Source organism: Mustela nigripes, chromosome 12 (assembly GCF_022355385.1).
Source record: "Mustela nigripes isolate SB6536 chromosome 12, MUSNIG.SB6536, whole genome shotgun sequence".
Classification (NCBI taxonomy): Eukaryota; Metazoa; Chordata; class Mammalia; order Carnivora; family Mustelidae; genus Mustela; species Mustela nigripes.
In genome coordinates, this window is record NC_081568.1 from 111,525,903 (window position 1) to 111,597,991 (window position 72,089).

At 37.2% G+C, this 72,089-nt stretch overlaps 2 long non-coding RNA genes across 2 annotated transcripts; one reads left to right on the forward strand and one right to left on the reverse strand.

The window, feature by feature from the left end:
* Positions 1 to 26,537: 26,537 nt before the first annotated feature.
* Positions 26,538 to 58,268, reverse strand: LOC132027979 (uncharacterized). The gene is made up of 3 exons (XR_009407287.1): positions 58,195 to 58,268; positions 27,976 to 28,208; positions 26,538 to 26,665 (listed from the first exon to the last, which is right to left on the reverse strand). It is a non-coding gene; the product is annotated as an uncharacterized LOC132027979 (long non-coding RNA).
* Positions 29,456 to 54,081, forward strand: LOC132027977 (uncharacterized). The gene is made up of 2 exons (XR_009407286.1): positions 29,456 to 29,718; positions 53,106 to 54,081. It is a non-coding gene; the product is annotated as an uncharacterized LOC132027977 (long non-coding RNA).
* Positions 58,269 to 72,089: the final 13,821 nt, after the last annotated feature.

The following is a 72,089-nucleotide window of genomic DNA, read 5'->3' on the forward strand; positions in this document are numbered from 1 at the left end:
ATCAGGTATGGGAGAGTGGGATGAGTAGGTATCATCAGATAATTATCAGGAAAGGTCTTTTCTTGCAGTCTGCTGATCATCTGGAGAGGTTGTTAAGGAGGGCTGTTCTGCCCTAAAGCCCAAGTGTGGGGCAAAGTTCAGGAACCTATAAGAAGAAGAGATGCCTGACACAGTTTGTCAAGTGAAGCATTTTGTCCAGATTGGCCAGTAGGAACAAAGAGTTCACCCAAACATTTAAGAGGCAAAGAACGGAATGGGACTGTCTGTGTCTGGCCTTGTCGTAAGTAAACAAGGAGGGCATCAATAAGTCTTATTTAAGAAGGAGAAGAGTGACTCTTTGCAGTAAGCGCTTTCCTGGAGCACAAAAGAACTGGAATTGGGGGACTTACTAATTGTAGATTTTTATAATAGCATAAGGCTCAGGTAAATTTCAGTATTATCAATATCTACACTGATACTATTAAGCAAATCAAGGGGGCATTTGAGATGCAGGAACAGCTGTGAAGCAGGATAAACATGGTATATTCAAGGAATATGAGGAATTGGTGCAGTTGGCCTTGGAAACAGGAGACTGGAGTCTACTGAAGCAATTCAGAAAAAAATGTTCACTTGAATTGAGGAGTGATAGTCAAGTACCCAGATAAACGTTAGCCTGTGAGACAGAGTAAAGCTGTTGTAAAGGGAAATCTAGGCAGTGTGAGCAATTAAACTACCAAAGATTTACTAAGGAAGATGTGCATCTCAGTTGAGAAAACAATCAAAAGAGTAATCAGATCAAGAGGGTGGACACTCAGTTGGATCTGAGATAAGGTATCAGATCCTTATATGAAGGCCAAGAGGCAGAACTACATAAAACAGAACTACTTTTTGGGCAATGATTTTTTGGATATGATTGCTAAAGCACAGGAAACAAAAGAAAAAATAGACAAATGGTTAAAAGCCTTCTGCAAAGGAAATAATCAACAGAGTGAAAAGGCAAACTACTGAATGGGGGAAAATACTTGTAAACCATACATCTGATAAGGTGTTAAAATCCAAATAGATAAGGAACTCACATAGTTCAAGAGCAAAAAACTAATAACCCATTTAAAAAGTGGGCAAAAAAGATGAATAGACATTTCTCAAAAGAAGACACACAAATGTTCAACAGGTATATGGAAGATAGTTCAACATTACTAGTTATCAGGGAAATGTAAATCAAAACCACAATGAGGTATCCATTAGATTGGGTACTATCAAAAAGACAAAAGAACTGAATGTTGGCAAGGATTTGAAGAAATAGGAATCCTGTTCACTGTCGGTAGGAATGAAAATTACTACCAACATTATGGAGAACCGTATGGAGGTTCCTCAAAAAATTAAATATAAAACTACCATATGATCAAGCAATCTACTTCTAGGCATAGATCCAAAGAAAATAAAATCAATAGCCAGAGAGATATGATCTGCAGTGTCATGTTCATTGTAGTATTATTCACAGTAGCCATGATACAGAAATAAACTAAATGTCCACCAACAGATGAATGGATAAAGAAACTGTGGTCTATACATACTATGGAATATTATTTAGCCTGAAAAAAAATGAAATCTGGTCATTTGTGACCATAAGAATGAATCTGTAGGATATTGTAATAGGTGAAATAAGCCAAACACAGAAAGACAAATACCGTATGTAGAGTCTAAAAAGTTGAAGTTACGGAAGCAGACAGTAGAACGATGATTGTGAGGGAGGGGTAGGGACAATTGGGGACATGTTAGCCAAAGGGTACTAAGTTTCTGTTATACAGGATGAGTAAGTTCTGGAGATCTAACTCACGCCATAATGACTATCGTTACTAATTACTATATTGTCACTTGAAATTTGCTGAGATCTTAAATGTTCTCACCACACACATAAAAACAATAATCTGAATTGATGGATATGTTAATTAGCTTGATTGTGCTAATCATTTCACAAAGTATACATATACTGAAACATCAAGCTGTATGCTATAAATATACATAATTTTTATTTGTCAGTTATACCTCAATAAAGCTGGAAAATAAATTTTTAAAATGTTAAAGACTTATTTTAAGCTAATTAGATGACTGTGAACCCACTGTAATATGATATACTTCACCACCATGTTCACATTTTCAGTATCGATAGCTTTGAATTAAGTAGTACATTTATTGCTAGTCACATTTAAAGACTTAGCTAAGTTAATATATCCAGTACTAATCCAGAGCTTTAAGTATATCACTCATGCTAGAGGCCCATGACTCAAAGGTATATTCCCATTCCCATCCCCAGGCATGGTTGCCAGAGCAATTTTCCTAAATACCATACCCAAGAAATGAAACTTCATCTTCCTAGAAGTTCCATAAAACCAAGACCACTTTCCTTCCAGACAACAAATAAAATGAATTATTTGTCAAAATCCGCTTAACATTAGTCATTGTCAACAAAAAATATGTAAGCCAGCAGAGTTTCTTGGGGCATGGGCTTGGTTTTGTTTTGTTTTTGTTTTTGTTTTTTTACTGTTTGTACGGATGAAATCAATTGGGAAACTATCACTTCTCTTATCATTAGATAGCTTTTGCATATGTTATAAGTCATAATATTAATCTTTTTAGTAGACCTTCTCTCTTCCATTCATCAATTCCACAATTACTAAGTAACTTTGATGTGCCAGGAAATGTGCTGTGTTCCAAGAATAACAAAATGACTAAGACAAGGCTCTATTCTCAAGGTAATGAAAAGGATAAGCATCCAGGTAGTTACAAGATGTGTATGTACCACATACTAATTTACAAACTAAGATGTGAGCTCTTTCATTCCCTGAAATCTCATTCAGCGCCCGGCTTGTTTTTGTATGGCTGGGAAGTTAAGAATGTTCTTTACATTTTTAAAGGTTTCTAAATAAACAAAACAAAGAAGACAAAATAGACTCCTTATTTGCCTACAAAGGCTAAAATATTTACTAACTGGCTGTTACAGAAAAGTTTGTTGACCTCTGCTCTTGACCAGTGATTCTTAAAGGAAGGTTTTCCTCAATTATTTGTGAACTTTGTCTTTTTTTAAATACACATGCTGGATGGGATCCTGGCATTGGTATTTTTACTAGAATCGGGGTGATTCACATATGTACTGTGTTTGAGAAGCTTTGCCCTATGCACTTTGCCTACGACAATTTCCAGAACACTGACCTGGATTTAGAGAGACTCTCAGTAAGGACTTCTTTCATTAACATGGCTTACCCAACATACCACAGAAAGCCTTTTACCTTATTTCACATGCCTAAGTGGAATAGCCCCTACCTCTTATATAATAACATTTTAAATTAACACTGTTCTTTGAAAGGCAGAAAACACATTCACATCTATTATATAATTTGATCTTAATTATGGCCTAGAATCACTACTTTACAGATAAAAAAACCTAAGGTTTAGAGAAGTCAAGTGCTCAAGGTCATATAGGGGTTTGGATTCCTACTTCATTGTTCTTTCTCAACATTGTCTCCTACTTACTTTTTCTGATTCTCCATTGAAATAGACTACACAGTCTATTCTTACTACCCAGTAGCAAAATTTCATTACATTCCATAAATCTGTTAGCTAAAGAACGTAATTCCTGTTTAACTTGAGAGCCTGTATGTCTTAAGGCAGACTTGTGTTACAATAATTCCTCTAATTTGCAAGCACTTTTTCACATATATTATGTACTTGAAATAAACTAGAAGCTAACTCCTACTCGGGTATAAATGGAGAAAAAAGTATCCCTCTAGAGCATTATTCAACATAAAGCTCATGAAATAATTTGCAGAAGCACAAGGTTCATCCCGCCTAAGCAAATTAAACAATTTTGTTAACCCTGATGTCTTTTGTTAGAAGTGAAATTTATGATAACTGTATTGGCTCTGCACTCCATAGCACCCAGAAGTCTTTGTTTGCTCTCAGCTAGAGCTATTTATACCCCAGGATATTGATATTCTTCTACTTAATCAAAAAATAGTTCAACTAAAAATAAATATAAATGCCACATTCTTTTGAATATGCAAGGAAAAAACAAAGGCAAAATAATCAAAGAATTATTTACAAACATTTTGGATATATTCTTACTTCATTCTTTCCACAAGTCTTTTGTTTTTGACCGATAATTATATTCAGAAAACGTCAGAAGATAGATAACTCAAACATATCCCTTATTAGATTGTGTGTCAGTTTCATTGGTAATACTGATGTTAGAAATGAAAGCGTAACACATCTTAACCCCATATTGGCATAACTTGGAAGGATATTTAATGCTGCTATACAGGAAGCATCACGATATCCATGTTGTCGTCCAAGGTGGGAAAGGGAGGGAGGGTTCAGTTAGGAATAAATTTAGAAATTCATGCCAAAGCGGAGAATGGAAAATAGAATTCTATAACATTCACTGTATGCAGAACACAAAGGCAACTGATCAAAGGATTCTGAGTATACTTTAAAAAAAAAGACTTCATTTTTTAAGAGTTTCATGTTTATAGAAAATTGTGCAAAAGTATACACCTCCCCTCCCTTTGCTGTTTCCCCTAACATTGACACCTGCAATGGGATGGTACATCTATCACGACTGCTAGACCTATACTGATAGATTACAGAGCATAGTTTTAGAGACAACAAGTTCAAGTTGTGTAAATCAAAAGAAAAGCTATTTGGGGCTAATAATTAATAATGGGCCTTTTGAAAAGAATATTGGAGGAAGTGAAGAATTAACAAGAGTTTACTAATTCAAAGGTAAGAGAACAAGACTGGCTTTTCTGGGGGCTTCGAAGAAAGAAGGTTCTTCACTTTTCTGTGGTAGCTTCCAAGAGTTAGCCTTCTCCTTCTACAGTCATTTTGCCACCACAAGAGAAACTAACTTTAAATGAAGATATTGTAGAAGACAGAGGAGAGAGAGCAACAAAATAAAACAAACTCTGTTGTGATATTCTTGAGTCATTGAATCAAACCAGTCCTGAAGCCCACTCTATATTACTTTACAATTGGATGAAGTAAATCCTCTTTACTAATGAAGCTAGTTCGATTTTTATTGCTTGCAACATAAAGAATTAAAATGATGTGATAATTATACTTAAGATAACCACAGAGTATGTTATTTTTCTTCAGTGTTCCCATCAAACACTGTTATGGATGGATATCCAGATCAAGTGAGTGTTTACCTGACTGCTTATAATCAAGATGCTGCAAACTGGTGGTAAACTAAGTAAACTGCAACTCATGCACCAACATTTCTTCCCTAATCATTTTCATTTCTGCCTGGGAGCAGCTGCCCATGTACATGGCTGTTAACTGCTCTGGGAAAGATCGCTGTGCCTGAAGAAACATTAGGAGTATGACCAAAGGCCCAATATGCAAGGATATTTTGAAAACTCTTTACCCCAATTACCCTCACAAAGGCATGGAAGAAGAGAGCTCACTGCCTAAATAATTCAGTATGAAAAGTAGAGGTGGGCACATACAGTGTGATATTCTTTTTTGTACAGTTAAAAATAAAATAAAAACATCATCTTAACTAGTATCTACAAATGCATTAAAACATACAAAGGAAAGCAAAGGAACTATGAAAGAGAAGGTAAAAAGATAGCTTTCTCACTTTGGAGATGAGTTGGTAGAGAACCACCAGCTTAATTATAGGTTTTCATCACAGTCCCAACGTCCATGTTGAGGTCTTTGCAGATGCTTACCACATTATTAAAAAAACAAAACACAAATTAAACAATAAAGTTTCAAAAAACTACAGGGTAAATTCATATAAAATATATTAATATTTTTTGTTTCCCTCCTGGAATTAAACAATTTCAGAAAATAAGCTCATTAGGGGTGTCTGGGTGGCTCAGTTGGTTAAGCATCTGCCTTTGGCTCAGGTCATGATCCCAGGGTCCTGGGATGGAGTTCAGAATCCAGCTCCTGGCTCAGCGGGGAGCCTGCTTCTCCCTCTTCCTCTGTCTGACACTTCCCCTGCTTGTGTACTCTCTCTCTCTGACAAATAAATAAAATCTTTAAAAAGAAAAGAAGCTCCATTAAAAGGCCTAAGTAGGAGACCTGTTTCCAAAAACTTTTCAAATGAGTTAAGGATCCTTCTTTCTTTGATCTGCCAATTTGCTGAAGTTTGAATGGGACAGGTAATGGCAAAAAAGTTAGATTAGTCAAATCAAATCTCCTGCTTTCTTCCCTGCTATCTTGTCCCCCAGGATGCCTAGCAATAGATTTTCAATGGCTGTATTAGAGTGCTCAGGCTGCCATGGCAAAAGACTATAGACTGAGTGGCTTAAACAGCAGAAATATATTTTCTCACACTTCTGGAGGCTGAGAAGTCCAAGAACAGGGTGTCAGCATGTTTGGTTTGTGGTGAGCAATTTATTTTTACCCTGCAGACAGTGTCCTCACATGGAGGGGAGCTAGAGCTCTCTGGTGTCCTCCAGATACCACTCCTATGAGATCAGGGCCTCCACTCTCTGACCTCATTTAAACTGGATTACTTCCGTAACGGACCTCTCTACAAATACAGACACATTTGGGGTTAGGGTTTCAACAAATAAATGTTGGTGGGACACAAACATGTAGTCTTTAAGAGTGACTATTTCCCTAAAAGTCTTTTTTTGTTTCCTCCTTGGCAAAATTACTTATCTAGTTATCTTAGTCCTTTAAGTTACAATTATATATAGCTTTTTCATATTTTCATATACAAAGGCAGAGAATGTTTTGAGAACAGCAGATTATTCAAAATGGAGAATATGCTTAGGTGTCTCTGCCAATCTGGCCACCCCTGGAGCTGGTGCATAGACATTGCTGTTGGTGGATAGAACACTCTGCCCAGGTATAGACAGCATCTAAGAGGCAAAGAGCCAAAAAAGCAATATGATTTACAAAAAAGCCATAACCACAAACCAAACTCCCCTTATCCACACTTCTAAATACATTATTGATTATGAAATACCCTTTCAGCCACATCTCCATGTGATAGTAATCACTGTCCATAGTATTTTCTTTTAGTGTAATAACTACACATGTACATTTTTATATATGCACAAACACACACACTTAATTTGTTTCAGAAATCATCTTTTCTCTTCCACTAATCATTCCTTTTCTGGCACCAAAATACCCAAACCTTTTTATATGGTACGCAGGATCAAACAAGTGTTCCAAATTTGGGGTGGTAAAAACCCAGTTTTTAGAGTTGTAATAAAATCCCATGCATGAATATTCATAAAGTAACTTCACATATTTTAGGCAAACAAATGGCAAACTTCGGACTTAATCTTTTGACATCCAAGTGTGAAAATTACTCTCTCTGTTTCATTTGGGAAATAGCTACTGTTCCTCTAAAGCTAACTTTTAATTGATCAATGGTGATGCCATTTTTCTATTCTGAATTAAGAATAAAATTATTGAACAAGAAACAGATTCTTGAGCGCCTGGGTGGCTCAGTGGGTTAAAGCCTCTGTCTTCAGCTCAGTTCATGATCCCAGGGTCCTGGGATGGAGCCACATAGGCCTCTCTGCTCAGCAGGGAGCCTGCTTCCTCCTCTCTCTCTCTCTGCCTGCTTCTCTGCCTACTTGTGATCTCCTGTCAAATGAATAAATAAAAATCTTAAAAAAAAAAAAAAAGAAGAAGAAGAAGCAGATTCTTGCTGAGAAACATAGGATGTACAGGGAAAACCTGTGTGTTATGACTTGGTTTAACAACTAAACACTAACACAGTTTCAACAATAACTCTCATTAGGGGACTTTCTTTTGAAATACATAAGAGAGGTATGGGTATTCTCTTCTTCATTTATCATTTGAGTTTGTTATTTCATTTAAAAAATATTTACAGTTCAGGTACATTTGAATCCTTTAAAATTAGTATTTGAGAATGACAGTAAAAACTTAATTAAATTAAATTTAGTCTATTTTCTCACATGGGGCCTGCAAATTTCAAAGTCCTAGCATGAATATGAGAACTTCAAATTGAGAGAACTGTTCTAGATATGTACCGAAGAAAATCTAAAGTCCTTTTCAGCGTATCTAGTTAATAGATGTGAACAAGAGACTCAGACCTGCAGTGCATGAATGGGGAAAGCGGCTTGTGCAGGGTACGCGCACAGCATCACCGAAGGTCTTAGGGGTCAGAAATGGAATTTTAAAATCACTCCACTGCTTCACAAGGAACCTGTGTAAAGAATAAAGTCAGTCCCGTGTGCTCTGAGGCTAGGGAGCGACTTAACAACCTGGTGGCAACTGCCTTCAAAAGCTGTGCAGAAATGCTCCCGTCCTCTTATGTATTCCAAGGCTGGGGCATGGCATCTCCACCTACTGATCCTCAATTTTGATGAAAATACAACCAAAGCACTTGGCTTGCCCTGAAACTGGTTTCTTTGGGTGGCCTCTGAGGTTAGAGTGGAAGGTTAAAGAAGCTCCAAGTCTAGACACCAATAAATAATGACCTGGGCCTCACAAGTCAGCATTTTTGCAAACTGCAGCAGGCTGTCTTTGGTTCCGTAAGCCAGCTACAACTCCAGGCATCCTTAGTTTATGGAAATTGTAATAACCTCACCTCTAATGGACTTTTTAGAAATGCTGAAATGAATAGCATGATGATGTCTAAGGAGGTCAACTCTTTAACTATGGAGGATCCTTTTTGTGCCTAACTGGTCAATTAATAATTCTAAATGTTATACACAAAAAGTGTTTTAGAGAGGTTCTCCTTTACTAATACTATTTGTGTCCTACAGATGTTCAAATGCTTTGCTGAGACTACACCGTAACAGTTGGCTTTTCAGAGGAGGTCAAGTAGAAATATCTGAACATTTTCAGTGATTAACAAATCAAAGCCATTAAAGATTTTGGTTGTTTTTGTGGATTTCTTGCTTTCTAGGATTAGTGTTAAATGGAAAGAATAAGATCTCGTTTAACTTGGAAAGACCGAAATAATCTGATATGGACTGACTAAGGACAAAGTTTTTAGATACATCCAAATGTGCTGAAAATAAGATTAAGAGGAAGAATTTAAATTTCTTAAAAGGAGGAAAAAATTCTATTTGCCCGGTAGTGATTATAAAATTATGCTCACAGCAAAAATTTCAGGAAATGTAACATCTCATAAGAGTAACCATTAGTTACTGGTAAAATGAATAGTATAATCTAGTTGCTGGCAAAGGAGGCTCAAGCAGCTGATATTTTCATGGGAAACTACTCATTTCTGGATTACAATTGAGTTTGGAGAGACCTTTGAAAAAGCAAAGTGCTTTCAACCATGCCTTGGTGTGTTATTTTGATTAAAAAAGTAGCCCCTTAGGTAAAATTTAAATACATTTTCCAAAAAAGTCATGTTATATGTTTTCTAGCAAATTCAAACAATTGCTCAGAAGTACACTCATCAGTATTAGCAATTATTAGTAATAATGGCGATTAAATATATTTATATGAACAATGAGCATAATTATTTCCCTTTAAAATTTACTTTGTAATCAAGCAAGCACACTCTCCACCTGATAAACTGTGCACTGGTGAGCGAACATTTTTTCATTTAATATCCTTATTCGCATTTTTCTTGATGCTTATTTGTATATTTCTATTGATATAATAGTTTGCAAGAAAAAGAGCTCATGTCTGTGCCTGAAGGTGGAATCTTATGAATATGCAAATAATGTTTTGATGTGATGAAGTTTTTCTTTGGAATGGAACTGTGCCTCTTAAGTTATATCCAATATTAGCCATAGCTTAGGAAGGACATAAAGCACATGAAGACTTGAGTTTTTAAAGAAAAAGTTTCTGAGAAATACTTGCTTTCGAGTTATAAATTGCTACATTGTTAAATTTGGTCTTCTTAATTTAGGTTAATGCTTTGTTATGAAAAAAATAACTGCCATTTAATTTTTATTGTATAGAAGAATAGTGACCCAGTAATATGCAAAGATGTATGGATTATCAACCTTGTATGTTATAGTGCACTTTTTAAAATGCAAATTCTGGGGAGCACCTTTTAAGACTTTTAATTTAGTGATATGATGTGTCCAGATGGTTTTTAAATGTTCCTTTGATGAACTCTGTAGAATAAACTAGCTTTTCATAATATCTTATGCTATAAAGATATTCTACGGATATTTAATTTAAACCCTAGACAAAAATTGTGCACACAAACCTATGGAAATATTAGGTTGGGGACATAACAAGATAGCAGCCTTGACTTCTGACACTGTATCAGCGTCTCAACAGGCTGTGTGCTTTCTATTCAGGGTTATATTGGTCCTCAGTCCGAACAGCAAATCAATGGTTCTCAAACTTTGCTCAGTAGTGTCAAAATTGTAGTGTCACACTTTAAACAGTAGTGTCAAAACTATATCAAAAACACCCGGAATCTTGATAAGAATACAAAGGCTTAAGTCCTATCTTAATTTAATGAGCACACATTACTGTGTTCTTTTTTGGCTACCTGAGATCCTGATACCAAATTTTGGGAACCATTACACTAAAGGAATCTTTAAAGAAAGTATTAGGATAACAAAAGGAAGCCTATGATCGAAATCAACCAGTTCTATAATATTTGAAGTATAGCTATAGCTAAATAAACTAATATATTTAAAGAAAGAAAAGCGTTAAAAATTTACGAGGGAACAATGAAGGTGTCTCTTTTGTTCTCACTTTATGAATTTGGAAAGATTGCCTTCTGAGTTTTAAACTAATACAAATTTACAATTTAAGAAAGAGATCAGGCCATTTTAAGTAATCTAAGATACTATGTCTTCAAGGGAGACCAAGATTTGAAACATTCTGAACACACTGGAACATTCTGAAAACACTGATCGGGATAAATTTGAATATGACTATAACAAAAAACATAAAACTTTGTCATTCATATTTCACTCCTTCGAAGGAAAGACTGGGTTAAAAAGAAAAGTGGATGAAAGAAGATACTCAAATAGCAGACACATAAGATGCTCAACATCACTTGTATCTATGGAAATGCAAATTAAACAGCAGTGAGTTACCACTACACACCCATTAGAATGGCTAAAATTAAAAAACCTGACAGTGTCAATTGCTGGTGAGGATGTGGACCAGGAATTCGCAATGCAAAATGGCAGTCACTTCAGAAAACAGTTTGGTAGCTAAATCATGCTAAACATGGTCTTGCCATATAATTCAGTATATCATGCTTCTTACTCAACTGACATGAAAATTTATGTTCATACAAATATCTGTACGTGACTGTTTATTCCATAATCACAAGTTGAAGCCACCAAGATATCCTTCAATAGGTAACAAAATGAAATACTATTTAACAGTGAAAAGAAACAAGCTATTAAGCCATGCAAAGACAAAGATGAATCTTAAGTGCTAAGTGAAAGAATTCATTCTGAAAAGGCTACATGTATGATTCTGCAACATTCTGGAAAAGGCTAAACTATTCAAACATTGAAAAGTTCAGTGGTTGCCAGCAGTTTTGGAGGAAGGATTGTTTATTAAGAAAAGCACAAGGGGAATTTTAAGGTAGTGAAACTCTTCTGCATACTACAGTAATGGTAGCTATGTGACACAATGCATTTGTCGAAACCCATAAAACTTTACAGCACAAAGAGTGAACCTTAACGTGTGCAAATTTTAAAATACCATTCAGGAGGTCAGGGGATCCCACCACAAAATATAGAGCATGATGTAAGAATCTAATATTATATACTTTCATTAAAGGCAGTTGGGGAATAAGTTGCAGATCTAAGATCTTAGAGCAGAGCTTGTAAAACCGAAGACAAAAACAACTGTGCATAAGCACTATATTCTAGTTGATCAAGTTGTTCTCTATGGGGGTATGGGTTAAAATTATGAAACCAGTATACATGTATACTGGATTGAAAAATTAAGTAAATGGATGATCATTGGTGGGAGCCAGGTTTCTCAACATTGGACTGGGTGGGAAGTTACAGATTAGTAAGGAGAAAAGGCTAGAATGATCCATACTGTAATAGATTAGAGCTGGCAACTTTAATATGAACTCATGTTTAGTATATTCTAGATACAGACGGATACATATAGAGATATTTATAGATATGTAAATATACACAGGTTAGTATACACATATTTATTTCCTTGCTCTGTTAGCTAAAAGAACTTAGAAGCAAGGACACTGCAGCAGAAATGAGCACATGTAGAAATCAGATCTTGGTTTCTAATACCATTCTAATAAAAAGAAGCAAGGCTCCTTGCAGAAATGGTCAATTCCAGAACTGGGGCAGGAAATACAGAATGAATTTAGAGTATCTTATAGTGCTAAAAGCAAGGAATTGCTGAAAAAACAAAAGTAGATCCAGAAAATCATAATAAGCATATGTCAAGTAACACAAAAGCCAAATGAAAGAACTCTCAATGGCCAAACTGGAAAAATGTGAGCAACTAAAAACAAATACATAAATAATAAGTAGGAGGAAAAAACTAAGCCTCTTGTGCAAAGTTCCAGTAATTTCTACAGATGCTGATCCTTTAAGGAGGTGGAGCTCGGCACCCCAAATTTTAAGTGTGGGCTAGGTATAGTGACTTCCTTACCAAGAGTTGAGTATGGAAAGGGGGAAAAAGAGTAACTTTGACAAATACCCCCTTAGCCAGATGATCAAGGGCAGCATCAACAGGGATGAGTTATATTGATATAGCCGTACCTAACCTTGATAGGATGGGATGAGAATGACACTTCACTTCGATGGTCTTCTTCCCCAAAACCCATAATCCCAGTCTAACCATGAGAAAAATAACAAATTCCAACTGACAGACATTCTACAAAATGCCTGACCAGTATTCCATAAAACTGAAGATGTCACTGAATCCAAGGAAAGTCTAAAAACCTGTCACAACCAACAAGAACCTAAGGAGATGTGGCAACTAAATGCAATGCATTATTCTGAAACAGAAAAAGGGCCTTAGACAAAAACTAACGAAATCTTTAAAAAAATTTTTTTAAGATTTTTATTTATTTATTAAAACATTTTTAAAGACTTTACTTATTTATTTGACAGAGAGAGAGAGAGCACAAGGAGGGGGAGCAAGAGAGGGAGAAGCAGGCTCCTGGCTGAGCAGGGAGCCCAATGTGGGGCTTAATTCCAGGACCCTGGGATCATGACCTGAGCCAAAGGCAGATGCTTAACTAACTGAGCCACCCAGCTGCGCCTGGACCTCATCAAAATTTAAAACTCTTGTGCTAAAAACAATCCCATCACAAAACTGAAAAGACAAGCCACTATACATATATATATATATATATATATATATATATATATGTATATAAATTTGGGAGGAAGTTTCTTCTAAGAGACCAAAATACTCCCAAAATTAAGTGGGTGACTCTGTTTTACTTAATTATTTGTTGAAGTAATCTCTATCCCTAACATGTGGCTCCAATTTGCAACCAGAAGATCAAGAGTTGCATGCTTTAATGACTGAGACAGCCAAGGGTCCCAGGAATTCTTAATAAAGTATGGACTTTGGTTAATAATGTGGTATCAATATATGTTTATAAAAAATAAAAAATTAAAAAAATAAATAATGTGGTATCAGTATTTGTTCATTAATTATATGAACTTTTACCTCATGAAGGTAAAATGTCAGTAATTAAGAAAATTTGGTGTGGGGTATCTGGGGATTCTCTATTTCTATCTTTACAACTCTTTTTGTAAATACAAAACAGTTCCAAAATAAAAAGTTTATATATTTAATAAGAGCGTGGGTTCTGGAAGAAAAAAAATAAAAATAAAACAGCAATAATTAGATCTTCCTCATATCTACTTTTACTAAATGTTTGGGGAGCCTGAGGAGTGAACGGTGCAGATAACTTCATATTGAATTTTCACATTCCACTCAGTCTTTCTGACTGGCCATCTTCTTTTTTCTCCCTTACTTTATTCTCTGCTGTCTCTCCATCCACAAATTCCTGTTCATTTTCAGGGCAAAGGCATTTAATTATACTGCTGTATCTTTGTTGCCTGCTAATCTCTGACCTCAGAGTTTCATTTCCATCTTAAAAAGACACTACACTGGCCAAGACAACTCTATTGCCTCACAGGCTTCTTTACCTTTTCCTAGCTGCCTACAAGGCCTACTCCAACCAATACACTATGTAAATGCACCCTTTCTTCTGATTACCTTCAACACATTTATACATTTATTTTATATTAATTATATTTCTGTGATGTCTTGAGATTATAGTCTACTTTTATTTCTTGGACAGCAATGCACTGAATCATTTGTCTTCTGTTTATTCATTTATAAAAATTTACTTCTAAGTACTGTATCTTTAATTTTGAAATCATTTTTCAATTAGACGATAACTAAAACTAAAACGAACATATTTCCATTTTATTTATTTCAAATAGGAAGCTCTGCCTTAGGAGGGGTTCTTCAATATATATGCTCTCAAGGGTCAGAAATTAGATCTCTTATTCCAGGTAAAAAGCCAATTTCTTCATTAGTCCTCCTTTATTAGTCTTCATGGGATACAGCAACAAAAGGACTCAAATTTTCTTAAAGAATATACTCAAACTTGCTTAAATACAACATCTCTTTTTTATGTAACAGTCCAGGGCAGCTGCTCAGAATGGCAGGAATAGCTCTACTACATGCATTTATGCAGGGCCCTAGGCTACTTCCACCTTCTGGATCCACCTTCTGGATCCTCTATCCTCTAGTGCCTCCTCATCTGCATCCAGACGGCAAAAGAGAAAAGTGCCTGGTGAAGCATGAACCTGACCAGGGAGTGGTGGTATATATTTCTTCCATTCAAGTTCCATGTGCAAACCTGTCTGCATGATGTGACTAGAAATGTAGTCTTTCTTTTTTCCCAAGAGGAAAGAAGAATAGTAGACATCTAGCTGTCTCCTCTACACACAGGCAATACTCTCTTAAGCTTGGAGACATTTATTCAGTAGAGACCAGAGCTGGATTGTTACGAGGTCCCCATAGTTGAGAATGCGATCAAAATCAACAGGGTTGCATCACCACTTAAAAAAAAAAAAAAAAAAAAAAAATCAACAGGGTTGTGGAGATCCTCTACTGATGAGTTCCAGTTAGACATTTCTCAGAAAGACTGGAAGACTTTGATACCACATTTGCCATGTCATTCATTATTAAAGAAAGGAAAGACTATCTTGGATTCATCAGTACAGCAATACCAAAGCTGATGAAGCAGTAATTGTTCCACTGACCTTATATAACTAGGTAGAAGTTCGGGACGCCTGGGTGGCTCAGTTGGTTAAGCAGCTGCCTTCGGCTCAGGTCATGATCCCAGCGTCCTGGGATCAAGTCCCATATCGGGCTCCTTGCTCTGCAGGGAGCCTGCTTCTCTGTCTCTGACTCTGCCTGCCACTCTGTCTGCCTGTGCTCGCTCTCGCTCGCGCTCTCTGACAAATAAATTAAAAATCTTTAAAAAAAAAAAAAAAAGAAGTCATTCAACGGCATAGGTTTGCTTCTAGTCATATCTCTTCCACTGAGAAGAAAATAAATTACAGTTACATAAGGTACTCTGATAATTTCAGTGGGTGGCTCAACCCTACTTGGATTTTGAAGAGAAGAGGGGCACCTACAATATGTAAGCATATATTATATCATTTGGCCTTTTCTTTTCTTTTTTCTCCTAAAATCACTTTTGTAGGTTTCCAACATAGATTTTTGTTTGTGTGCTTTGTGAACAATATCCTTAACTTCTTTGTGGCAGCACCTTCCTAAAAATGCAACCTCATACACATATTTTAACAATTATGCTTCAAAGACAAAATACTTTTAGAATATTTTTCTCTTTTAAAGTCCCTTTTACAGCTAATTTGTAAACCACCCCCAAAAATCAGTTATATTGGTTTATTTTTCAGACTTAATTTTTACTCAAAATGGTTAAGCTAGCTTGACCAGTCAGGTCTAATGTGATTTGAAATGATTCCTGGTTCTTTCAAAATATTAAACCCATGAATTGACACCTTTGAAGTTATATTTAAAGAACTTTGCCACAGGCTTTGAAATTTGAAAAACAGTTCCAAATATATTTCGAGTAGTTGCAAAGACTTTGGACTAAGTGTCTAACTTCTTAAGGAGAAAAGCTCTGAAAGGAAACATTCATTTAATGTTTAAGTTCTGGTAAACTTGATTTTAAAACAACAAAATGAACATTACTACTTTATAGGGAACTTAGATAAGGAAGTGAAGAGTCAACATATCTAGCATGAAAAGTAAAGCAGTTATACAGATGATTGCTTTATCTAATCACAGCTACTTTTGCTTATTTATTTTGTATTTTTCTTCAGAGTCATATATGCACAGTTTAAAATACATATTTATTGGGCTTATTCTAGAGAAATGGCAGTCTCCTGTCTTTTCTCTCCCTGTTCTATTCCTCTTTCTCAGAAGTAATTACACCATTTTTGGCTGATCTTCTGGCTTTTACCTCCATCTCTCCAAATAGGCTGCCTCTTCTGTGCTCACAGTTTGGGGTATTGGCTATAGATCTCCTGCAACCGAAGGAGAAGATCTAACTTGCTTCCCTTCTCATTGCCCCTATAACACATGCAAAACCTTCCCATTCTTCATTCTTTATACTTCTACCTTAATTTTGTGCTGACATTATTATTACTGTGGAAACATTATTCATAGCTGTGCCACATAGTAAATCAGGATTCCTTTCCCTCTCCTGTACAACTTTTTTGAATTAATCACTTTGTGTTGTTCTCCTCGTTTTCTCTGACTTAACACTAATTCAAGCCCAAACTCTCTGTCAATTGTCTAAATTTCTCTCAAGTACATTAAGATGCTGGGAATATTCTATTCTATTCCCCATTCTCTATTTCATCTTCTAGAAGAAATCTTTCTTGAAGCCTTCTGACTTTTCCCATTATGGATGTGTTGCCTCCTCAAACCTGCATTCAGGTTGTTTGGCATCCTCCCCTACCATGATTTTGGGATTCTCTTTGCCTTATTCTGCTAAACTCTTCTGCAATCCCCTTCTTAATTTTCTCCCCTTTTTGACAGAGAAAATCCTCAGACATTCTTCTGAGAAAAGGTACATTGGAAATAACTGAGATCTTACATGTCTGAAAATATCTTTATTCTGTCCTGAACCTAAATGAATAGTTTTCTAAATATGGAATTAAAGTGTAGAAGTCATTCTGCTTCATAATCTTGAAGACAGTGCTCCATTGCCTTCCAGACTTAAGCAGTGCTATTTAGAAATTCAATGCCAACTTCCTCTCTGTTCCTTGGATTGTGACATGTCCCCTCTGGAAGCTTATCAGGTCTCTCTGTGGTCCACAGTTTTCTGACAGTCGGTGTGGATCTATCTTCAATTTGCTAGCATTCACTGAGTTTTTTTCAATCCAGAAAATTACGTGTTTTAGGTCTGAATAATTGTCTTATATTGTATCTCTAGTGATTCCCTCCCCTCCTGTGGTAGGTAGAACTTTAATCTGGCCCCCATGATTCCCACTCCATAGTAAACGTGCCTTTATATCCCCTTGAGTATACACAGAGTTTTTAACTTGCTTCTAACTGTCAGAATATGGCACAGGGGATGAAATTGCATGCCCCCTATGATTATACAATATTATATAGCAAAATGAAGGGATTTTGTATATGTAATGTAGTTTCCTAATCAGCTGATTTTAAGTCAATCAAAAGAGAGATTATCCTATGTGGACTTCACTTGGCAGGTGATCCTTTTAAAATGTCTACTTATTTTCCCTACTTTCAGTATCGTATGCTCACCTTGAATCCCCACGCAGCCAAGAATCTGTGTCTTATCTTCCCCAGGGACTAGATCTCCAGTCCTCTACCAGGATTGGGGGATTTGTTGTGGGAAGGAGGAGAGAGCAATGGTTGCTTGGATCCTGGGAGTTGGCGACATCATTGATGGATCCGAATGCTTTTTAGACTTTCAGCATATTCTCTTATTCTACCCACCTCCTTCAACCCCCATTTCCAGAGACATCTAGTGTTAATCTCTGCTGCAAAATTGAGTTAGTCTAGGGGCGCCTGGGTGGCTCAGTCAGTTAAGCGTCTGCCTTCAGCTCAGGTCATGATCCTGGAGTCCCGGGATTGAGTCCTGCATGCATCGGGCTCCCTGCTCAGCGGGGAGCCTGCTTCTCCTTCTCCCACTGCAGGCCCCCCTGCTCTCACTTCACCCACTGTCAAATAAATAAATAAATAATCTTAAAAAAAAAAAAAAAAAAAGATGAGTTAGCTGGCTTTCCTCTTTGGGAGCCAGCTTTGGGATCTGCATTCTCAGGTCCATTAAGTTCTCTTGACCACTCATTCACTTTCTTCCTAGACTCTGGGTTGTTTGCTTGGTTGCTTGTTTGTTCTTTGTTGTTGTTGTTCTGCTCATCTGTTCTCTCTGTCTTTGTTGGTTTGTGCTTCCTAAATGTGTTTTTTACTTTCATTTCCAGGTCTTGGGAAGAAAGTAAGAGTTGATGTATATACTCAATTTGCCTTATTTACCTTTAAGTTTGTTTATGTTTTGTAGGAAAAACTTTATGGTTTTGTAGGGAGAAGTATTCCAGATAATTGCTCTTGGAAAAACAAACATAGCAAAGACCCACCTGCTTTGTATTTTCTGTGGTCTGTCTGAGAAAGTACATTCTTTTCCCTCCCAAAGCTTTGACTCAGGTCAGTAAATTGATTAAACAGTTTTAGAGAATGGTTCTTTCCTCTGGAGAGATAAAGAACATTTATTTGTCAATAAATATATGGACTCTGAAAAAAGTAAATGCCTTTTCATTGATAATTAATTTTTCATGCTCACATAAAACCAGCAACTTCCACTCACTGAGAGATTATTTTGGAATACTGCTGCTTGAAGCTGAGGTTTCTTTCTGTTAAGCACTGGCTTTATTCCATTGTTGACAGCCCAGTCCATCAAACCAGAAGAGCTTCTGACAAAGTGATGAAGAACCAGCATCGCCTCTGTCTTCTTTATTTTGTTTTTAGTACTTGTTCACATAGCAACTACCCAAAACAACATTTAAGCCAATTTGTATTTGTAAAAGAATATTCATAAGTTAAAGAACTATCTCCCTAAAAATGTGGTCATATGTATCTGGCAAGTTTAAGGTTGAGATCATCATCAAAAAGATGATCACATTTGGCATTTAAAAAGCTTTTGTCTCTAAGAGCATTTTAACATCTGTTGGATTCTCCCAACATTCCAAACCTCGGCAGAGATGGCCCTGCAATATTTGTCTTTAAGAATGCTTATGAAACTCACTTTCCTGAGTAAGGTGTCCCAACAGTGTACTCCAGGGATTTTTCTCGAAGACATTAATCTTCTATGTCTCTGAGGAATGTGACCTCCCTTCCTGTCCACCCTGTCCAAAACAGCCCCCTGTCTATAGTCCCTAGCCTATAATTCTCTCTTTCATTTCCTTTATAACACTGATCACATTCTGAAAGTATGCTACTTACAATCTGCTTGCCCTTAACTGTCTAAATGCCCCTACCAGGAGTAAAGTTGACCAGGACAGGGACCTTGTTTGTTTTGCTCTCTGCTGGACTCACGGCTCCACACAGGGGATTCTGTACTTAGTTCTTTGGTTCCAGCTTTCCTCCCAGCTGTTCACATCACTTATTCCTTCACACTCCTCCTGCCCCATTCAAATATAGCCTTCTCAGAGAGACCTCCCTGAACACTATATATAAAGTTGATCTCTCCTAATTACTGTCTATTTTCATTAGGGCCTTCAGTTGCAAGCCATCAAAGGTGACTTCAGTTGGTTAAGCAGAAAAGGAGTTTAATGAAAGGATATTTTGTGACTTACTGAATTGTTGAAAAGGCTGGAGAACTAGGCTTGAGTTAAGCTTCCAGACTAGCGTCCAAAATTGTGTTGCAGAACAGATTTGATAAAGGAATAACTCTAGCTGCTAAGGACAAGTTGGTTCTTTTATGCCATGCATTACCTTGTAGCCCCAGCTAATATTACAGGAGAGAGGGAGAGAAATAACCTGAATTATCCTTTTTTTTTTCCCCCACATCACTAGCATCTGATTCAAATTCTGGCATAGGTGTATCTAACTAGAGGAATCCAAGTCAAATGCCTGTGCTCTAGTCCAGATGCAAAAGGGGACATTAAAAACTATAAACTATAGGAACACCCGGGCGGCTCAGTTGGTTAAGCATCTGCCTTCAGTTCAGGTCATGATCTTGAGATCTGGCGATAGAGGCCCGTATCAGGCTCCCTGCTCACCAGGGAATCTGCTTCTCCCCCCTGCCCATGCTCGCTCGCTCTCTTGCTCTCCCTCTCCCTCTCTCTTAAATAAATAAATACAAAATCTTTAACAAAACAAAACAAACTATATAGGTGGAGGCAATCTTTATCTAACACCATCTCAAACTATGGAGCATTCACAAACATTGAAAAGGTTTCAGATGTGTCCGCCATAGTTTCCACCCAGCCTGCTTTGTCTGGCAGCAGAGGAAAAAGTTTTGGATGGCAAAACTCTATCAAAAACCCATAAGAGAACTGGCCCAGATTGATTTCTACACCTGTCCAGAGCATCAACTGTTTTTTTTTTTTTTTTTGACCTGGAAGGCTGGGGCCCATATTCTTCACTTGTCCTAACCATCAGAGCCTGTATCACTGGCATTTAGATATAGATCATGGAAAAATCCTTACACATTTGGGACCTTGGAAACTGATGGGAATCCTGAGATGGGCAGTCATCCTTAGAAACAAATCTGAAGTGGGCCCAACTCAACCAAATCATGACTTTGTGACTGCTCAGAAAACTGAAATCTTGCACTTAGTATCCTCCTCAGTGAAACCATCTAGACATACCCACGTGTGTGCAAGCGTGTGCAGACAGACTGAGAGTCACACAATAATCAGGACATTTCTTCCCAGAAAGTCAATTTTACTTAACAGCAAGTCAATTCAGGCGCTGTTTTCTTATAAAACAAATACGGACCTGTTACGGAATAGTATATAACAATTTCTTACATTCTCAAGGAAAGCAACCATAATATTTTATTTTTTTAAGATTTTATTTATTTGAGAGAGTGCAGAGTCACTGTGTGAGGATTCATCCTCACCGTAAACAATAAAACTGAACTGTTATAATTAATATCTACCTAGAGCAAAGAATCAAGAAAAAGTAATTATTCATCTGAAGTAATTCATACCATGAATGGCTGGTAAGTTCCTTATGTTTTAAAAGTAGACGTAGTAGAAATAGAATAGTTATCCAAATTAGTTGATACAGTAGGGTGGGTATTATGTCTGTTTTGTTCACTCTTGGGACTCTAACAAACAATGTCTGACAGGAAATGAGTACCAAATATTGGTTGACTGACAGAATATTTGGCGACGGCAGCTTTGAGTAAGGAAAATATCTTGGTGTCCATGTTTTTCTGCAACTTATTTTGACAGGCGACCAGTGATTTTGATTTGGTTTCTTTCTTCACCGCCTATAGCTAAAAATGTGCTTGCACCTCATCTCTATGTTTATATAATTACAAATACATAGTATGAGTGTTTGTTTATAAGATTTAGGTTGGGGGCGCCTGGGTGGCTCAGTGGGTTAAAGCCTCTGCCTTCAGCTCAGGTCATGGTCTCAGGGTCCTGGGATCGAGCCCCATATGGGGCTCTCTGCTCAGCAGGGAGCCTGCTTCCTCCTCTCTCTCTGCCTGCCTCTCTGCCTACTTGTGATCTCTTTCCATCAAATGAATAAATAAAAAAATTAAAAAAAAAAAAGATTTAGGTTGGAGGTGTTTAACTTAAACTTTTTCTACCTCCAAAAGATGTTTTAGAAATTTCATTCTAGAACTTTTGGGGATGTACCCTAAGAAAAGAATAAGCCCGTGAACAGGGAATTCCGATGCAATCCTCTATAGCACTTAGTACTGACGGAACTGAATTTGGGAGACAATGTATAAGATGCAGAGTCTGGAATAAAAGTCCAAGTTTCTAATTCAGACTCAGCCACATGTGTGACCTCATGCAAGTCATTTAACTGCATACATGGGTTATTTTCTCTCAGTATTTCCATATCTTATCTGAAACCTGCTAACTTGTGAGGCTTAAAATCCTTAATTAAAGTTGCAAAGTAGTCCTCCTTGTCAGCAGGGTTTTGATCCAAGACCCCCAGCAGAGGCCTGAAACTGAGTAGTACTGACCCTTACATATACTGTTTCTTCCTAAACATACATACCTATGACAAAATTTAATTTATAAATTAGACACAGTAAGAGATTAACAGCAATAACTCATACTAAAATTGAATAATTCTAACAACATACTGTGATGTGAACATGGTCTCTTTCTTTCTCAAAATAACTTATTGTAATGTACTCACCCTTCTTGTGATGATGCGAGATGATAAAACACCAAATGATGAGATGACGTGAGGTGAATGACGTAGGCATTGTGATTGCAGAGTCAGGCTATTATTGACTTTCTGCTGATTCATCAGATGGAGGATCACCTGCTTCCAGGCTACTTACAGTTCACCACAGGTAACTGAAACCACAGAAAGCCAAACTGCTGATAAGGGGAGACAACTTTACAAAACTGTTCCCAGAGAAACTAAAAGAGTCAACAATGACACCAATTAGACAGGTTATAAGGGTGTTACATTTCCAGAAGAAGATTTAAAATGCAATATATAAATGTCAGTTATGTAGCTGCAAAGAACAATACTAAAATTTAATCCTACTACGTTTTTAAGTGAGTTCATCCATGTAACTAGTAAAAGCTAAACACAGAATATTACGTGGCCTCATGCTTAAGGGGAAATGCATAATCATGCCCACTGGGGAAGTGGAACAATGCAGGTGTAGCTCTCACAGGGACCCTGTTTACCAGGCTTTTCCTGTCCAGCTTCTCCTACCTTTTGTCATCATCTTCTTCTGGGGGGACACTTTCACTGGCAAGGAGTACAAAAAGCCATTACAAAACGAAAGTGGTAAAGTGATGGAGTATTGACCCAGTGGGCAAGGAAATGAATTATATAACTATAGGACGGTATGTGGGAAAATATGTACAGACAGGAGATGAATAAAAAGAGGCACTGTGCATGTTATTAACTTGGACAGGAATAAAAGAAAAGGATCTTATCATCTCACTTTTTCTCTGCCTTATTTTTCCGGATAGATTTGACAGCTCAGAATTCCTCAGTGACTTTCCCTTCTTCATTTTACATCTTTTGGTTCATCTTTCTTCCCTTCCTTTCACAGTTTTCAAGCCCCGATCTCAAACTCAAATAAATAAATAAATAAACAAGGAAGAAAGAAAGAACAAGAAAAAGGAAGAACCCCGGGCCTGGGGCTTGCACATAATGCTGCTTCACTCGGGAGAGTCTCCGTTTCCCTGGACTGTTTTCCATCCGTAAAGTGGTCATAATAATACTTGTCCCAGCCGTGAGGCAGGAATGTGTGACTACGGTGTGGGGAGGACAGGAGCAGAAATTAACCTCTCAGGCATCATCGTCACTATTTCTCCTCTCAGATCTCTCCTTATTCGGGAGAAGCCTTGGGGGCTGGGCACTTGTGAGGGCCACGCCTTTTCCATTCCCACAGCCACAACTCTTGACTTACCTAGCCCAAACATGTGGGGTTTTGTTATGTTTTGTTTTGTGTTGTGTTGCCAATGCTGGGATCCCATTTCATTCTATCTGCTTCTCCCATATTTTTAGTTGACATAAATGAACATCTCATCAATATCTATAATCCATTTATCTATGATGTTGAAGACATAAAATCCTAATCCTATGTGTGAGATTAAAAGGCCAATCCTAACTCTTCCTTGAATAGGAAATATGACATTTCTTTTAAATCCTATTAATCATATTTATCAATAAGAAAGCTAACTTTTAATATTCTTTTATATTCACCATGTTAACAATTTCTTTCTTTTTTTTTTTTTTTTGTTCTCTCTGACCTCTTTTGAAACTGCCCTTTATAAACTCCCCATAGTGTTCCAAAAAATAAAGCAAGTAGGACAAATACCAAAACTCCTAAGCATTTCTGCAGGAAACACATTTTCTTGACACTGTCCACACCAACTGAATACCATGAAGCCATGTTTCCTCTCATCTCTACACCCTGAAGAAAAAAATACAAAGTTCCATTCCCACATTACTTCAAGAATTTAAACTTTCCTGTGGGATATGGAACTCTTGTAACACCTCCAGCAAGGCAGTCCATTCTTTTCCTTGTTTAAATCTTTACAATTATTGTTCTCAAGAAAGCAAATTAAACAAAACAAATGGTGACATTGGACTGGAGTTCTCTAATGCAAAATTATGGATCTCGGAGGGTCTTTTAAAAATGTACCTTACCTAGTTGCTATTTATTATCAAACATACCTAAATGTTTGTAATGTGTGAATATTTTAAAGCAAACCTATCAGCGTGTCTGAGTACAGAGTTAAGTCAATAGTTTGCAAACATCTCGTTGTTTCTTTACATGCATTTAGCTACTGATACATCTTTTGCAGTGAATGAGCAGACCTGCACACATACAATAAAAGAAAGCAAAAATTACCAGGTTTGGGCTTCTCTTCACAGCCAGAAAGATTCTGTTGAGTCTGCCAGCAGGAGATCTTGCGTATTAATACTCTACCTGGAAGAGCTGACATGTTGAAAATGAGATTAACACCTTCCTGTTTTACATTAACTAAGGCTAAAGTGTCATTTGCCTTATCAGGAGAAAAAATTCAATACTGAAATGATAGGGTTGCCAGCAAGGTATGGTTTTAAGCAAATGTTAAAATATTAAGTAGGATTTTTTTTGTTGTGGTGGTGGTGAGTCTTTGAAGATAAATACCTTGTGCAAATAAAAGCCAAAATAATCAGGAGGACTCGAAGACTACATACAAACACATGAAGCACAGCAACTCCTTTTCCGGCCAATCCTAATTGACATTTGGCTCCTAGTAAACAACTTGTCAGAGCACTTAAAAAAATAATAAATAAATGAATGCACCATGTCAAAGAGTTCTGATGCCTTAGTATTTGTTGCCAATTCCAAACCAGCCTAGAAACAGAAGAGCTAATATAAATGATTTATTTGTTCAGATACAAGATAGCACTTTTTAATTCCCTCACTTCACAATCCATCTAGTTATGTATTTACTAAAGATGAGCATTTAGATGAAAAAGTATTAAAAATTCTAATGTAGGGAAGTCTCGAAATCATTGTCAGCTACAGGGGTAGGACGAGCGGGCCGGGAGTGGCTTCATGTTGCTCTCCTCCAAGAGGACGCCCCAACAGGAACTGGTGGGCTTTTCTCAGGCTGGTGAGGCCAGGCGGTCATCCACACTTTGTCCTCAGGTGACAGCCCCCTTCTGCAACGTGAGGCCCACTTCTAGGCGCGGCAGGGAGTCCAGAAAGGAGAACGTAAGTTCTTTGTCCTCCAGGCCTCATAGTCTCCTTGTACAGACACATCAGCCACAGCCGAATACTATTTGGACTCCAATCAGAGCAGAGGCAGAAACACCTGAAACGGGAGCATTGAGGGAGGGAGAATTCTCCAGGGAGGATCTGGGATGCTTTACCAGAGAGACGGTGTGAGCTGGATCCTGCAGGATGAATAGGATTTTAACAGGTGGGGAAGGGAAAATGGTGGTGAGGGTTTTCTAGGTAGAATGGACCGATTCATTATATTTTGACACCATGATCACAGAGAGCATTATGGTTAAACAGACACCTAAAATACATCAACGGAAAATATGTTATTACAGAAAATGCTGTCAGCAATCTACTTAAAAAAAAAAAAAAACTATCTATACATGTGTACTGAATCTACAAATGGTAAGAAAAAAGGAAAAAATGAGACTTTATTCTCCTTGCTCAATGTCTACTATTCAAACCTTAAGAATAAAATATACCAGTAGCTATTGTTTCTATTCATTTCAGAGCTTCTACTTGCTGATATCTTATGGGGTCTCCAGGAGGTGGGGGAGATGAAAACTCCTGAGATTTTCAGGAATGCCAACAATGTGAAGTTGGAATCCCACTCTAACTACTTTCATTCATTGTTCCAAAGGTGACACTGGTCCTTGTGTTCAAAGGGAGCTGGAGGAGGACAAGCAGTTTTAAGGTAGCACAAAGAAAGGCAACTTAATGCTTCCTTAAGGAGAAGCTGCGGAGGGCTGTGCTGGTGGGGACAAAGATAATACAAAAACAGCAATAAGAGAAAAAAGCACGGGTAGGGTGGAGGGGGGAAGGAGTTCTGCTGACTTGGGATGAGGTAGGAGGAAGAGGTGGAAGTCACCTGCACAGGTGTTTGAAGAAGATTTGGGAGTGATGCAAACCTAAGGACAACAGAAGCAGTGAGGCGGGATGCAGAGAGACATCCAGGGAGCTCCCAGGAATAATGGAGAGCACACGTTGCATCATCAGGATCACTGAGACCCGAATCCTCTGGGGAAGTCATGTCTTTTTTGTACTGAATGTTTTGAAGCAGAGCTTGGGGGTGGAGTGAAAGAGGAGGGGAAAATCACTGGGAAAAATTAAGCAGTCTGAAAGGAGTCTAAGATTATGAAGATAAATGTTTACCTCTCTGCTGCATTGTATCTCTTCAAATGAAACTGGTTTTGAATAGTGCTGCATCCGTACTGGAAGAATGTGGGCATTGTGAACAAATTGACTGTCTCAGATGATTTGACACATTTTGATTTCTGCTTAGGAAAATATCTGTTAATCCTATTAGAAAGAGAAGGAGAGGGTCCTGAGTAGGAATGGAAGAGATCAAATCACTTACCATCTTGCTCACATTCTCCCACTGCCAAGGTCTTAAAGTCAGCATTTCCCCAAGACCTGGCGCCTCATCCCTGCCCCGCTTGGCCCCGCATGGAAACCTCTTCACTACCTGCCCCCACCGCCGCCCCCCCCCATCCTTGCCATGGCCCTGGTTAAAATCAAGACCAGACTGGATGGCTGCCTTGTCGCTGGCAAACCAAAGCAGAAAAGACCTGGCGTTATACTTTCTTTTCATGTATTGTCTTTCTTGTCCTCCATCCTCCCTTGTATTTTCCTTTTCTTTTGTCTCCTTCCTTCCCTCCCTCCCTCCCATTCTTCTTTATATGGTTTGCTGTTTCCTAATACCCAACTCTAGACCATTCTTTGTGTTTGGCAAAGGAAGCAGTTTTATTGTTGGGTAACTCCAGGGGGGATATGGTGTCTATGATGTTGTCTGAGCCAAACCTCCCCCGGGAAGGTTAACTACCTCTCGCTTACTCTCCGAGGGGGAAGGATCACAACCACAGGCTCGAGCCCCAGCCACCCTCTCTTGCCAGAAAGTGGAGCTGTTCCTGCCTGGGAGTACCTCTGCTTCCCACACGGGTGTATCTTCAGTGTTGTAGTGAGACTTACTGGGACCAGTTATCGGGACTCTGAATTGATAAGAGTACAAAGGACAAATCTGGAAACAGAAGACATTTTCCCCCCCAGCTACTTCCCGAAAAAGGTTCTGCTGGGAGCAACACCCAAGTCTGATCAAAGGATCTGTTCCTCTGTCTCAAGAGCCAACGCTGGAGCCCAGCATGCAGCTAAAAATATGCACTCACAGTCCTAGAAAATTGTATTCATTAGACTCTACCTACAGGTCCTCACCCAGAATCTGCTCTATGCCAAAGCAGCGTGCGGCTGTTAATCCTCCTTTATAGATTAGGCAGTAAAATAAAGAGGGTGGGGCTGAAATGCAGGGGAAGTCTGCACACGTGTTTGGAAAGGAAGAAAAGGAAAAGCACAGGGATTTCTTGTTCTCTCCTTCCTGTTCCGAGTTGCCAGGGTTGTCCAGACACCACGGAGAGATGCAGGGCTTTTTCACATTTACAGTATTTTCACTGCCACAGGGTTAGTGCTTGCTGCACGTAAAATGGGGAGTTAGAGGCAGAGCAGATAAATGCTTTTCAAACAGTGGCACATTATTCTTTCTGGATCCCTCCTCCCCTCTTCTTGATATGTTAGAGAGGAAAGAATGAGAATCGGAGCTGACATTACCGAGCACTTACGATGTGCCAAGCACTGTGGCAAGTGTGTTGTATACGGGATCTCCCCTTTCCTTCTTCTAAGATAACGTGGGAGGTAGACACTTCTCTCACCACCACTTTGCAGGGGAGGACATTAAGATTGCCGAAGGGTGAATGAACTTGAGCAAGTAAGTGGCAGAGCTGGGATTTGAACCCGAAGCTTCCAGAAGTCTTGCTCTTGACATCGGCGCCATAATGCCATCTCTGAACAGTTCCTGTAAAAATGTGTTTCACAGCTTTCATTTAGGATCTTGGTGACCGCGCCTTAGTAACAATTATGTTATTATGTTCCTTTTCGGGATTTTCTGCCATCAAATGGCAGGGTTCCTTGAAGGCAGGGACAGTGTCTCCCTCACCTCTGCCCCTCTGTGATCCTTAAAACCAAGTATCTTACACAGAAGAGGAGCTAAAGAACTATTTGTTGAAATGAGCTTTAGATTACCCCTGTATCTAAATAAAGCCCATCTAAACAAGTCCATTTCCCAAAACACTGGGGTTTTCCTCTTCTTTGTAGCCATCCTCTTCTTGTTTTGTTTTCAAAAGGTTGATTTTGAACTGGAGGGACATTGCAGTTGTCTTGTCACTTAGAGTGATTTGAAAGTGAGAGTCTGTGTAGTGCTTTAGCCTGCCCTCAGCAATCAGGCCTCACACTCACAAGGCTCTGATTGTAGGAGTTGCCTTATTTGCATTGATGAGGATGAGCCAGCTGCTAGAGCATACAGAACTGCACCTGACACAATCACCGAGTTCAGGATTAGCGCGGGGAATCAGGAATCCACTGCGCTGCATGGCAATCTCAGCCCTACATTAGAGTCACTCATGCAAAATGACCCAAATTTGCAATGAGCACAATTAGCAATCCAAAGATGCATGTTAATTTGGGGGCCGATATTTTCCTACATGTCCCTAAATTAAAAATAATAAATATACTCTTTCCTAGGGCGTGGAAATAATTCAGGGGATTATGAGTTTGTAAAAAAAATGCGTAAACCCCAAGAAATGTGGATTTCTTTGGGTTACTAGCCACCCCCCACACACATATATCAGAGGTATTAAGTTTGGCATCAAATATGGTAAGACCTTTGTGGTGTCATGCTCCTTTTTGAATCAGGAGAAAACAGCTATTTACAAGGATAAAAATACTAAAAATAACAATAGCTATAATATGTGGAAAAGGGAAATCAAAGCTTTCTTTTTTAAAAAGAGATTTGATATTTTCTATTATGTATTAATATTTCTGAGGCTACCTTTGGGTCACACATAACCACAGATACACTCAGTGATTTCAGGATTTTCTAAAAGTGCAAGAGATTATGTTGAATTTTTATTAAACAGAGTCTATAAATCAAATGGAACCTTCTCAAACCCTGTACTGTGTTTCCATATGTCTGCAGTCTATAGGTATTGAAATGCTCACCTATACTTCAGAAAAAAAAAAAAAAAACACAACATTTTGCAAAAATTGAATAAATGATCATTCGAAGCAAAAGCATGCAGTTCAAAAGCTAAACCTCCCATTGGAGAACAGAAAATTTAATGAGCTTTTAATGGAATGCAATGCTCAGAGTAGTAAATTATTTGTTAGTTGACGATGCAATCAGCATGCTGATTAAGGTTGCTTGGTTTTTTACTAAACATTAACTGAATGAAAACGGGTAGTCCTTGTTCTGCTTGGGGGGCTTTAAGGAAGCAAATGGACTTTCAGAACAGAGATTGTCAATAAAGGTGAGTGCACTCCAGGTGTCATTTGAATATGATGATAAAATACTTCTGATAAATATTTAAAAGCATTTTAAATCCACAATGTTCGCCTAGTGTATTGTGGACTCTGTTTAAAGAAACAGTGGGCCTTAGCAGGCCTAACAACAATCCCTCTATCTCTCTCTAGAAAGAAATATCTAGATCTGCTTTCTTTTATTGCAAAAGAGAAAAAGGGGGGTGGTATGCTTTGAAAATAATAAGCCAGCATGGACTCTGAGACCAGGAACTGTTTAGAATGTGAACCTAAAAAAAAGACAAAAAGGACAAAAATCAAAACAAAGGAAAATATTCTGACAGCAAATAAAGGAAGAGACATCTGTTTCTCTGGATAGATTAAGATAACATTTTAATTAAGCAGTTTCGATATTCTGATGTTTTTAAATAACTGCCATTAGAATACATATGTATTTTTAAATTTATAAATGACGGCATTCTGAGGGCAAGAAGTATTGTAATATTGGAGTTATATCCTGCCTAATTTAAGAGGTCTGAAGGGGGAGTAAAAGAAAAAGGGCAAAAATTGAAAATAAATTATATAATGCTTATTTTTGTTGTTAGATGGTTAATACAGAATTTATAAGGTCTATCATTTACCACATACTAATTGGTATATACAGTTACTATAAATTATTGTTCCTGAGAGAGATTTTGTTACTAACTGTGTTTAAATTTCTAAATTTCTTTTCCCCCTCAAAAGAAGGGGCTTTTTTCTGTTTGTTTTGCTCTCTACCAATTGCAGAATTATGGGTTTGTAGGTTAATTTTCTTTGAACAGCTACAAAGTTCTTTTTCTATAAATCCTAATTAGTTTCATCATTGGTGATTCTCTGGCAATGATCAGGTACCCTTAAAATCCGATAAATAACTACCTCTCACTTTTAACTATTCCTGTTTATGACCCAAGAGGTTAAAAGCCTTTGACTGGCATTTGACTTCTGACCTCATATAAATGTTATCTTATCAGTTCCTGCTTGTTAACTTGTATTGAGTGCTTGTCCCTGATGGCTTTTAGATAAAGGGTTGTGGGCTTCTTTCTTTTTTTTTTTCCTTTTTAATATATTTCCTATAGGAACTAAGCCATTTGCTTTGTTCTATGCCTGGTGCACTCCAGTCTAGAGAGTAACCTGCTATAAATCTGTTATAAAGCCCCAAATATACTTTTATTTATTCTCGACATTATTTTAAGTTTAGCTTTATGGGTGGGATTTTATCGTTGAGAATATATATTTATTATAATTAATAGCAGTAATTACTAGCCATCTTAATCCTTTACCATGTTAGTCAGGAAACTGGTTAGCTTGGTATTCTATTAAAAAAAAAATGCAAAAAAAAAAAAATTTAGCTTTGCATTTACACCAGCATGAGATGAGTTAGAGAGATAATTTATGGAAATCTTGCCTCCCCAGACTTTAGAAGTCTGCCTAATGAGAGAGTCATCAGTAAGATATATCTTTTTTTTAAAAATTGAATCCAGACCATGAACAGGGCATTTTTGAACCTTTGGGGACGAAGGAGGTGGCCTGGAGCCCTCCTTTTCTCTTCTGTCCTAAGAATTAAGAAGGATTTCGGCCCTTTATTCCATTTGCAGCTGTGTGTGTTGTTCACACATTCAAGTGTGTATGTATGTGAGTCCAGTCACTGTGTACAAATCTAAATACATTTGAATGTTTGCATTTTAATCTCTCCATACCTCCATGGCATCATGAGAGTATTCTAGGCAGATATTGGTGCCTCCGAGGCTGTCTCATTTGCAAATGACCTACAATGTGATTTCTAAACAAAATATTACATTAATTTCTATGTGGAAAACAGGCAGTAAGGAGGGGAAGAAGGAAGAGGCAGCCATCTTGGAGTCCTTTTGCCTTTTAGCCTCTTTTCTCTTCCCAAGGCTCGAGAGAGTTAGAATATTATCTTTATTTTTAATTGGCCTTGAAAGTAATGCAGGAAGCACATACAAGAGACCTTTGTATTTGTGTTTGGGGTAGAAAAAAGTTGTAACCTCTTTGGACTTTAAATAATAACTGCGACTATAGACAAACTACACCTATTATTCTCAACCCTTCTAAATAAATATACATATAAATGAAGCATATGCCACAGCTTGTAAGAGACCTGCACAAAACCTATTAGGGGAAACAAATGTCTATTTGGACCATTCGTTTACTGTTATCTAAAGAATTAATATGTCAGTAAAGTTATCTGCCCTTCCTCCTCCCCCATTCTTTCTTTTCTCCCCAAACACACTCTCACATGCACACACACAAACACACGCATTCAGACACCCCCCAATCTGGAGAAATGGCAACCCTGGAAACTTGCCTTTTTTTTTTTTTTTTTTTTTAAATAGGAATTTCCCACTTTCTCTTAGGTCTTAAGTCTTTAAGAAAGCAAAAAAGACCAGCTTTTATTTTTTTAATTTTAATTTTCTGTGTGTGGAGAGCTGGTCTGGCTCTGTAGTGCCCTGACACTGCTTTCATCATGCTCATATTCTGGCAACACACAGGTTTCATACAATTTGTCCTAACTTTTCATTTCAACCATTGCTTCTCTCAGAGTGGCCAGAGTTTAAAGACAGCGAAAGCAAAGGGAAAAGAAATACCACGGCAGGGGGAAAAACAAACCAACCCCCAAACTGGTGCTGGTATTCACAGCACTGACACATTCTCAAATGTTTTCTCTGTAGTTATAACACAAAAGCGCTTTCTTCCCTGTTTTGATGTGTTAAAGACGGGAAAGAGAGAGGACACTTGGAAGTGGTAAAGTAAGTATTTGGAAGCACAGAGAAGGTGTTTCTCCTTTGAATATCCAGCATGTGTCAATAACATGTAGAGGCTTACAGTTTCATATTAATTAACATTCTGTAAACGGAGAGGGGATGAAAAGTTAAATTTAAGCAAGTTGTGGCACACCGCCGAACTTTGAGCTACCAGCGTTGCCGTTTTGTGAGTCATGAGAAGTGTATCTGAAGCCCCTCATGCTGCTAGCTCTGAAATAAGGATAACCAGAACCCTGAGGCCCTCTGAAAAGGGGGTGAGGATATCCAGAACAAATTACTATCTAATTCTGGCATTTGGCAGAAGAGACCACGAACTTTTTTTTTTTTTTTAACTCCTTTAATGTCAGTAATCTGAAGTAATGTCAGTGATTTTTTCCTAGCCCGTATTATTTGCAGGTTGTTTTCCTGAGTGAAACAAGTAAGGATTTGAAACACAAATAATGACCTGATTCCTAAATACTCTCTCCTATTCTGGTGGCCAAATTCTCTGAGTTGAATCCCAGAGTCCTTTACCATTATATTTTGTATTCTGGCTTTTTTAGAAGTAATATTTAAACATGTAAGCTGGATGACTTCAAAATTGGTGTAAGTTACACTACCGCTTTTTTATATGTAATTAGTGTATTAACATATAGGGGTAAGTCTTAGTATACCCAAAGAAGAAATAAGTGTTCACTTCAACCAGTTTCTGTATCAATCAAAATGAACTCCCTCAGAATCGTTGGTGTATTTTGAAACATAGTTAGACGAAGACAACGACGAAGGGGAATCGAGGCCCTTGGCTTTTCTGTAGAGCTGTATCGTCAAGATTTATAAAGTTACCTAAGGGTGTATTAAAATATATTGACTTTGTATGTTTATATGTTTATAAACTTACCTCAGGAATCTATTAAGAAATACAGCCCATTTGATTTTTTCCCCCCATTCCTTGCCAAAAATCAATCCTGCTCTGTCTGGAAAAAAACAGAGACTTCTGTGATGTGATATCATATACCTTTCTGTATTTCAGCAAAGACACAGAGGACACAGAACCAAAAATATCAGTATTTTTAGGACCCAAGTTACAACTATTAAGGTTTAACCCCTTCCTTTGTAAAGACCGATAGAAATGGATTTCTCATTTCTTTGGTTTCTGTCCTCCTCTTTGCATTTTTTTTTTTTTTTTTTTTTTTGGTATAAATTAGCTTTGTCCTTTCTTAGTAAAATGTTTAAATCTGGGCACATGCTTGCTTTCCCAAATAGATTCTCATGCTGACTCTCTGCAACTTGTCTTGGTTTTGGAATGGGGAGCGGTTTTCCTTATTTAAAAAGCTTTATAATTCGGACTCAGGGAGCTAGAACCTCTTTCTGTCCATCTGGACATGCTCAAGGGTCATACCCAAGATCATAAGCCATGTTTGCATCCTCCTTATGGGAAAATGGTAAAATAATATACACAAGCATCTGATACCAGGGGCATGGCCTGGACACACACCTTGCCCTCCTCCCCTTGGCCTCGCCTGCCCTGAAGAATGAATACATCCATCTCCAAAGTTGATGCTTCGAAGTGACCAGTCAGATGCTAGCAGGTCAGCTGGCTGTCCTCTTGGACAGAGGGTCCATAAATCAGAGACATGTTGGTGTGGCTGAAAGAGGAAGGTAGTCTAGCCTGAGGGAAGCCACGTAAATCTCTCCCAGTGCATTGTTCCTGGTAGGGAGTGGGGGGTGAGAGTTGGGGTAGCTCCTGGGGCCTTGCACTGTTATTAATGCCCCGGCCCTCCTGCAGTGGGTGCTAACTTGTTGTGCATGAGAGCTGCCACCACCCTTCCCAAACATCGGGCAGCTTGGAAAAGTCAAGCACTGCTGAGCCCTGATTTTCATTTAATAGTCAAAACCAAGATGCATTTGGGCTATGATGATAGGACAGCTCCCTTGAAAAGATTATTTGAACTACAAAGGCATTCATTTAGGGCTAGCGATGTTGCAAAAGGGCCTGCTAGAAATTAGCAGCCTGTCCCGGTATTTGGAGAGCAAGAGTGACAACTTATTGGAAGTTCTCAAGGAATCATTTATATTTCACACTCCACTAGGCAGCTGATTTGAGATTGTCTGTTAGCATAACAAAGGCTCTGAGCCTGTGAACTTCAGAAACCTTTCGACCTCTTAGCTGCTGGCATGAATAGCCCCCAGTTCTGCCTATAGAGATCTCCCAAAGCTCCCCTGTTCGTGGCTAAATTGTTAATCAGGGTAATTTAATATAGTTTTCAATATGCCTCATCTCTTATTGGGAAAGGTATTCACAGCTTCCCTACCCCTGAAAAAAAAGTTCTTTTATTCAAGTGTGAGAGGGGCAGCTGCAGACAGACCCCCATCTCTCGCTGCTCCCCCCACTCCTCCTCTGTAGCAGCAGCAATGTTCGGAAGGGCAACCACAGTGAAGGGCCAGAAAAAGAAATTCGAACTACGATGCCTTTGCCCGCACTCCAACCTGAACCTGAAATTCCAGCCTATTTACGCTGGGAACCGACAAAACAAAAACCCGAAGCTCAGCCATAACTGACATCTCAGAGCCAACACACACGCGTGCGCGAGTGAGCGTGCGCGCGCACGCGCGCGCGCACACACACACACACACACACACACACGCACACGCACACGCCACACCCCCTTCTCCTCCCTCCCTTCACTACCACGCTTCCCCTCCCTCTTCATCTCCCAACTAAGCCTCTCTTCTGGCTCCCGACAAAACCCACCAGACCCCAAGGCCTGCTAATTTTCGTTTCTCCCACTCTTTGGAGGCAGCCCACACCATCCTGCGTTCTCCTTCACACAGTCACCCTCAGCCCGGAGCCGCATCTTCTCCCAGTGTCACATATACTTGTTCTCACCCGCTACCTCGCACACTATCAATTCACATGCACATTAGTTAGCTGAAAAGAGCCAGAGCACAAATATATTCATTTTAATCCAGTTAAGACCTAAGAGGTCTCATAGGATATTATTCAATAGTTTGAAAATCAAGTATAAAAGTCAGATTTTGCTACACTGTTTCATCTCAGAGAGGTCTGCAGCCAGGCCTTTTACTTTCCTCCAGTACATAAGGTAAAAAAATAAAATAAAATAAAGTGAATAAAAAACAATCACAAGCAACCCACCCATCTTCACGCAACCACTCTTCAAGTGTTATTTTGTCTTTTTAAAATGCTGTGTTTCTCATACTCATGGGCAAAGCCAAAAGAAAAATTCCATACAAAGAAGGAAAAAATATGAAATCACTATTTTAAAAAACAGAAGGATACAAACTCTTTTCCATGCAAGAGTTTTAAAACATCTATAATCTTTAATCTTTCATTTTTATGCGAGAATTTTAAGACATCTGTAAATGTATCTGAATGTTTCCTGATTGCTTTGGTGGTGATTTTCTGTGCAATTGTGCTCTGTCTTTGTGCGAGTTGAGACCCTGTGTCTTGTTTCTTCCTGAAACAGCCATTTCTCATTAGCCCTGTCTTGGTTGGTGTACTTGTCTCTCAGCCTTCTAAAGTTGGATAAAGACAGGATCTAGTGCCTGAACTATTTTCTTTGAATTTGCTCTAGTTAGTTTGGTCCCTGATGAGGGTATGGACTTCTTCACACACTTGGGATCCTAGTCTACCAAGCGTCTCAAAACTGCTGAGATGGGAGACAAATTCTATTTATAAGATCCAAGAAAGGATTACTAACCTCTAAATAGGAAGTACAAATACAGACCCATAATCAATAAAACAAAAGAGCTCAGCCTCTTTCTCAAGATAATTTTTCTTGTAGTTAAAAGAAAAAGATTTAAAAAACACATTTCCTGGTCAATTTTAATATCTAAACAATGCCCAAAGGTGACACTTGGGAACAGAAAATAAAGTAAGTGTATCTGGTTATTATTTTATATGGCAATCCAAAAATCTGCATTTTTCTTAAAAAAAAAAATCTGACTGCTTAAATGTTAATGGTGTAGAAGTTTTTATATCATAAGCATTTTTGTCAATAATATATGCATTATTCATTTTAATGACAGGCCCTTTAGTTTATTTTATTCTGTAAGTAGTGATTTTCATTTTCATGATGTCTCAAACCAAAATATTTTTAAAATATTGATAGTTACAAGTCAGTGAAACAATATTTTTGGTTTCTCCTTTAAAAAGCCACCCCCCCAAAAAAAGAGAGAGCGAGCAAGACAGGAAGAAATCATTCATATAAAAATTAAGAGAAATTTAACTTTCAAAAGATGGTTAGAGAGAAAACATATTATGACTTTCAAACCTAAGAAAGAAAAAATACACAATTTGCATTTTTTCAGTGCTTTCGCTTAACATTTTTTTCATTAGCCTTTCTTCATTAGAATTTATGATCCATGTCCATCATTACACTTTCACATCTCTGATTTCTGTTAAATTTTCTAACAAAGGTTAATAAATATAAAGGGGGTAAAAGGCCTATTTACTTTCACCTAAAGTCCTCAATATTTCAAGGTTATTTGTATTTGCATGGAAATTTTTCCATGTTCTAATTTAAATTATCAAAATTTGGAATTAATTCTATCTGTTGTTAGGAAGTAACAGGAATTTTTCTTAAAGAAACTGAACAATGTGATTTTGCTAAATTATAACATTTTCTTGGTGTTGGGCCATCTAACACCCTTTCTAGCATGGCACAGTTTGGGCTTCACATTTATGGAAGGAAAAGGGTTGGGGGGAGAAGGATATATATTTGGAATGGTGTTTGACAGGGGGAATGAACGCAGACACCAGAACAATTATATTACAATCCCACTGGGAATGCCAGCACCAAATTTAGCCAGACTGATGGGGTACTGTCTAGACGGTCCCTTTTGTGTATCAGCTGTTTTTTCCCTGCTTTATTGCACTGCCTGAATGTGTGAGTTGAACATGCATATGGATCCCAAACATAACCATTCCTGCAACCATACATTGCTATTAAACTTCCTCTCATTTGGCTGAGAATCAAAGGTTGTATATTCCTACTATATTCTCTTTATAATATTTTGTAATTAAGATGCAGCTTCCAGAACTAGTGGTTTAACAAAGCTTCAAAGACAAAGTAGAAGGTGTTTAGGCTGTTTTTTTATATGAAAAAAAAATGTACTAGGTAAACATTTCTATCTTCTCAAACATGTCCACCTCTTTTCTACAGAAGTAGAAAAGAAAGCCAGGAAGAAAAGAAATAAAACAATGAGAAGAAAAAGGCATAGCACATGTAAATTACCACCTTTCCTTTTGAAAAGGGCAAGGATAGAAAGAAAGAATATTTATTAAATGTTTACAGTATAATTAATGGCAGTGTGTGTGGCTTCCCCCCCCCCCCCCCCCCGCTTTCTTTATCTCTCTTTATTTGGTAAACCAAATAGAGTTCAGGAATCAGAGTTCTTTTGAGGGCTTAGAAATAGATTCCCAAACTCTTTTAAATATATGCTTACAAGATTACTTTAGTGTTATTGGGCAGATAGGAAATCCCAGAGACATTTCACATCTGGGCAACTGTCAGGATTTTGTTTTGTTTGTCAAGATAGTGCAGGAAGGCTAGTTCTTACTGATATGTGATTACAGTATCCATACAAAACATTCGTTGTTCAAAGGAGCAAGTATGAACTCTTAAACAGGATATATATTCCATGGGTGACAGGTACTAAAGTTGGATGCCTTTGCTAGCAACAAAGAATCTGAAATGAGTGCAAATTAATTATTCCAATTAACAAATAAGAAATAGAAAACATTAATGCTAATGAAAGTAGTATCAGATCTACCTCTGTCAATGAAAGGTTTATCAGCAACTTTTATCTACAGTCACCAAAAACTGAGAGGTGTAAGAAACTGGAATTCCACAAAATACGTCATTATAAATAAAAATCTTGCTTCCCACTATTTAGGGAAGCGAACCCTACAGCACAGATAACTTTACTAATATGTATACAATAGCAGGGATTCTTTATTTCATTTGCTGTAATTTTTTTCCCTTAGCAAAATGAAAAATGGTGAAAGTTTTTGCCCTGAAGGAAAACAAAATCAAAGATAGAGTTGTTGATAGAAAAAAAATTTAATAGATATATTCTGATTTCGTGAGCCAAATTTTGTCAGTGACTAAATGATGGAAATTGATTTTTAAAATAATAATTTTCCATGCCTTACCCCTAGAACTCAATAACTACCACATACTAAGGACAATGAAGATTTTATTTGCCTTTTGAGGACTGGGTATTGAAGAGGGCCGCAAGAAAGAGAAAGTAAACTTTATTCCCAATTTTACTGAACAGGACAAGGCTAGAAGTCATCTGTTTTTTCACTTTGAAACATCAGATCACAAATCAACAATCATACACCACAATAAGTGACACAGGGTTGGGGGATATTTCCTGGTTGGAAAGCGTTATGAGTCTTGAACAGCTGACACTAAGCATGGAGACCCTGAGTTACACTTGTAGGCACTGATGGTAACAATCTCTGAGGCCTTAAGTTTGGCATGGTTGAGAAAAAATACAACCAAAGGCAGGGACAGAGAGCAAGAGAAACCAAGCCTGGGAAATACGAAAGCAAGAGAAAAATGGGGTGGGATGGGGAAGAGCGGTGTGGTTTGGGGGTGGCCTGCCCGGGGTAGGGAGTGAGAAAGAAAGAGGAGAGAATGGATATTCTAAGCATTGTTTTAATCTAAAACAGAGATGCTTCCAGGAGAATGCATTTCAATGGAGCTGAGCCAAAAATAATTATAGAGATTTTCTTGTTTTGTTTTGTGAATGAAGAGCATCTCTTTTCTCTGGAGATGAGAAAGAGAGGGAAAGGGAGGGAGAGGGAGGGAGGGAGAGATTGAGAAAGGACCAGAGCCAAGAGATTGAAGTGATGCCCCTCTGCCCCTTTGCTTCCACACAGCACAGTAGCAGACCTTTCTTTCTTCCCTTTTCCAAAAGCTGTTGGCACGGGATTGTGTTAGGAAGAGAGGGAAGTGGCAGCAGCCCTCAAACCTAGCTGGGTTTTCTATTCTAACAATAGCTTGTTTACTTTGATAAGGCTGAAGTATTGAAACTGGAAGCAAGATTGGGTTGGGGGGGGCAGGGACACATATTTTAGGACCTAGAAATAAAATTGAGCTATTTACAACTAAAAATATTCCCCTATTTGAGACACTTGAAACTTCCTTTGTTTTTTGTTTTTTGTTTTTACCAATTACATTTGTTTCCTTGTTTCTCATCATCAATAGCAAGCTACTAAAGGAAATAAAGTATTCTCTCGATTTTCCTCCATTTTTTTTCTGTGATGCAAAATCTTTATCTTAGAACTTTTTTTACAGGGAAAAAATTGTCATTTGTTAAAATAGCTTGGGCTATGACTGAATTTTTATAAAATAAATATACTCTTCAGGAAAGCTGGTATAAAAATTTTTATACTAATATGAAATACACAGGATTGGGGGAGAAACCCAGCAACACTAACAGACTTTTGGGAGGAAAGGAATTAATTGCAATTTAGAATTACTATCTAAAGACTCTTAGTTTTCTTAAGTTAAATTGATTTGCGTACAAATCACATCATTACTTACTGTCTGAACCTGAATATTCTCTCCAAATCTCTTATGTTAGGTGTTGTGCCATGCTAATGACCCTGTTATTTTTATCATTCACAGACATTAATTCTACAAGTGGATTTAAGGTACCACTTTTATCTTTGTATTACCTGAATTTTAAAAAAACAAAACCTAAGAACCAGCTCCTTTCCTCCACCTTGTATTTCACAACTTGTGAAAATTAACTTTTGTTTTTAGGAATATTTGACCCGTTAAGTTTAACAATTTAGTCATCCAGTAGAAGAACAGCATAGTGTGAGCTTAGTGGGTTAACACCAAATAGGTAAACTTAATGGGTTAACATCAAAATGACCTGGATGTGAATTTAAAACAAGAAAAACTACTTGTGTTACATTAGTAGTCAAGATTATCTTTTGGGTTAAGCATAAATAACTCAGAAAGTAGCAAAGATGGATATAATTTCCTTTAAAACTTCTACATATTAAAATTGTCCCAGTTTTTCTGTCAAAAAACAATTGAAATATATAGTAGATGGCAGTAAAGTTATATGCTTCTATTATGTTGTTAAGTTTTTTTTTTTATTTCTTAAAGATGGAAAATATCTTCATGTACATGGGACTTTATTTAGGGATTTTCAAAACACGTTTTAAATGTCACTGTGAATATATTGTGTAAATCTATGAATATGAGTTTTATAAATCCACATTTAATTTAATTAATCATATTGATTCACTTGACATTTTTCTCCTCCTAAATCTCCCTTTCCCTTCTTTCCCCCAGTCTCTCTATTAAAAGCAATTCATTCACAGTGGTAGACTAATTTTTGAAGCAGATTTTACAAAATAAAACCTACGATGGTTTTAGAGGAACTTTTAAAAGCATTCAACTTAAATTTGTTAGAAGTGGTTAAAATGATTATTTAAGAATTCAGAGTACTTAATCACACTAATCTTCACAATCTATGTAAAACCCAGTATCCCAAATGAGCAGATCTACTTTTTTTTAGGAGTACTTATTAATATTAAATAACCAGAATAATCTAATATGCTTTAAGGCAAAATAAGTGGTGAGATTAGCAACAAATACTTATTTTGCCAAGTTTTACAAGAAAACTTTACCTCTTTTAAAATAAAACAATTTATAAAACAGAAAAATACTTAGTGATATTTAGTATTTATTAAAACCCCAATATACACCATTTGAGAATTTATATTTGATTTTACTATGTCATTAAAATTGTTGAGGGAAAATAGTAGTCTACTAAAACATTTAGAATATGGTATATAATAATTTATTATTAAAGGCAATGTAATCTGTCACGCCAACATAGGTATTTACTATCAAGCTCTGGAACAAATTTGGAAACGAGGGGACAAAGACAGATTTACAATTGGTAAGTGTCCCAAAGATATTAGCAAAAATAACTAAGCTGAAACGAGTATAGAGACATAGGTATCTGCATCAAGCCTTCTATATATTATAAGAATATATAGATATATGTGTACAGATAGGCTAAATGCAGATACATTTATCATTTGTTTGCAGTGGTCATCCTATCATAAAATGGATTTTTAAAGGTTCTATCTTGACCACTTCTTTTCCAGCCCCAAATTACGAAACCAATTTCAAAGCTTTGCTCAGGAAAGTTATGAATCACTTAAAACCAACCATCGAAAAATTGCACCAAAAGAAGTCCTCTTTGCTTGTTCTTTTCATTTTGTAGAGGTATGGAGTCCAACACGCAACTGAGGGTGGGGGTGAGGAGAGAGAGGAGGCAGCAAGAAGCAATCAAAAGGATTAGGATGGAAACTTCCTCAAGCTTCATGGGCTTGTTTGCTGGCCACAGATGCCATTATGGTGTATAGATAAGATATGTTTAATATGAAGACTTTAAAAAGAGCCTTCACACTCCTGAAAATTCAGAGGCAAACCCAAGCCTCTTTCTTTAGCCCATATACTTCACTACATTGGCCCAGGAAGCCTGGCTAAAGATAGTTTCATCCAGCTCACACACTTAGGTTTTGTCACTTCATGTCATAACCTCCACATTACTTAAATGTAGTTTTAAAATGTGTTAAATGGAAATGCTGATATAAGCCTAAATGTAGCTGTACTTGCTGTTTCTGCTCTAAGTTCATTCATGGTAGTGGATTTAGTTAAAGGGCCCAGAACAGCCATGCTTAACAGTAAGGAAACAAAATCCTTCTGGCTTCCATGGGGGCTAGGTATATGTCAGAGCAGAGGGAACTCACTGTAGATATTTGAGATAAACAACTTCTGTAGAAATGGACACATTTCGTTGGTGTCCTATATAATATAAGGAAAAAGATACTACATTACAAATAAAGCCCCAATCCCTTTTTTTTTTTTGGATACTAAATGCTATTTTATATATCTTGGACACAGAGAACATCCAGTAAAATTTATTATAGTAAATAGCTGACTCCAGATAAGAACGGGTAGTGATCTGAGGTGTCTATTGAATCATAATCAAGAACTATCTGGTAAGCATTAGATGACAATAAAGGGTATTCTTACTAAAATACTAGATGAATTGATAAGAGAAAATGGTCACTCTGATAGAAAAGCTAACAGAAAATAGCAGTAATTATGTGTGTCTTATATACCAGCATCCTGCATTACATCCAGTATGCAGTGTGCTGTTTAAAAAAAAAAAAAAAAAAGTATGGTACCTCGTCTGGATGATACAGCTGCATTAGGAAGTTTTACAGAATGGCTTATTTTCCAGAACACAACATTTAGCTTTTCCACATGCTTTTTTTGGTAGAATTTCTCCTCCCAGTTAAAAACTGGTTTTCATCACACAACTGCATAATTATTTTTCTGCAACTAGCGATAATTACTTGTTTTGTGTATCTCTACTAGAGTGATTCAGTGTTTGCTGTTCTACCTCATAAAATGCATCTGTATTAGAGGCATGTGAAAAGGAGTATTGACCTTATATAATATATTGCTATATTGGTAGGGGCACACAGCTCTAATTCTTTGTAAAAGGCACAAAAGTCTATATTGCTTTGAGTTTTCCTTTTTGAATGCTATGTGAGTTTTCTGACTAAAGCATAAAACTGGAGGTAACTGAAGACAAGAAACCTCACAACATGGAAATTACTCAGTACACAAAGAAACTCTCAGATAAATGTACAATGGGTGACTGAATAAAAAAGGCTGTTGGAGGGATTTGTTGATAGTGGCATCATAGAAAACTCTGGAATCAGTGTTTGTGAGATCTGTCGCACCAAAAAATCAAGAACAGATTTCAGATCATTCAAGAATATCGAATCATTTTATGTTGCTCACAAAGCTCTCCACAAATACAAATGAAAATTAAGCAGAGCCCCTCCTGTCAGTCTTCTTTTATCTTACAACAGCACTTCTCTTTCTCTCTTTTCCTTCCAACTCTTATTTGTCTGAGGTTCTCCTTTCTTTCAAGTTCTCTTTAATCCTTGCTTTCCCATGTCCCTGTTTAGTCTTATTCACCAGTGATGCCAATAAAAATAAACAGTCTATTTAAAACAAGTGAGTCAATGCCAAAAAACGCATGATTGATGTGTAGCTTATTTTTTATTTTTATTTTTTAGTGAAACTACACCTTTGGCATTGTCTTGTTTAATTTTTTTTATCATTTAAAAAACATAACACAAAGAAAACATCAGAGAATTGAAGGGCTATTTAAGGTCTTTGGATTTATTTATAAATATATGTAATGTTAAATGCAGTGGAATCCTTGTGAGACTACTTTCGTGCTTACTGATCCCAGGGTGCAGAAAGAATTAGCTTACCCAGGAAAACTCAAAGTCATAATTAGTCTTGTGAATTATAATAATCGGGTCTCATCCTACATTTCTTTCTCATGTGGTACTCCCAGTGGGAGTTCTGCATGAAAAAGGACTACAGGATTGGGCATTAACAATGGTATACCTGCAAAATATGAGCATTTTCCTATAGCACCAATCAATGAAATTAGAAATCTGTCCCATGTTGGTCCTCTGCCCTTCAACCAATTAAAAGATTAACATCAACAGATTTTTCAAATTTCAAAAGGAAATTTTACTCTTCGTTTTAAAAATACCTCTTAAAATTGTAAAATAAAACTAGAAGTTTTCCCCCCAATATACCTTTTATTCTTGACTCAGTTATAGCTCTATGGTGTGATTAATTTTCACTTTCAGAAGAGTTAGCAATGCTTAAGTTTTAGATAATTTCCTCAAACAAACAGAAACAAAAGAGCAAGTAAGGAAAGACTCAGTGAAACTCAGTAGAAAGCCATATGGAATCTCAAGGCTCTCAGATCAACTATTTTTCCTAAATTGATTACTCAGGGTTGACTGACTGAGATGACCAATTGTTTAAAGAAAAAAACAAGTGTAATAGTTTCCCAATCCTGAGATGTTGATGTTTTGTCACAGAAATGTTTTTTATATGAATTACATTATGATGGACTGCTAAGTAGGCTTAGAAAAGTAAGCAGGATACAGTCATAATTGCTCATCCATCTAGAGCCCAACTCAACATGGTCCTAATAACCCTAAACATTTAGACAACAGTCCTTCAAGAGGTGACTGGATAAACAAACTGTAGTATATTAAAACGATGGGATAATACTCAACAATATAAAAAATGAACTTTTGATACATTTTACAATATGGAAGAATTGCAACATAAATATGCTACAAGAAGCAAGACCAGAAAAAGAAAACAAATTATGTATATAATAGTTTAGGGAATTCAAATTAATGTATAGGGACAGAAAGCAGATCAGTAGTTATCTGAGGGAATGATCAGGAGGCAGGAATTACAAAGAGGTGTGAGGAAACTTTTGGGGGTGATGGATATACACCCACTGTCTTGACAGTTTCACAGATGCATACAAATGGAAAAACTTTAAAAAATTTTACAATTAAATATGAGCAGTTTGTTATATGACAATTTTACCTCAATAAGGTTGTTAAAAATAAATGCGCTGATTAGAATGTATATAGCAGCCAATCAGAATGGATGTTTGCATTAACAACAAAAAATTCAGACTAGGTTTCAGAATCATCCAGATGATTGGGACCATGTATATTTGACCATGAAGAATCTGAAGATTGAGATGTTCCCCTTCATCCCCTTCCTGATGTTTATGATCCCTAGTTTAGTTCAAAACCGTTTTCCATAGTCTCCTGTTAAAAATCAATGCCATTCTGACTGAAGTGAGCATCAGAAAATGTCGGAATACCACACGTGTTTGAGATAGAGGTAAACTGAAATATACTTTCTTCTAGAGCAAATAGGATCCATCTAGAAAACATTTCAATTTTACAGTTGTGTGTTCTGCCACAGCATCTCCAAAGATTTCCTCTTCCCTTTCTTTACTACTGTATGTGTCATAAGAATGGAGTGGGGACCTAAATTGTTAGGAAAACAACAGAAATTACCAGAAGATATTTGTCTCAGCTAGATATCCTATGTGAGCTGATCAATTTCTATTCAATTCAGCAAAAATTTATTAAAATCCACAATAAGGTGCAAAATTACCATACTGCAAACTCTATTCTGGAATGGAGGGCAACTGAGTTACCTACCAAAGTGCCTCATATAGAAGAAAAAAAAAAAGGGACTGAGATAACTTCAGTTTATTATTATTTTTTAAAAAATTTTTTGGTATGTTCCAAAATTCATTGTTTATGCACCACACCCAGTGCTCCATGCAATTATTCATATTGTTCTATTTTTTTCTTTTTTTTTCAAAGATTGTATTTATTTATTTGACAGACAGAGATCACAAGTAGGCAGAAAGGCAGGCAGAGAGAGAGAAAGGGAAGCAGGCTCCCTCCTCAGCAGAGAGCCTGACACAGAGCTTGATCCCAGGACCCTGGGATCATGACCTGAGCCAAAGGAGAGGCTTTCACCCACTGAACCACCCAGGTGCCCACTTATTGTTCTATTTTTATTATGTGAATGTTGTGCTTTATCTACAACTAAATTTTTAGATGCATAGCTTGAGTTTGATCAGTGTCCATATTAAGGACAGAGGAAAAATAGCCCTATGTAATTTTTAAGAACGCCAGGGACTAAACTGAAAGTCAAAAGACATATGGAAAAACTGGAAGCAAACTGAATATATATGCAAATTGACATTTTACTAAGAGAACATGCTTAAAACTATGGGTTTATCAAACATATGTCAATGAAATTGAAACCAAAATCTCTTCAGCAAGTAGAACTGATTTCTGAGTGCAGAAATACATGCGTTTTACATTACCTGAAGTGGAAACATTTTTCCATCTCACTCCATTATGATGTATTATTCTGATTTTAGAGATATAATACTAAAAATATATATTAAAGAAAACATTTCTGTTTAGGGACTTACATATATCTTAGTTTTTAAAAATGTCTATCTTCTCGCCAGGGTCAATCCTCACATAGATTTGCAAAATGAAAGATGTGCCATTGATCTTGGATTTAAACTTATAACTTATGTTAGTATGTAGCTAATTCCTGAATTCTAAACCTGTGTACAATAGCTACGGTTAGATATTTTTGTGGATATTTGTCTGAAATGGAAAAAAATAAGAGAAATTCAACTTTGTGCTTTGTTCATGTCTCCCGGTTTTCTTTTTCATGTCTTCTTTCCTCTGCTCTTCCTTCTTCTTCTGTCACTTCATTACTTAGCCACTGATTTTTTTCTGCTATTGTTAATGTGGATCAGTGACCAAGACTTTGTCTTAATCTTGAAAATGCAATTGCTTTAAGCAAGTCCCCACACTATTTCTTGACTGTGCTTAGGCACTAAAAGAGCTCTTAAGATACAGTGTCTGTGATTCTGTTTTCTTTTGTTAACTTTTAGTACTGGATTTTAGTTGTAACCAGATCCAATTCAGTAAGAAAGGAATTCAAAGGTTCTTGGGGCCCCTGGGTGACTGAGTGGGTTAAAGCCTCTGCCTTCCGCTCAGGTCATGATCCCAGGGTCCTGGGATCAAGCCCTGAATCGGGCTCCCTGCTCGGTGGGGAGCCTGCTTCCTCCTCTCTCTCTGCCTGCTTCTCTGCCTACTTGAGATCTCTGTCTGTCAAATAAATAAATAAAATCTTAAAAAAAAATAAAGGAATTCAAAGGTTCTTAAGTAAAAATAATTTTAAGAAAACAACAAAAAATAATAAAAATTTAAAAAACAAAAGGTTTTTAAGAGGTCCTACCACTGCCTGCTGTCTACCTGGTATCTGATGTCCCATATGATCTAGTGAAATGAGTACACCTTCTTCTCCTTAAGACTTTGTAGGAAGGGTCCAAAACAACTTGTCTGGAAGCTGATACACAGAGGGGAAACCCTGTACTTAGGTTCCTAGAACTGGGGACTCTTGCCAAAATAATCCAAAGAGCCTTTTGGTATAGAGATAACTAAAAAAGCTGCTTTCTTTGCTCTAGAAGGCTCAACTTCCTTTCTTCCTGCATTCTTTACCTGAAGGGAAATTTAAAGTGGCCATGATACTTCATGGCCACATTCCAGATATCTGTGTTTTTTATCTTAATTCTTTGGCAAAAACCCACTTTATTCATTTCATTGGATTTTCTTTAGGCTCAATGTGATAACGTATGTGAAATCACTTTGCAAACTATGAAGGTATGATAAAAATTTGAGTACCATTTACTGGAAACAGAACACTAGAAATTGATACGGTATAGCATGATCAGCCAGGTACATATTGATCAATTTGGAGCCTTCACATTTTAGGTCCTGACACAAGCGTCTTGTTTGCGCATACACACTTTTTTTTTTAGTTCACAGAAAATCAGATCATTAGGTATGGCTAACAAGATGCCCTTCGTGATGTTTTCCCATGTAATCTGGAGGAAATACTGAAAGAGTTTGTCAGCACTGAACTGTTTGGACCTAGAAATCTCATCCAAAAAATCTTGTCTTCTTAGAGATATGTGAAAATGTCTATTGGCAAGCAATTTAGATGATATCATTAACAAATCCTGTCCTCTATTATCACATACCCACTCTCCTGAAAACTTAAAGACCCTTCTTTTCCTCTCATTGATCCATTAACATAAAATCATTTTCTAATTCGCTGTTATAAGTAATTAAAATTAGAATGGATTTATTAATTAATGTCTACTATAACCATTATTAATTAATCTTAACTATACAGCATTTCATATAATTTGTTCCATAACTCTTCATCTTTCGAAAGACAGAATTCAGAGTTACCTCTGAGGACAGTGGAACCCACAAAATCAGTTAGGAACTATAGATAGAACAAAGAAATAAAATTATTTGGCAATTCAAAATGAAAAGCTAAACAGATATTATAAATCTTCATATTTATCTTGCCTCGTGCATTAAATTACTCAAGATTGGAAAAATCAATGCAATCTTCAAATTCTACTTTGGACATTGCTTTTATTCATCAACTATCCAAGGAATATGATAATCTCAAATTTTTACTTATATAGATGTATAATATTTAGACAATAAAAATTTTATCTACTTTCATTAAAATTTCTGCAAAATACAAAATCAAAAGAAAGTACCTTTTTAACCCAGAGTCTGAGAATTATTTGCAAGAGACTGGTGTTGATTAGAAAACAAAATACTACTTTACCATATGTCTGAGGAAAGTTATGAGAGCACTTTAAAACATCCACGTTCCATGTATTTACTTTACCTAAAATGACATCCTTTGCTAACCACATTATTTATCTGTAACTAATTATTTTTCCAGGTGTTTACTATCCTATCCAAAGACCAACATATCATGTCGACCCTTTTTCTAAGTAATGGCAAGTGGTAAGACTAAATTTTACAGCATCCTGTTTCAAAATAAGCAGAGTTATAATGTGAGGATGCCTGATGTAACCTAAGCAGATATAATAAGCAGACACAGAGAGTTAGATATGGGATAAAGGCAAAGTTCTTTTAATGGATTCTAAAATGAAGCTGAATTAGAGGAGAATACAAAAGACATATAATTATGCCTACATTTACCTTTTCCCCAAATAAGTAACTCAGTTATTCCTTTCTACTGACAACTGATTTATGGCTCAATCCAATAATCTCCTACCTTTATACACAGTAGAAGGTGCTGGCTGCATAATGGAAAGGGCTTGAGACCATGCACCTCAGGAAAGGTGCTACATGATGTCTTTAAACATGTCACCTGGTCCATTAAAAATGACCTAGAGAAGAAATGGGATATTCTGCAGAATCCTACAAATCTCTCCACTGCTCCTTCCTAGTTTCTATCTGTTACCTTGATTGGTTTAAAGAGTCACTGATATGTGGTTCCTGATGCTACCTCAGTTTTTGGCATTTCCTGTATGTCTCTTGATAATCAAAATGAGGAACTCGCCATGACGCACCTGAAACTCTACTGGTTCTCTCACTGCCTTCTCCCACAGTCCTTCTGTACCAGTCCCATATTATACATTGTCTGACAACTATGTCTGGTGTTTTCTTTGATCTATGTTAACATATGTATCTGGTCAATTGAGAAAAATAAGCAGCTTATTTTAAAATTCTTTTTTAAGATTTCACTTATTTATTTGAGAGAGGAAACAAGAGAGATAGAGAGCACAAGCAGGGAGGAAGGACAGGGGGAGAGGGAGAAACAGGATCCCCAGTGAGCAGGGAGCCCACCAGCAGGGCTGGATGGATCCCAGGACCCTGAGATCATGACCTGAGCCGAAGGTAGACACTTAATGGACTGAGTCACCCATTCACCCCTAACAGTTTATGTTAATACTTAGTTGGCCACCCAGGCCGCCAATTAGGAAATAACTGCATAAAACAGTCAAAAGACTGTATAATTCAGAACTAAGATGATAGCAATAGGGAGGAAATATGATGGGCTTAAGAGCTGTTGAAGGGATAGAATCAATAGGGTTTGATGACTGACTGGTTCACAGAGAAAAAGGAGAGGGAAAAACTATGGATCATGCCTTAATTCTAGCTCAAAAAATGGAGGAAATCCTGATGCCATTTATTAAAATTGGAGACTCAGGAGGAAAAGCAGATTTTGGTTGAAGGAGATGTGATGAATTCAGTTTTGCATAACTGAATCACAGGTGTGTCTGTAAGACTTCTGAGTTGTGGTGCCCAGTGTATAGTTAAATATAGGGTCTGCAGATCAAGCAAGAAATCTAGCTCTGCAATGTACATCTGAGAATACAGTATTTAAAAAAACTAAATGATCAATTATGTTTAAAAAAAAGTCAAAAAGTCACATAGGATATGGACTGAAACCCACTGGGTTTCCCACAAAACACTGTTGATGAATATGGCTAGTGGAGTTTTAATCAAATGATGGAACAGAAGTCTGGAGGAATAAATAAAAAGTGGAGGAATGGAACCCCTTATCCTTTCAATGAGAACAGCCATCTTTTTTTTTTTTTTTTTTTTTTAAATCTCAGGATTAAGAACCAAAATTGCTTCTGTGGTTTCTAAAAAATTTAAAATGAAGTCTTCTACCTTTCTTTCCCATCTAGTAATGCTTAGTTTGATGTTCGGACTGAAATGAATTTTCATGTAGCTTTTAGAGAGTTACAGAATTCAGAATATATTGCATCATATCTCTGATACTCTCTGAATAAGACAGTGCTGTGCCTTTGCCTTGTACATAGTAAATGTTCAAATAATATGACAGCACTTAGTAAATGCTCAAGTAATATAACTGTAGGCATTCCTAAATATCTGAATCTAATCTACTTCTGAAAATGTGTGGGAAAGCAAATTTTTTTGTAGCAAACACAAATATTTTATTTTAAATGCGAAAAATAATAATGCATTCTTCATACAAGGAAGAGCCCCAAACAATTCCCCTAAACATCATCAAAACACTCTTAAACATATATACAATAATCTACTAAGGATTTATGCATTATAAATCCTTATTTATAGGGATTTGTACTTGATTATTTAACATTTAATACACTCTAGTCAGTACATTGGTGTAGGTTACAGACAGTATCAGATACAGATTACATTTTCCTTCTACACTGCAATGAATGTTTTCTAATGTAAATAAGCAAGAAGATACATTAAAAAAAATACTGAATGCGAGTAACAACAAAATAAAATAAACAAACGAAGGCATTTTTGTTTTAAATGGTTACTTTCTGATGAGAGTCAGTATGATATGGGAGACCATTTCACTTGATAATGCATAACTCCTCCAAACAAGGCAAATGCAAAGCAATTCCTTATTCAAAGAGTATCAGAGATATGAATGCGATATATTCTGTATTCTCCTATTAACACTCTGAAAGTTACATGGAAATTCATTTCAGTCTCAGCTTCCAATTCTAAACTTGGGGTAAATGTTTGTAAAAGTTGCTGTTACCATTACTAGTGTTACTTGGACCTTGGACAAGGTTGCTTTAGTTATGGCACATGTGCAAAGCAGAGCAGTGGTTCTCAACTGGTTTTCATAAGATAGAGGTCAAGGATGCTGTAAAACATCCCACAATGCACAAAACAGACCCTCCTAACAGAACAAGCTAGCACAAAATGTTAATAGTACTGAGGTGGGGAAGCCCTGAAGGAGAGAAAGACCAGAATCAAACCAATATTTCAGAGGAAACCTCAATTAAAATAAGGAAGAGATTGAATATTGCAAAATCAAAAGTTAGAATGAATTGATGTTATTAGCTTGGGGAACCAAAAAGCAGGTCTCTTCATCAACGGCACCAATAAATCTAAGAAAAGGAGCTACTCTGGGAGGGACTATGAGGAAAAATATTAAGTTTAGTTTTTACTATGTTATACTTCAGGTAGGGGTGAAACATCCAAATGCATGGAATAATTTTAAATAATTTTCATTCATATAAGAGGTTTTGTCTAAGTTTTGTAGTTATTTTTTAAAGCGTTTAGATAGTCTTCAGGTTACACATCAACTAACACATCTAAGCTCTAACTCCGTACCATATATCATACTTTTTTCACATGAAAGCTCAACCTCCAAGAAGTTGCTGGAGAATGATATTACCACCCCATTTAATGGATGACAGAGATGAGGTTTAGAAAGGCTAAGTAACCAAGGTGATACAGCTATAAGATCATTATACTAAGATTTAAACCAATGTTCTAAGTCCTGAGCTTTTTGCTAAAATAATTTTCTTTTTGTACTCATGCATGCTCCAATTATTTCAGACAATCCCCTATAACCACATCTTCACTGAGCTTAATAAGTAACTTCCCCCAGCTACACACACACACACTCACATACACATACACTTTTAAATACATTTTTTTGTTGTCCTTATAAAAATAATCTATGTCAATGTAGAAGTTTGGAAAATATAAAGTACAAGTCAAGAGGATAGAAATCATCATTACTTCGACCACTTGGAAATATCTACTAACAAACAACTTTTAGGTAATGATTTGAATTTTTACTGTTTTTCTCTGCTGATGGTTTTGCTGATATGCAGTGGTATTTCTAAAATTAATCGTGAGAAATTAGAAAGAGGAGAGAAAGGGAAAGATGGTACACGAGCTAGAGAATTAGCTCTCAAATTTAAAAGAAGAACCTTGGGTGAGGTGGGGGTGGGGAGAAAATATGGGGAGGGTAATTTCTAGAGCCTCTCTCTGCGCAAGGAGTTCTAGGGACTTAATAAGCCTTAGTTCATCTGTCATCTCTATGTTCCATTAATGACAAGATTAAATGGAAGCTACACATTCCAGGGTGCTTAGCATTTGCAGACTCAGTACTAAGAGCTTTACTCACATTATCCCATTTTATCCCTGCAGCAACTTCGAGTAGGATATTATTTCCAACTTAGAGAAGAAACTTGGGCTTAAAGCGGTTTTAAAAACTTGCCGAGTTCCAAATCTAGTAAGTGGGGAAGCAAGAATTCAAAAGCAAATTTGGCCACAGAGGCAGTGTTCCTCCTCTTTGCTATGGTGTGTCCTCTCACTGCACACAATCAGGTGTGGCAAAGTGCCTAATTCAAGCAAGCGAGAGCAGAGCATAGAATACTGTCTCAAGGTTTCTAGCTTCAGACTTCCCTTTCTTTTCTCTTTGTAGGAATGGGTTGACACATGCCTTCTGGGATATGGTTTGAAGATTCTGTCACCAGATATTTTACATTTGATTCCACTGGAAAAATACCATGTGATAAGTAACTTGCATGAGAAGATTAGTATGCGCCCGACACAAGAGTTTGCTGAATGAAGAGTTAGAAGAAAGGAACTCTACCAAAATGAAGGTCCCTTCTCTGGAGTAACTTTAACAACAAGTTGAGCAAGACTCCTACCAAAGTTTACCACTTATTTATCTAGAGTAGCTGTATTTTAATAGGTAGATGTTGGCTGACTAAAATTACTATTACCTGCTACTTTTCTTGAGGTCAGACTACTGCTCATGTAAAAGAGACAGGTTAAAAATGTGGAATTATCACATTTTGTTCAAATTTAAAATGAATAAGCACAATTTCCCTGGTTTTGACAAACATTTGAAAAATGTAGTCTTTGGTTTTTAGCTTTAGCCTGTAGGATGGAGCTGCTGTAAAAAAGGAAAGACCTTAAGTGAGTAGTATTTTGGATACATTTTTTTCAGCTAGCTCTCTACCTTGGGGATATTCTATGGTCTGTTGAAACATGTTCTTCCTGTGAAGCTCAATGTAGATCACTGGTTTTACATGAAGGCCTATATTAGTCACTTACAGACATTTTTACATATAACTGTTGGGTAACAGTGTGTGCTTATTTTATGATAAATGTTTCAAAGCTACTGTTCTCTGGAGTTCTCACATAAAAGAAAATATTTATCTCTTTGGAATTTTAACCACACTACAATTAAAATGAAATGCAGTCGACAAAATATTAATGCAGGTATGTCTGAAGATCAACTACTTAATGGTTAGGTCCCTATCTATCATTCTCTGGCTTTCTGAAGGTCAATATATAGCAAAGCCAATGAATTAACCTGCAAGTCAGAAACATAGTATCTGTGTAACTGTGGGTCTATTATTAATTGCTTAATAAAGTGTGTGACTTATTGATGAGAGTTTATGCTGCCTGTTCTTTTTAAAATTCAAGCCTAATTCAAGCAAGCTTATGCCAGGCTGGGTTGTTACTTTAAAATCTCAGATAAATGAAGATTATTTTTTATGCTAGATATCACTGTTAACACTACAGGAAGTAGATACAATCATAGGATGGGAAGGCAAGAAATGGATATATAGTCTCTTCTCAACTTTTCTTTTGGAGAAGGGGACGCTGAAAATCAGTGAAGACAATAGAGTTGCTCAAAGTCACATAGTTAGTAGTAAAGCTGACCCAGAACTCAGGTCTCCTATTTCCCAGGCCACTGATATCCAAGACACCAAGCCACTGAATTTCAAGATTCCAACCCAGGGTCTGGTTTTGCAGATACTGCAGGTAATTAACCTTGCAACTTGTGAGTCTAGCCTTTTGTTTTCTGTGTTGTTTTCTATGCAAAGTGAAGTAGGAATTAAGTAGGTAAGGCATAACGGAGAAACAGAAGCTTGCACTAACTGGAAATTATAGCTCACAGTGGCAGGTGCCATGGAAATTTTTTAAGGCTACATTTGGTGAGGATGAGCCACCTATCTCCCACTCAGCAGTGAATGTCTGAAATAACTAGCACCAACTTTAATCTTACAACAAGTACTACCTGTGGGTTCCAGGCAGAAGGATGGAACTCTGTGCAGTCTCTGCCAAGTAAAATGGATTACTGAAAAATAACGATACCTCAATTGCCATTATGGTTTTTATGTTGGCAGTAGAAGTCAAAAAATAACAATGAATTTTCCCACTAATTTTCCACTGCCACTTCCTATGTGAGTCAGCTTTAATTATTCATTTTGCATAGTGCTGGATAACAAAATGATTCAAAGCTTTGGTAACAACTCTATCAGCACTCTACAAAGGAGAAAAGAAAGTTCTTGAACTAAGACTTCACTCTAATTATACAAGACTGTAGCAAAACACACACACACTCACACACACAAACAAAATTATAAACAGAAATGGCTATTCATTTCGGTTTTTAAAAGATTTACTTTGGGGCGCCTGGGTGGCTCAAGTGGGTTAAGCCTCTGCCTTGGGCTTAGGTCATGATCTCAGGGTCCTGGGATCAATGGGCTCTCTGCTCGGCAGGGAGCCTGCTTCTCCTCTCTCCCTGCCTGCCTCTCTGCCTACTCGTGATCTCTGTCTGTCAAATAAATAAATAAAATATTTAAAAATTAAGTAAATAAATAATAAAACACTTACTTTCATCATGCAAATGGTCACTGGGCAGTTAAAAGTTAAAGATAATTAAGTTTGGCAATATTACCCAAATTACATCAATTATTTTATCAAAATAGAGCTACTTTGTCAAACTGATGCCAGAATTTGACTTTCAGCTCTGCCAAAAAAAGTTTCAACTGGCTTAACATTTCTCCATTTGATTGTTAAAGGTCTTTGGCAACAATCAAATCAGATTGGCCAGCTGAATCCTAATTCCTGGTCTTATTCACACTTCCTCACTACCTTTTCATGTCTGAACAAGTTAGCCAGAGTTATGGAGTAGAGAGGAGTCAGCTTTTCCTATAAGATGTTTGTGTATCAGCTTTTCAAAGCACCAGAAGAGAAAAGTACTTCTGCGTGTCTGTAAACTGAAATGACTGGTTTGCAGTATAATAAAGTTACAGCTGACATAAGTCTTGGAAATATTCAACCCCGTGTTTCCCAGTTTGAGATCATTTTAGGAGGCATATCGATATCCAATAATACAGTAAGGAAATTTGTATCATTTCAGGCTTTTTGAACCTTGCAATTATATCAGGAAGAAAGTCTAAGGCTGGTGCTGACAAAGAACTCTCGAACAGTTTTTTCTTGCTTTTTAAGAAATAGAAAGCAAGCCTCAGGCTCAGTCTTCAGCAGACAACTCTTTGGAGCTAGAATTTAATAACACTGTATGGTTTTCATTAAATTGATTTTGTCCATCTATTTATGGCAGGGATACAAATCCACCTTTTAAGATACATTCAGTTAATTAAAAAATTTTTTTAAGTTAATTAAGGACAAAAATTAAGTGAACATTAGTTTGGTGAATATAGCAATGCAAATATTACATAAAGGCTGTAGTCAATGATACAGTAAAAATCACAAAGCTGCTGAGGAGCTGGAGATGGACTCCCTGAACAGATGGGAAACTCAAAGACTCAAGAGGGCAGGACATCCATCAGGACTGCAATCCACAGGCCATTCGCCAAGTGGATGCCACCCGAATCACTTCCAAAAAATTACTAATTTGAATAATTTTCTTTAAAATAGCCTTTTGCCCCATCACTTTGTGAGTAATATACATTAAGTTTGAGTTTGAAAAACAATAAAGGACAGGAGTGATTTGATGCAATTATTTCAGAGGAAATGTCAATATTAAGAAAATTAATTTATGAGACATGAGTTAATTTCTCAAGTTTAAATTACAAACTTGTGGGGTTTTTTTTTCTCTTTTGAGGCTAGTTTGCTTAAGTAAATCAAAATTTGTTCTCTTTTGTTTTAAATTTACAAGTCCTGAATACTTGGAAACAACAAGACTAATTTTCTAAGCAATGTATATATATTTTTAACATGTACAGGCTTTCATTGAAATACAAACCTAAATGCTACTAGAAAAAGGTTCAAATTAAGGGAAATTATGTGTTTTGCACTCTTAAAAATATCATAATTAAACTTGCAGTTTGAGAAAAGCAATCTAGAGGTTTTTGTGAAATCCAAAGATTCTTGACAAAGTATTTCTGTGAAGTCTGGGAGGGATAGAGGAGCAACTCCCTTTTACTGGCCTCTTAAGGTAGAGGCCACTCCCTTCATGGCCTCTTAAGGTAGAGGCCACTTAAGTTGAGTAGACATTCTGGACGACAAGGAACAAAATTTGAGAAAGACAGAATGGTCACTGAATTACTGACTTCTAAAAATAAATAAACAAAAACTTTCCTCTTACCATCTTGTCCACTTATTATCTCTGAACTGAAGCCTTTTTATACCATTGGGGAAGGGGAAGAAGAGAGTTAATGGGTAGCAGGATCAAGGTAGTTAATCTTTTGTAGGTTAAAATCTATGCTGCATATGGAAAAAGGTGAAACAGAGTAAGGTATTTAATATAGTTAAGAATAAGGAACTAATTCCTTAACTTTGCTCTGCCTCAGTTTCTTTTATTCAAACACTGGGACTAACAGGCATCTGTGCTATTGGGTTGGCTAAGGAAATAACTAACATTTATTAGTGAACTAGAAAGACCTAGGGCTAAAATGGGAAATAATTAAACTGATTCTCTTATTGCCTCAATAACATTCAGGTTGTAAAGAGAGAAAAAGAAATTCACTGCCTTTTCCAAGTAACTAATACTCTCCCATATCAAGGATTCCCATTTTCAGACCCACTCTCTGGGCCTAACATTTTCATTCTTGATGCTGAGAGCCCAGCTGAAGAGCCTTCAGAGAACTTTCAGCCTCTGGGGAATTCCAAGGTGCATGTCCCACCCCCACTCCATGCACAGCACAGAATTTGTGTAAGGGAGTTCCTGGGTATAACTCACCAGGGAAGGAAGGTGCTGTTGCATCCTCTTTGATTTTCTTCTAAGAATTTGTGAGCAGACTCATTTCCTTTTTCTTTCTTTTTTTATTTTTATTTTTTATTTTTTGCAGACTCATTTCTGATGCAGAGTATCCGAGCAGAGCAAAAATGATCCCATTTAAAACTGGGGATCACTTGTGAACCATTCTCACAAAGGTCTGGAACTCATCATTACAGCCCCTTGACTCACTCATGAGACTACCATGCACGACACGGTGCCCGGAGCATTATGTCCTGATGCCAGGAACACCCCACACCATTCAGACTTATGTCAGGTACCCACTCGTTATAAACCTCTCCTGCAATCTCCCCTGAAAAGGGGAATGAAGGTAGACTAGAAGCAACACTACGTGTGAAGATTTCACAACATCTCTTTAAGCAATCTAGATCAGTGTGAGTCAGTTTAGTTTATGTGACCCACAAACAATTTTTATGACTTTGCTTTTACTTACCAGTTTCAATTGTTCTGTGCACCCTGAAAAATCTCATTTCATCAGTGAGAAATCAGACATTAAGAGCTACTTACTTACCAACACCAAGTCATCCCATAGCTGGGTCATAATTGGAATCTACTCCAACACTCAGCCTCCCATTCAAATGTTTCTTCTTCAGTGCAATTCCCAGCAGTGTTCTCCAGGTTTCCCCTGTCCAGGTGAGTTCAGAAAAGATTGTTAACCCAGGTCTACCTGTCCTCATCATTTACAAAGGATGTTACAATGGCCCCATTTACAAACCAGGGCACTGAGTCTCAGGGAGACCAAAGGACATGCCCTAGCTGACAGAGAAGCCCCTTAGTTAGCTGTATAAGGTATCAATTCCTTTCATTTAAAAAAAAAAAATCACTTATCCTTGCTTGCAGGGTTTCTGACCCAGGGGATCCAGTCTTGCATGCCAATCCTCCTTAGCTGGCCTACTTCTTGGTTCTTCTACTCAGCAAATATGAGTCATATGATTCAGCTGAATTGAAGTCACCTGGCAGATTTTTCCACTCTCATCAATAGCATACATACCAATTGCCCTTTAACCAATCAGAGAAGAATTTTCTTTTTCTTTATTATCTTATAGGCATTTAAAGAGAGCTTTAAATAATTCTTCAAAGGAAGCCACTATCATTTGCAGCTTTAATAATCCATTTATAAAAAAGTCAAAAATTTGTAGTGAGACATTATAAATTGAACACATTATTTGATCCTTTGTTTTCATCCTATTTGCTTGAGGAAAAGACCAGGAGCTTAAAATCTGTTCTAATGTTGACAACCTCAGATATATAATCATCAAGGAAAAAATAAGACCTTGGAATTGTTGGAATTTGGTTTTACCAAGACAGATGCCTTCATCTTGTACAGGTTTTTTCCTTCTTTTTTAGTAGTATAAGCAGATAATTATAATAAAATAGCCCAGAACCATGAGAATTAAAATAGTCTGAATATTAATGTGTTTGATTTTCGCCCACTTTGCAAGGTCAGAGATGTGGACTCTCCACACAAGGTCCAAGGAGTAATTTTTATTTTTTTCATTCTTCCTTAAAAAGTAATTTTGTGGGGTGCATGGGTGGCTCAGTGGGTTAAAGCCTATGCCTTCGGCTCAGGTCATGATCCCAGGGTCCTGGGATTGTGCCCCGCATCTGGCTCTCTGCTCAGCAGGGAACCTGCTTCCTCCTCTCTCTCTGCCTGCTTCTCTGCCTACTTGTGATCTCTGTCTGTTAAATAAATAAATAAAATCTTCAAAAATAAAAGTAATTTTGTTAATAATAATAATAATAATTATTATTATAATAAATTTCAGGTGACTTTCTTTTTTATGGCTTAATTCTACATTCCATTCTAGGAAGAAGGAATTGAAAACTTCTGAGAGGTGGTTTCACTCATTAATTATTTACATTCAACATAATGTTTGCTGAATATCTACTATGTACTACTTAAACACTCTCTTCAATGTTATATAGACATGTAGATGACTAAGACATAGGCCTTAATGTTTGACCAAGAAGGTATGTAAGAAAAATTAATCACAAGCACATGTTCTAATGACAAAATTGAGAAACATTTCACAAAGATCATCACATTGGATATAGTCCCAAAAGACTGAGCTGCTGTCCTAGGAGGGCAAGAAGAACATTCCACAAAGAGGGAGCAATTATTCAGAAGTGCAAGAATATGAAAATTGGGGGCAACTGGGTGGCTCAGTAGGTTGGGTCTCTGCCTTCGGCTTGGGTGATGGTTTCAGGGTCCTGGGATCAAGCCGCACATCGGGCTCTCTGTTCAGTGGGGAGCCTGCTTCCCCCGCTTTCTCTGCCTGCCTCTCTGCCTACTTGTGATCTCTCTGTCAAATAAATAAATAAAATCTTTAAAAAAAAAGAATATGAAAATTGGAGATTTTAAGTTCAGGAGGTAAATAACTCAAAAACTCAAAATTTGAAGTCAAAGTTCATCAAACAGGTTTTCTCTACTCTAGTCCTTTAAGAAGCCTAATTTGTTAAGTTAGTATATCACTTTAATCCAGTGCATCATTTAAATTGCTTCAATGAACAGACTTAAATAGTCTTTTCACAGTATCCCTCCTCCACAATCTCTGGTATGCCAGAAAGGTACCAACACAGAAATGAGCTGACATTAGGAGGCCTGCATGGTGACAGACTGTTCACTTTCTCCAAAACACAGGTGTTCATGAAAGAGCATGTAGTAAGATGCTGAGCACCATAATATATATACAATGGAATGCTATGCAGCCATCAAAAGAAATGCAATCTTGCCATTTGCGACCATGTGAATGGAACTAGAGGGCATTATGCTTAGCGAAATAAGTCAATCAGAGAAAGACAACTATCATATGATCTCCCTGATATGAGGAAGGGGAGATGCAATGTGGGGGGTTTGGGGGTAGGAAAAGAATAAACGAAACAAGATGGGATCAGGAGGGAGACAAATCATAAGAGATTCTTAATCTCACAAAACAAACTGAGCATTGCCAGGGGGAGGGGGATAGGGAGAGGGTGGCTGGATTATGGACATGGGGAAGAGTATGTGCTATGGTGAGTGCTGTGAAGTGTGTAAACCTGGTGATTCACAGACCTGTACCCCTGGGGCTAATAATACATTATATGTTAATAAAAAAATAAAAATTTTAAAATTAAAAAAAAAAGATGTTGAGCACCATAGAACTGATGCTATTTTACAAAACCACATGGAATCAGTTCATAAAATCCTGGGATTGAGAAGTTTTAAAATTCATATAGAATCAGGGGTGCCTGCGTGGCTAAGTGGGTTAAGCATCTGCCTTCAGCTCATGTCATGATCTCAGGGTCCTGTCCAGCCCCGCATCAGGCTCTCTGCTCGGGGGGGGAGCCTGCTTCCCCCTCTTTCTTTGCCTGCATCTCTGCCTACTTGTGATCACTCTGTCAAATAAATAAATAAAAGCTTTAAAAATAAATACATAAATTCATATAGAATCATATATTTGAGGTGGGGAGATGATATGAAAGTGGAGGACAGTGGTTTTTCACAAAGGATTATGCAGGGTAGTAAGGCTGTCACAGAAGGACTCTGTATCAGAAGACATCGGTATGGCATGAAGTGACTGTATATTTTTTTTTCTTTTTTCTTTTTTTTAAAGATTTTATTTATTTATTTATTTGACAGAGAGAGAGATCACAAGTAGGCAGAGAGGCAGGCAGAAAGAGAAGGAAGCAGGCTCCCTGCTGAGCAGAGAGCCCGATGCGGGACTCGATCCCAGAACCCTGAGATCATGACCTGAGCTGAAGGCAGCGGCCTAACCCACTGAGCCACCCAGGTGCCCTGACTGTATATTTTTTAAAAGCATGAGGATTATGTTGTTTACTTTCCTTATGATAGTAATTTTACAGTTAGGTAATCAAATATAACTGAACAGCAAATCTTCTACTTTAGGTATCTCCACGCAGTCATTCAGACTGATTCTATGGAGCACGTACTTGGGAGCTGGGCATACGAAAAAGAAAGAAAGAAAAAAAGCCAGAATTCCTGCCTTTCAGGTGTGACCATTTTGAGATTCAGAATAACATGTTAATGTGCTAAAAGGCAGTGTGAAGACTATGAACCATGCTTACTTTTGGGAGGTACTACAGCAATGGGAATGGTTAAAGCTCAAGATTAAGAGAAATCATTCCAATGGAAATCACACTCCACACAGTCCTTTGAAACCTATGTTCTTAAGAATGTGTGAACTTCTTTTCTCATTGGATTCAGGATCAGTAAACCATCACAAGCTGAGTAGTCTAGAAATCTCAAGATGCTATAAAAATGGGTGTCTAAATCACATGACTAGAAAAACACTTTAATCCTTACACCATTCGAATAAAGCTAAAGAATCCATGCCCTACTGCTCCCACTACAGTCACACCCATTAAGTGATCCATCATAAATAGCGCTTTTTAAAAAGATTTTATTTACTTATTTATTTGACAGAGAGTACCAGCACAAGTTGGGAAGGGGCAGAAAGAAGGGGAGAAGCAGGCTCTCCGCTGAGGAGGGAACCAGACTGGGGCTCCATCCCAGGATCCTGAGATCATGACCTGAGCCGAATTGAGACACTTAATCAACTGAGCCACCCAGGCACTCCAAATTCATGTTCTTTTTGATGAGGCAATAATGAGCAGACATCTAATTTTACTATATATATCATAAGTAAATTATTAGTTCATGCCATAGAGAGGGTGGCCATGGTCACTCATATTCATTTGATTAATCTTACATAATACAAAGACCATCCAAAGGCTACATGCAGGATTTTCACCGGACTCAAGGAGTTTTTGCACCACATTTTGAAAACCACTACTCCATTGTGTTTAGGCTGATATCTTCTTGGACAGTGTATGTCTATGATATACAGATGGAGAATTTATGCCTCTAATAAGGCAAAAGATGGAAACGTTTGGAGTGCAACTTTCAGGAAAACTTCAGAAAAGCCGCAGGTTAATATATTCACACTTTACTCACTAGATTGCCTGGAAATGATTTTTGGTCAGAATAGGTTTTTTGGTGTTTTGGGTTTTTTTGAAAGTATAGGAAGTTGCTTTTTTCTCATCTATGATATTCAGCATTCCACCCATATATGCACACTTTTATCAGAGATGCTTAATCATTTCTTGGTTTACTTTTCAAGAAGCCTGAAATGAGTTTGAGTATTCTATGACTTTGGTAAATAAATATGTAGTAGAGGGAAAGTCCACCTCATTTTAAATTTGCATTTCTTCTCCAGAGACAGCATATTTACCAGTCTCTAGTCTTTGTCACCACTGCAATAATAAAACACACACACACACATGCTCACACTCCCATGCACCTCTCCTACCATGACATAAAGTTTATAGGAGTTTGTCATTTTGATTGCCACTGGTTGAAATTCTGATTTCAGAAATTATGAAACAACTGGAAAAAACCTTATATTTTGTATCGTCCATGCACCTAGCAAGAGAGATAAACTTAATTTGAAACACGGTGGTGATAAGGACTAGATTTCCTATCCAGCAGGGAGATTTACAGCATGAATAAGATGCCAGGAAATGGACCAAAAGGGTACAGCATATGACTGTTTTAAAGAGAGGGGAATATTCTACAGGACTCATGAGCCATTATTTCAAATGCTTATGCAAATATGGTTTAGTTCATCATCACTTTTTCCAATTATGTGTATGTTCAGCTCCAAAGTACAGCCTCTGCTTTCTTGCTTGAAATGCCACAAACTGAACTAGCATTTTCATTAATACAAGCAACGTTTACAGTGCCCAGAAATTATGGTAGGAATATAGGAGTTCTTTTGTTATTTGTAAACTAAAATACCTCAGAGAGGTGCCCTATTAGTTTTAGCTTAGCTTTTTGAACAGGGCCATTTAAAACATTACAATTTTTAGGTTCTTCATGAAATTTTCATATTTCTATAATAATTATTATCATCATGTAAGTAAAGCAATATGTTTTATTTCTAAAAGTATAACTGCATACTTAAAGAGATTAAGAATTAAATCAATTTCTTAATAAGAACAATTTTATTTTTCAGGTCAGTTACAGACCCACTAAATACTTGGAAACTACCTATAGCTTTGTTTGTACTAAAACTTTATTCTTAGAAGACTGTAAAATATTTTAACTGCATTAAATATTTAAGCAAGGCATTACTGTGTAGCAGTTAAGAACAAGGACTTGAAGAAGACGGCTTAGTTTCACTAACAACCTACATGACTTTGGGAACTTCCAGAACCTCTCTGTGCAGTTTCCTCACCTATAAAATGGGGATAATAACAGATCCCATCTCAGAGGTTTGTTGTGAAGATTAAATAAATAAATATTTGTTACAGAAAAGAGTGAAACAGAAGCATTTACTTATGCTAATATGGCATATCACAATAGGAAACAGGGGTTCAAGAAGGAATAAAATGAGAACTATGTAATGTATGGCACAAACAGAAAGAAGACTTTGGAAGTGCTAGTTTGTAGAGGATGCCTTTACATATTTGGTCTACTCCAAGAACCAGAATACTATCTATAAATAAAATTGAACCTTCCTGATTTGGGCATCTTTCCTTAATAATACCTGAAGACAATGGTTTTTTGTTTGTTTGTTTTTTTTGTTTATTTACAGAGAGAGATCACAAGCAGGCAGAGAGCAGGCAAAGAGAGAAGGGGAAGCAGGCTCCCCACTGAGCAGAGAGCTCAATGTGGGGCTTGATCTTAGGACCCTGAGATCATGACCTGAGCCGAAGGCAGAGACTTAACCCACTGAGCCACCCAGGCACCCAAGACAATGTTTTTAACACTTAAAAGATCATCAGAAAGTTAAGGAAGACTACCTGAGCACGCAGAACTCCCCAAGGGTCCCTACCGTCCAGGGTCCTCTGGTCTTCAAGTTTGATATGTTTGGCATTTGAGTCTTTTCCCTTCCAGTGTTCAGCCATTGACTCATTTGGGCTTTCTTTCTGATCATTTTAATTTAGTCCAAACTTAGATCATAATCTTTCTTCTTTGTCAGCTACTTCTAGCTGTCAGCTACTTTTTGGTTCTCACCTGAAATCTACCATTCTCAAATTTCAAAAGATTTTTTAAAGGAATGTATGCTCTCCCACCCCATCTGGTTGCTTATATCCAGCTGTCCTGCTTCTATAAGCACAAGAGACACACCATGTGTCACTGGAGTGAGTGATGGTTACTGCTCTGCTAGTTCTCAGTTGTAACAATCTTAGTTGATTCCTCACCAGCACCTTTAAATCAAAATAGGAAAGAATGGTTTTATGGTACAATATACTAGTTTAAAGATATTGGTCTGCTCTTACTGCTTAAAGTCATAGGTTAGAAGAGGAGAGAACCGTTTATCTTTGGATCTGAACTGGTGTCCTAGACATGAGTTCTAGCGTCTGTTAAATATATCAGAGCTCTTCTAGCCCTAAAAGTGATTCCTCACTGCTCATTTGAGAACAGATATTAAGGAGAAGGAAAAGGACATACCAAAACCCAAACATAAAATTCAGAAAATCACCTAATACTTGCCCAACTATGCTCAGTGGGAAAGCTTGCTCTATTGAATCCATACTGTATTAGAATGCCTTCTATGAATACACCCTGTTAAAAAAGAAAAAGAAAAAAAAAACCTTGTTTAGAAGAAAGCATTATATTTTATTTTATTTAAGATTTTATTTATTCACTAGACAGACAGAGATCACAAGTAGGCAGAGAGGCAGGCAGAGAGAGAGGGGAAAGCAGGCTCCCCGCAGAGCAGAGAACCTGATGGGGGGCTCGATCCCAGGACCCTGAGATCATGAACTGAGGCGAAGGCAGAAGCTTTAACCCACTGAGCCACCCGGGCACCTCCAGAAAGCATTTTAGATAATAGAAGAAAGAAGAGCCAAAGACGGTCTATGTCACCATACTTTCTTTGGTCCTTTTTTCACTGAAATTCAGGAAAAATAGCTTGGAGGGCAGAATGTGGTGGTATAGTGGAAAGAACTCTGGACTAGGTGATGGGGTCAGGGTGTGGGTCCAAGATCTGCTTCCTGGAAAAGCCACTGCTCTCTCTGAATTTCAATATCTATTCAGATGAGGAGGTAATAACATCTACATCACAGAACTGTGGTGAAAATTAAGTGAGACCTTTGTATGCTACAATAGTAATACCAGACATCATTACTGGTTTCTATTAGCAATAAATTGATGTTTCAGATCTGAATAATTAAGGTCCCCAAGCCATGTTTTCTACCAAACTAGATGTATGATTTCCTTGATTTTTTTTTTTTCGTTTTTCCAGAAATTTATAGTCTGCATGTCTTCTGGGATGCAATAGAGTGCAAAGAGCTCAAACATTGTAATAAAAGAGATCTGAAGTTGGGGCACCTGGGTGGCTCAGTGGTTTAAGCCTCTGCCTTCAGCTCAGGTCATGATCTCAGGGTCCTGGGATCGAGCCCCACATCAGGCTCTCTGCTCAGCGGGGAGCCTGCTTCCCCCTCTCTCTCTGCCTGCCTCTCTGCCTACTTGTGATCTCTCTCTGTCTATCAAATAAATAAATAAAAATCTTTAAAAAAGAAAAAAGAGATCTGAAGTCAAACTGTGGTTACATCACTCTGAATTCACTTACTAGTTAGTGCCAGTCAAGTCTCTGATCCTTGGTTTTCCTTTCAAAATATGGGGCTAATGACACTCATTTTCCATAATTGTGGAGAGGATCAATGATAATGCATCAAGGAGCCTACCATAAACAACTATTTCACAGTAAACAACCATTATACTATAGGATTTTTTTTGTTTTTTTTCATTCCTTCTTATTATTATTGACAAAATGGGTTTATCTTTGTTTACAATTACTCAAGCAATGTGTTTAATGGGTACTAACTGCTGACAAGATTACACCTTGAAAAAGATGAGTCATTTGAATTAATAAATCATTAAATGGTATATGGGGGGCTCAATTATTATTCTCCCTTTAGATATCCAAACTGGAAATTCTTTGGAAATTCAAATTCTTGAAGAATGTACACATTGATAAGACATGGTTACTGCCTTCAGGAAGCTTTTATCCTAGTTGGAGGCATTTTTTTCAGTAATATCTATGTTCAAGGGTTGTCTTGGTACGGTGACTGAGCTGTGAAGTAAGTAAAAAATCCTTTCAGAAATTAGACAAAAGTCTGTGAAGTCATCTTTCTGTCAAAGGGGATGGGTGAGGAGGAACTGGGTAGCAGGGAGAACTAAAATCTGTTAACTATATTATGTGTCAGGCACAGAACCAGGCAATTTATGTTCATTGTTTTACTTAATCCTAAAAACAGTCCTATGAGAAGGGCTGCAAAATGTAGACTTTGTATTTGCAAACAACCTTATTTAAGATCACACACCTAGTAAGTGCTAGAAATGGGATTCCAATCATTAACAGGGGAAAAGAGGTTAGGAAGTGGGTTTTGTTCAATTTAACAGATTTTTTTTTTTAAAAATCTGAGCATTTCCCCTTCTCCAAAAATGTCTTTTCTTTCATTGATTTTTTTTTCTTTCCTTTTCTGTTGGGCCCAACAATGAGCTTAATTCTAGACTTCAGAACCCTCTGATCGGGGTGTAGCTATTTTTTCTGTGCATATTGCCCAGAGAGCTTATTTTATTTTTTAATCTACAAAAAGAACTGGTAGCCATGTCACATATGCTAGTGTTGCTAGTGTTTAGCATTCAAATAAAAGGCAATTCAACCAACATTAATTTAATTGTAGAAATATGGTATAGAACATATCTCAATTAAGATATATAGTTCAGTCATTTATCTTTTTATTTACAAATATTAGTGATTATTGCTCCCAGCCCCCAATAAGTCATAAAACTTCATAAAGTAGTTTTAGGGTATGAGCATAATCAGCCACAAGTACCAAATTAACATGGCTCACCAGAAGTTTTTTTTTTTTTTTCCCCTTTTATGTATCAACCAACCTGAGGATGGTTAATCTAAGATAGGTAAAGAAGAAAGGTAGAGGGTTGAAGGAATCAGAAATATGTTTTCCTTGCTCCATGTGTGTGTGTGAGTATAGAACATTTGCCATGAAGTCCATCCTCTTTAGCTAGAGTGCTGCTGTACAACTGAAACTGTCTCTTTTTAAGAAAACATTCTGAGAAACCCAGCTAGCCACTTCACTTTACCTTTCAGTCAGAATCTATCACATGGCCATTCCTGGGAGAAAGAAGATCTCTGTTGTTGTCTGGAATGTAAAAATTAGAAGAAAAAATATTATCAGAGAGACAAAAAGAGGTCTTTTTAGAATGTTAGAAATTTAAGTTTTCCAGCCTCTGTAAGAGAGAAACACCCGGTAGAAAGGGTACAAATGGCTTTGAGGAAGTTGCCAGGTCATGTATGCTGTTGAATACTGGAAGCTACTGCTCTTCCCTGAGCCACGTTTGGTGCCACAAAGGGCACTGTGGTTCTACTATTTACTGTGATACTGCATTCAAATTTCTCTTTTTTTTTCTTTAAGATCTTACTTATTTATTTGACGTAGAGAGAAAGAGACAGAGACAAAAACAGAGACAGAGCATGAGCGGTGAGAAGGGCAGAGGGAGGGGGGAGCTGAATCCTCCCTGAGCAGGAAGCCCAATGTAGGGCTTGATCCCAGGACTCTGAGATCATGCCCTGAGTCAAAGGCAGATGCTTAATTGACTGAGCCACCTAAGTGCCCCCAAATTTCTTGACTTCTGTCTAGCTTACCTTCCCTATTTATAAAACATAGATAACCAAAGTGTTTATTTTAAAGTATTCTTGTGACCACGTTCTACAATAATGAATGTTAAGTGCTTAAACGTATCACCTAGCACATAGTAAACTTCAATAAATACGAACAACTATAAAGAGAATCATTGATATTACTAAGCATAATACTGATACTTCTCCTTGACCAGAATGAACCTTTTTATATTATCTGCATATTGCCACTGGTTTTCTGCCTTTTTTTTTTTCTTTTGTCTTAGGAATACCCATCCTGACCTTTGGATGTGTCCTCTGAGAAGGTACTCATGACAGACCACACTGGACACGTGCTCAGATATTGGGGAAAGGTTCCATGACACTTGAGTGTGAACCTGTCCATCACTGAGTTTCCTGACGCAGAGCCACCAATGTCTCTTTTTAGCTGATGGAGGCTGGTGCTGCTTTGAAGCATTGAGAGATGCCATGCCAATTCACAGCAAGGTCTTTATTGTTGAAGCTCTTGCATAATGACATCTTTATTCATGTGAAAATACAGGATGAATTTCAACTATATGATATTGTTTATGTTCATCAGAAATGTTATTTGTCTTTACAAAGTCTGGTTTCAATGAACCGGCTATGTAATGGATATTAAATAAACATGGAATTTTACACATTCATAATATTTGGTTTCTTGTTGTGATTTTGATGAACTACACTTTCAAGCACTGTCAATTCATCCTTATTTACAAACGAAACATTTGCTTGTAGCAGAGTGATATAGTGTCTTGCTTTATTTTAAGCTAAGTCAACTCTTCTATTCAATGTTTAATGTGAAACTGACTCAAAAATGTTCTTTTAGACCACAATTACATTTCTCTCTGTATAACATGTATTATACTATTTTAACTTAATGCTGTGAGCTATATAAACCAAAGACATTCTAATCCTGTTTTTAATGTATTTTTCCCAAGATAAATAATTCATAATGTACTAATAAAACTAAGGAGCTCATATTAAAAGAGTTATATCATATGACCTACTGAAACTCATCTATGGAAATTGACTCTCTTGAAAGTAATTTTGTGAAATTATTTTGTATAAAATTGACTTTCTTATATGAATTCTTGACAACAAATATAAAACAAAAAGAACTTGAAATTTCTCTCTCCATCCTTCTACACACTGAAGAGAAGTAAGTAATCAAATACTTTCTAAACTTTATGATTTGGGGATTTCTTAGAAAAAGAAAGTAGATGAATAGCAAACATTTCAGTTACGCATATCAGCTTCTGGCTATCTCTCTAACATAAAACTCCTTTTCAAAGTACACCTAGTCTTTTCACATCTTTAAAGTGATAGAGTTTCATTTATGGGTTTATTTGTAAAATGCTCTCATTTTGCCACCCAGGGGAAGAAGTGCCTTTTTTTTTTTTTTTTAAACCTGAAAATAAGTAACCCTAAGCTCATGTTCCCTCATCCTGATAGCATTGGCTCATAACAGGCACCCTGTAAGCACTCATAGACATCACATGAGGTAAGGAAAGCTCTGAGAGGGCAAATAAATATTCCAAACATTAGGGCTCCTCTTACCTTGAAAGGGCTTATTTAAAATGGATACTCACGGCATACCATGAGCAACTAACGTCATCATGCAGGCATGTATTTGACACTGCCTTCACAGGGAGCCACCAAGAAGATGTTGGGGAAGGGAAAGCTGACTAGCCTCAGAGAGGGTTCAAATAACAGGGAGAAGGTGTCTTCACACCCAGCGTCTAGCCTTCAGTTTCAAAGCTGGGGGTGGTGGGACTAGAAAAAGAAGGGAGGAGGGAAGTGAAGACATGGAAGAGCAGAAGTGACGGAATGGAGGAAGTCTGTTGGAATTTTAGGGACAGAACGCTGATTCCTGTGAGCATACTTCTCACATACTGTCATTCTAGAGTAGCATTCTAGCACCAGCATGCAAGGGCTGGAAGAATTATTTGAAAGAGAACTTTAGAGTCCATAAAAAATGTTTTTCTACGCCATTTCGTGGATTAGGCTACTTTTGTGGGTGACTAACTCACCCATTCCTAGGATTCTTTCCTTTTGACTAGTTCCATTTTTCAGGCAGCGACCTTTCCCTGACCTCAGCCCGAAACTCTGGGTCACCTTGCTATAGCCTTGGTGTAGCAATGAATAGAGGTCTTACCAGATTGTTGGCACTGGATAAGTGGTACTGAGCACAATCGTCCTCTTTCATGAGCTGGAGGGAAGTTGCCTTTTCCAGGGTTCAGAGAGCTGAGCTGACTTATGCCTCCTTTTTATTCTGTTGCCCAGTAATTTTCCCTCTGGCCAGATCTGTAAACTGGTTGCCTTGCAGGAAGGTGACATGCATCACTGATGCAAAAAGGAAAAAAAAAAAAAGAGAGAGAGAGAGACTATTGGCATCAGCACAACATTCAACAGTACTTCAAAAGTTTCATTTTATGGTGAAATAGGTCAATTATTTGCTCCAAATAATTAGAAAGTTTAATTGCTTAACCTTAATCTCAGATATCTTTATATTCCTGTGTTGTTATTTAATTATACTCTACTTCTGAGTAGAATTATTATGTGAACACCTGTTTTCCAACCCATCCCCCAAATTATCCTAATAACTCTTCTTAACATAAAAACAGTTTTTCCCAAGTTTTCAAACACCAAAAAAAAAAAAAAAAAAAAAAAAAAAGAGTTTGATTATACTTCAGAGACTCTACATAACCTTGGTCATTGGCCTCCATGTTGCCAGATAGCCATGGCTCTACCAGCAGGATGATAATTTCTGATGTTCTAGACTGTTCTGTGTCTTTTCTAGGGAAAAAAAAACCAATGCTGGGACTCAAAGTCTACAGTGAATAGCAAATTCTGATATCACACTGAAAGGCAAGTGTGACATAACCAGCCTACCTCTTTCAAGTAAATTAATATGGTAATATTGACAGTTTCCCAGGCTATTTCTCTATATACTGTATTTGCTCCCTTTCTAAGGATGTCAGCACTAAAAATATGACAGAAAGAAGAAAAAGAGAAAAAAAAAGGATCTCAATGGCTAGTGGGAAACATCAAGCTGATCCTTTATCTTGCCATCCAACTTTGTCAGTTCTTGGGAAAATAGTACTTCAGATTATTTTTCACACGAATAGACTCGTGTCTTGTGTTTGGACATTTAATTAGGCCTAAAGGGGACAAAGGGGGGAAAGGTTTTAACACCATTTTGCTACATAAAATACTCATGAATATTTCCACCATATTAGGTAATTTGCTATCAAATATACTTGCGATTCCAAGTGGCTTGGCCGCAGGACTGCAGAACGCAACCATCAGTCACTGTTAGCTCTGTGCAAGACGCATTGTGCCCTGCCCGCTCTAAAGCAATCAAACGAGTCTGCGAATGTTCTTCAAAGAATAGACGTAGAATGTTACTTCGTTAAACATCTCCTTGGCATTCATTCTATTTTCCACTTTGAATTGCTGCATTTAGTTTTGTAATGACCTTCTAAAGCAAGGAGGTTTTATTAACTCTTTGATCTTCTAGCTTGGGGATGAAAACAAAGAAAATATAAATGAGCACTTTGTACACTGTCTTATATAGGAGAGCAGAAGAAAAAAAGGAAATATGTTTTCATCAAACAGATTGGTTTGTGTGGATACTTCCAGCCCTTCCTGTTCTTTCCTCCCTTTAAGCAAAATGCTTATCAATGTTGTACATGTGTTTGTTTTAATGTTG